At 37.7% G+C, this 72,089-nt stretch overlaps 1 protein-coding gene and 1 long non-coding RNA gene across 5 annotated transcripts; one reads left to right on the top strand and one right to left on the bottom strand.

Moving 5' to 3' along the window:
• The first annotated feature begins 12,193 nt into the window (after positions 1-12,193).
• Positions 12,194-69,478, top strand: FBXL4 (F-box and leucine rich repeat protein 4). 4 transcript variants are annotated; one of them, XM_068184123.1, is made up of 9 exons: positions 12,194-12,308; positions 18,219-18,390; positions 18,974-19,563; positions 28,499-28,844; positions 35,398-35,642; positions 43,805-44,018; positions 56,313-56,384; positions 57,090-57,402; positions 65,153-69,478. In XM_068184123.1, the coding sequence occupies exons 3-9, from the start codon at positions 19,055-19,057 to the stop codon at positions 65,314-65,316; spliced, it is 1,863 nt and encodes a 620-aa protein (XP_068040224.1). In that variant the 5' UTR covers positions 12,194-12,308; positions 18,219-18,390; positions 18,974-19,054; the 3' UTR covers positions 65,317-69,478. The 4 variants fall into 4 exon arrangements, with proteins under 4 accessions (XP_068040224.1, XP_068040227.1, XP_068040228.1 ...); XM_068184126.1 differs by lacking the exon at positions 12,194-12,308 and adding an exon at positions 12,661-12,890; XM_068184127.1 differs by lacking the exon at positions 12,194-12,308 and adding an exon at positions 17,778-17,876 and having other exon boundaries at positions 19,055-19,563.
• Positions 24,137-24,728, bottom strand: LOC137470590 (uncharacterized). Its single transcript, XR_010997150.1, has 2 exons — positions 24,438-24,728; positions 24,137-24,342 (listed from the first exon to the last, which is right to left on the bottom strand). It is a non-coding gene; the product is annotated as an uncharacterized lncRNA (long non-coding RNA).
• Positions 69,479-72,089: the final 2,611 nt, after the last annotated feature.

Genomic DNA, 72,089 nt, shown 5'->3' with positions numbered 1-72,089 from the left:
AAGTTTAAAGGTCTGCTGGAGGTAAAACAATGCCCACCCTTTTACAAGGGGATCCTTGTTGCTCAACAATAAAGCTCTCTGGCTTATTTGAATGTCAACAATTCAGAAAAGTTGATGTTTAGAGCCATCAAATAAAATGTTTTTGTGAAACAGTTTATTATTTCAGTGGTAATTATTTGAATCATTCATGGTAAAGGATGTTTGCTAATGAGAGCTTGGCTGCTGTAAATTCCAGGGAGACTGAATGCTCTTTGTGCTGACAAAAAGGCCCAAATCACTGGAGACCGACTGACTGGACAAATCATTCATCTATGCAAATGCCAGCTGAAATGGTCAGATGCATTTATTACCCTGCTCATTATAGTAAACAAGGCAGAAATCGTGACTGGCAGTTATCAACTTCCCCTGAAGTGTGATTTGTTCTCCTACCACTATTTAAATGAGAGGAAGAAAGGCATGCCACCAGGGATTTTGTCGGTTTATAAAAGAGTAAATGTCACACAGCCCAGCGCTTAAAGACTTTTGATTGACAAATGTTTTATTTGACATATCAAACAATAATGGTTTTCATATCAAATAGTCCATATTTGTTAGCAGAAATTTAACCCCTGGAAGAGTAAGAACTGATTTTTCAGAATGCTCTGAATCCATATGGAAAGTTAGATGTAAAAAGAAACTCTCTAACTGGGTGGACTGGAAAGAAAGTAGTGTGGAAAGATAATTTTAATGCCAGCTTCAAATGAACTGCTGTCTCAGTTGCTTCAAGAAATCATCTCACATTGGCAAGGCTAATAGCATGTAACAGAAGGAAATAAGAGTGATTTATTGGTTTTTTTCTTAAAGGAAATATAAGAATCATTCAAGAGTTCTGAACAGGACCTGCCTCATCCTTAAACTATGTTCCTAGAACACTTATGCTGGTAATAGGACAGGACATAGACTAATTTGTTTGATTAATGTATGAGTCTGACAACAATAAATTTTACTGGAAAAAATGAAAACAAAAAATAAGCAGAAGAACATAGATCAGAATTCTTATTTGTATCACAAGTGTGTAATTGCTGCTACCTTTTATTTTAACAAGCACAGGCTTACACAGGTGATCTGTTATTTTTGAATATGTACCAATTTTTATACAGGTGGTTCTAAGACCCTGTAAAAATATTTGCAAAATCCTAAGTCCTCTGGTATTAAATAACAAAGAAATGACATGATACTTCATATCATTTGCAGATGATGTCTTTCCAGGTTTGTTAGCTGGTGCAAGAACCAGATGGAAAAGCATGTATGCTCTATCCAGATGTGGACATACACTTTGAGAATGACCTCTTTCAGCTTTATAGAAGTGGGAGGAAAAATTCTGAGCCAGATCCTTTAAACACTTTCCATTCATAATAGTAAACTGGATCTCAATAATGAGATCCTGAAACTGAAGAAAAATCAGAGATCATTAGGTATTGTAAGAGGAGAATAAAGTCCTTTGCTTGGGACTCTTGGGGGAAGGGGGGAAGGGGACACACATGATCCTACCCACCTGGATTTTCTAACCAATGCATATTGTTGAACTGAAATTCTGTAACCCAGGTAGGCTGAAGGAGAAATGCTAGTGGAAAAGAAGCAAGAAAAAGGGTATCAGAAAGATGCTTTGGATTACCTGGGAAATAGAATGTGATTTTAATAATGGTAAAAATATAAAAATACTACCTATTACCCAGAATGATAGAGGGAGGAATTAAAAACAAAGTGTCCATATAATGCTTTACAGCTCTTGTGAATCAAACATTAAGTGGTTCATTCTCTCATTAGCTCTGTGAAGTAACATCATTAATCCTCCTTTGTGATGGGGGAGCATCTGTATACATAGGTAAGTGATAGATATTTAAGGTCACTCAGCTGGCTGCAGCTGACCTGGGTGTTATTACCAAGGGCATTTGATTTCCACATGTGTGCATAGCTATCGCTGTAAGCAGGAGTATGTACAGACACATTTCCTACGTGCTGAAAATTAACTTGCACTGCACACCTCTGCTATCAACATTTATATGTTCCTGCTTCTTAATGTCATAAAAAAAGCACTTGTCATTGTGGTTATCACTGCTGTCATTAGAAACACAGGATTTTTCATTCCAACCTGAAAGACTGATTCTTATTCCCAGTATCCCATGTGTATGGAGGTAGTCGGCCTGGTGCCTGAGACTAATACCCTTGGCTAGTCAGGCTGTGTTGCCTTGCTTATGGGAAGAAAAATCATCCATAGATATCCTGAAACCACAAGGACATCTGTTGAGATATACCTTGCTGATGGAGGACTACAAAAATTCTCACTCATCACAATCCAACAGTAGTATTTGATTTTGAGACATTGTGCAAGGATAACTGTCAGAAGATAATTATTGCAAATGCAGGGAAGAAAATGCTGCCTTTTTTTTCCTAGCATGGCTGCTATTATTAGGGCTAAGTGCCCTCTCTTATTCTGATTGTAATATATTCTGGATACACATATTAAAAAATTAAAATTAATTTGTTACCAGCATCTGCTTTGTAGGCATTTTGACATTACCCTCCTGTCTTGGGATACATCCAGCCCATATTCATGGGACTCCCTGCTCCTTCCCCCTCCTACACCTTCATGTTCCCCTTTGATCATTCTCATTCTCCTGATTTCTGACTCAGTCTCCCAGAAGCTGGTGTGTTTAAATGCTCCCACTGGTCCCCCATTCCAGCTGCCATCCATCTCCTTCAGACCTGCCATGACTTTCCAGAGTCGTTGCTTCTGCACATCTTGAGGGTGCTGTCACAAGGGGCTGATTTAACACAGTGGAAGAGGCAGACAAATGGTTAGCTGCAGACACAGAACAGGCCAAGGGAGCTTTGTAAAAGCTATAAATAGCCCTCTTGAGTTTGAGGATTTTGCAACTGAAGAAGGCAAGGTGCTAATGAGGCAGGGAGGAGCACCTGCTCTTCAATGACACTGCTGGCCTCCACCTTCTCCATTGGAGAAAAAGTTAAAGGAGTTGATTAATATAGTTCAGGAAGGTTTCAGGATTAATTTTCAGGAATGTGAAGTAATCAACATTTTCTCAAGCAGTTAGTAGGTTCAGTCAATAACAATGCCACCTTCAGAACTATGTGCCCAGAATAAGTGATCATCAAGAAGCCAGGGACAGGACAACACTCAGTCTAAAGGGTTATAATAATAGAATAGAGAAAAAAATTCATAAACAATGCTAAATATCTTTCATTAATGAGTACTGGAAGCTAACAGCCCGCAGCAAAAAAACTCAACCCTGTTTAATTTTGCTGGTTATTCCAAGTAACTTGGTGTCCCCTGTGTGGAGGTGAGTGGGCTGCTTGCACATAAGTAGTTTTCTGTGCATCCCAAACCCATGCAGGAACTGCAGATGTCATTGCAGCTTCACGCTTGGACTGGTGACCCCTACCTATGTCCTCCAAACAGTAAAGAAAGCTTTTGATGCAGGAACAGAAAAATCAACAGATTAAAAACCACCCCAAACCAACAGATTCAAAACAAACAGCACTCTTCTTGTGAAACTATTCTATATAAAAACGAAGAATAAAATCACTCTGCCCTGAAAAACATATTCCAGTGTTCTTAGCAACTGCACACTGTTACCTTGTTTTTGGATAAAGTAATTAATTGCATTACCGGTAACTCAGTGACAAATCTCATGATATGCTGGAGGAAAAACCTCCAGGAACAACTGACCTACCTAAGATCTTCCTTATGCTACTTTATAATGGGTTAATTCAGTCACTTCAAAGTGTAAAAAATCAGTACAGAAGAAGGCCAATTCTTTTATATATACTTGTAGTCAAAAACTATTGAATGGTCATAATTAGGGGAAGTCATTGGCACATGCACCTAATAGCCTGAAACTGAAAGGACAATGGAACAAATAAAACAAACTGTGAAGATATTTCTACATTTAAAAAAATTCTTCCTTACACAGTCTGAGCTGTGTCCAATACAAAGATATTATCAGCCTTTTCATTTTTCAGAATTCTTTCAACAATTGCATCCAAATTAACATAACCATTGATTTCCATGAGAGCACGAATTGATGCTAATTGTACATTAATTCCCAGGATGAATAATTGAGGTATCAGATGCAATAGTTCAAAAAATGAAATCTTGTTTAGTGCTTAAGTAACAAGCTGATCAAGAAAACTGTACCTAAGTCTTCATTAACACACCAGGAATCAAGCCAGAGCTGATAAAATCAGAGACCATGCAGGTTTAACAGTGTGTGACCCTGTTGTGTTTGACTCAGCCTGAACATACCTGTGGTCTTTAAATTTCTCAATGCTGGTAATTTTATAGCTGGAAAACATCACCTCCCATTATGCTATAAGACCTCTCCAAAGCAATCATGATGTGTGGATGTTGAAAAGGAATTATTTTAAAATGATGCCTAGTTCTTCTTGTTTGGGATCAGCTAGCATTTACTCCCACTTTCCTGTATTTCTTCCTGGCAGTCTTGAATGGAGAACCTACATGTAGGCATTCTGCCCATTATGATTCCTCTGTGTATTAATATGACTTCATATTGCTTGATATTGCCTCCCATTAACCCTCTATTTATAAATATTACCTAGATCATGAACCTATTTTATCAATTAGGGAAACCAGCCAAATTCTTGCAAGAAAATATGACAATTTCAAAAGTTAAAACATTGCAAAATAGGAGATATCTAAATAAACTGACACAATTTACTTGTTACTGACAGCTTGCTTGTTTCTAACCAGTTGTAAGATGGAAATAGAGCAACCAGCCTGCTAAGGTAGAAAATTCCAGTATAATTATTAGCCAAGAATGGAAAAACCCTAGACCCCAGAATATATGTCTTTTACATTCTTGTCATTTGAATGCCAACATAGTATCCATGCATACTTCAGAAGCAACTTAGTCCAGTTGTTCCTGTAGCAAGGTCATCACTAAGCAGAGAATGCTCGGGTAGGACATCTGGCTGTGCTATTTTGTATTTGTACCACATCCACACTTAAGGGACCTTCACAAATTAAGGAGATGAGAAGCATTTCCTGAGTGTGTCTACACATAGAGAATTTACCAGCACACATACACAGCATATGTTTTAGCTGTTGGTATAGCAGGGAAAAGAAAGTGGATAGAAGCTTCTAGTTAAAAGCTGAAGCTCATTAAGTCTTTCCTGAAAGTGGCTGCTAAAAGCTTATGTATTTAGGGAAGTGTCAGTTTCTTTACTTACACATTATCTGCTAGAGACAAAAAGGACAAAGATCAGAACTAGAGAGTTCTTGCCAGCTTTACACACCTGCCCTAGCAAGATGAGCCCTCTTTCTCAATCTATTCCCTAGTTTTTCTCTACAGTCTGGAAAAATGCTTGAATGACAAGCTCAGATGGACAACCGGAAACCATTTATCCTCAGCTCTGAGAGGAGGATAATTTCTGCTGGCAATTTGACCTTATCTCTTTGAGAAGATAGCTTCCTTTTTTGTGCCCTTGCTTGTTGAAGAGGACTCAGTAGGTTAACCAAGAGGTCATTAGGTCATTAACTGCCCAAGCTGTGGTAGATTTCCCATGACTTTTTAAAGCTTGCTTATGTTTAGACCTTCCAGACTTTCCTTCATTAAAATTCAGGAATAATTTTGTTTTAAAAGAAAGCAACAAAATAGGATGCTGAATTCTAATATATATTCTGAACTGTTCTATCACAACATAAACTTTTCAAAGTGCTTTGTATATTTCCTCATCTCTCTTTTTTAATAAAACGCAGCAAGCACTATAACCTTAACTTTTCTTATATTGTCTTTTGATCCATCAATTTTACTTTTCATACATGTGATATACCTAGCAATTGAGAAATATACTAAATAAGCATATGGTTTTACTGTTGACATATTCACATGGCAAAAGCAGCTTTTCTGCATCTGTACATGCACATGCTCTTTCTGAAAGGAAACTTCTGCCCATCTGATGTATCGTATCAGAAGCTTAAGACATCAGTTGAAAAGAACCACCTCCAGCTTCTGCACTCAGTGCTGCTGATAACAAGGCTAACATTGATCCAATTTGAACAGCAATAGGAACTTCACAGTACTTTTCAATGCTTTCCAGGTTTCTAAGCCCTCGGTGGAAAAGTCTTACTGTTTAGCATCTGTAACTCTTCAGCTCTGCTGAGTTCTGATTTGACTGATCATGCCACTGTGAAATGTGGCAGCAATGGATGAGCCACAGTCTGTTTTGCAGCCATGGAACACAGCTGACCTATAAATATATCTCTGGTCATATGAACATATTGCAGAGAGTTTAAAATAGTTATGTGATGCTTGATGAGAGGATGACAATGTCTTTTTGTGAGGCTAAATGACATATCTCTATTGAGATCAATATTATTCAGATGTGCAAACACTGAAGTACTGCACTGCAGCTGTATCTATTCCCCTGGTTTTTGTGCTGGAAAAAACAGTGTGGACATTATACACATCTATCTCAAAACTACCCATTCTCTGCTCCTTGCTGCCAGACAGTTAATACAGTCATTATACATTAAAATATTAAATCACTGATACATTTCTAAAGAAAAATTAATGGCATGATAAATGATACTTGAGCTAATTAACAATTACTACCAATCAATATCATAAGTCTGATAAAACACTTATTGTCCTTCTAATTGTTAGAACTTTCTTTTCATCCTGAAATTACAATGAAACATTGTTTAAATGTACCTTACTACTCTCTTGTTATAAGGAAGGAATCAATTGTGCCTGTTCCTTCAGTGTACCTGCCTGTGATACCTCGCTGCACTGCTAGCAGGCTGCAAGGAAAGCCTAGACTAGAAACAGCCAGCAGTGCACCAGGAGAACTTACTTTTAGAAATTTGACATTCAGAAGGTTAAAGCAGCAGGTCTGGTTTGAAGAAAGTAGGTGTTTTGCCAGAATTGCCTCTGGGAAAATTTTTTATGGCATAGACACCTAGAGCATTTACTTGTCTGCTGGAAGAGAAAAATGGTGGTAGCCCAAGGGCTAAGGGAATTTCCTACTTATTCTTTCAATTGTTATTCAGGTTTCAACGTTACTGTATATCTTCCTAAAATGTTGTATAGGTTTTACAGCCCTGCTCTTAAATTTCAATTGAATGCAGGAACAAGCTGTGCAGTGTCAACACAAAAGCTTAATAAGATTGTATCTATCTCTGTCTCTTTAGATCCCTATATGAAGTCTATTGCTTGTTAAAATTAGCATACTATCCTTACTGGATCCTATTGTTGCTGACAAAGGATTCTGGTCTAAAATTTGTCTGAAGATTCTTGCACAACCTCCTTGTATACAGTAGATTTTGCTATCTCAGATTCCCTAATCCTCATTAAAAATCTCATAAAGACTTCAGTCAGCACTTCCTTTCCAGGCTTTTGGATTACTGGGCATATTTCTGCAAAAAGACAAAAAGGAAAGGAGAAAGATGTTTAACCAGGATATGTCCAGGTAATACTGTATTTTGATAAATCAGGATTTTTTCACTCTTTATGCTTTTTTCTTAAAGCTTAATTATATATCATGTGGAGTATTTACACAGTAAGGGCAGTGCTTAGCATTCAAATGCTGAATCTGATACTGTCATATAATTTATAAATATATAAAAATATATTACTAGGGACTTTATGGGAGACAAAGCAAGACATCACCCTTGATCAATGAATCTATAGCCTAAATTCTATGTGATCAATCAAGGACTAGTAGCAAGCAGCAGAGACACAGACAAAACACAGCAGTTGTTTAACAGCATATAAAATTTAAGCACATACTTGCACTGTGGCACATTCTTCTCTTTTATCTTTTGATAAAATACAAGAAAATAAAGATAAAATGCAGTATATATAATCAACTACACAATACAGCATTTTCATAGACTATAGCTGAGAAAGAGAAAATGCTACACAAAATATTGTTACATGGGAAAAATCCCCACAGGGTATGAAAAATTTCCTTTTGAAAAAAGTGTTCCAGCTAACATAACAGCCAAAGAATTGTTAGGCCTGGCTCATGGGAACACCTACAAACTTACTCAATCTCATTGACTTAGTATACTTTCTCTTCCATTTCAAAGAATATATGTAATTTCACATATCAAAAAGCAGTAATGCTGATCCAAAAGGCAGTGAGATGCTTTCCATGCTGGGTTAATATCCTGGGATGCAGAGGAAGCCAGAAAGAACAATTCACACCAGTGGCAATGGTGTTATGCATACGCACTCAGTGCTGCTTTGCAGTTAGCAGTTGGCTAAGTTTGTTGTATTAAAAATAACTCACTGATTAAAATGATTTCATTATTTTTAGGGTTCAATTTAACACTTTAATATACAAAGCTTTGCAAAGTGATAACAAAATTCAGATCAGTTCCCTGCTGGGAGCAGGACCTGATGACTTAAAAGTCAGCTAATTACCTGCATGAATTGTTTACTTACAAAACGTTTTCTCAAATGATAGGTTAGAAATAACATCACAGGCCTCCCATGTTTGCAAACTTAACTAAAGTGTTACCTATTTCCAGTGGGAGCTGTCTTCTAAGTGTTTGCACAAGGCTCAGGTAAGCCCCACTGCTTCATCAGCAGATTCTTTGTTCTCACTATAAATCCCTCTGCTACGTATGCTTTTCCACCAACCACTGTGCCTGGAAAAGTGGATCTGGACTTCTTTTGTGAGTGCAGAATATAAATGAGCCTTTGACTTCTAACGACCAATAGCTGGTGTGTGGGATCTTTACCTCCTCCTGTGGAAAGTTTCCCTCTAAAAATTTTAATAGGTTATCACAATGGTGCTTTGGGATGAGTTGAAGTACCTGACTGTGGACTCAAGGCCTAGTCACTTGTCTTGGGAGCAAAAAGTAATCAAAATGTCACCAGCCATATCACTCCTTTATGTGCCTTTGGTATAGAAACAGACATAACTTTTTATCCATGCCACTTACATGGCCTTTCCATACTCTATGCCTCTTTTTGAAATAACCATATTCCTACTGACTTCAGTTAAGATTTCCCCTCATGAGCAATACATACCACTGCTTATAATAATGAGAAAAACTTGAAGGGGAAGCACTATGCTGTTAAGACATGAATTTGGTGATTACAAAGTTTGATTAGCACAGGGAAGCCAAGTCTCACTCTTATATTACAAACAGAAGGTTTCCTGTACTGCTCTACCAGTGTATTTCTTTTCAACACAGTGGACTATTTCTGGGACATATTCTATACCTAGTTTTACTGCTGATGTGGATATAGAAATATGTATAAAGTGTTCATGTGCCATAGCTCACTGGAAATTATCTGTCAGCTCCAGATGTGGATAACTGTTGAATAAAAACAGATCATCAATTGATTTTTGCAAAGGCTGTGGAATGACAATTTGACAGTAATTTGGAGCACATCTTGAATGCACATAGCATGACTACGAGACAGCAACCTAGACAAAAAGGACACTGTCACCCAATGTCCTCTATCTCCTTCAATAAATACTAGTCTTTCTGCAGTTTTAAAATGTTACATGCCATCGGGCAGCCTCTGTGAATAATGATAGAGTTGCTTTTGTAATTTCTCTAGCTTGTTAAGGATGTGTTCACACATAGCACATCCTATTTTCTTTCTGAAAGCTTGAGGATGGTCTATGCATAGTGAAGAGAGATGTACCTCCAAACAGTGACAACTTCCATGCCCCTTAGGCACCTATCATAGGAGAGAAGGGGATATGCTGGATCACCTGGAGGTATCCATGTCTCCCTGTGATTTATAGAATAAGCCCAGCAGACTAGACCAAATACAGAACTTTGACAATGCTAAATTTAAGAGCAATCTGTTCCAGGCTGTGTGAGCTGGCAGATGAGTGGACTGAGAGAAAATCTTTTCATATCCGTCTGCCTTTTGCACTGATACAGAATTCAACCTCCATACAGTATTAAAATAAACAAAGGATAGGAACGATTTGGCCAAACACAGACCTCTGTACAGACGTCTATTGCTTGCTTTCTCTCTATAGCCGATAATAGACAGAAATAGAAACTTTTGCATTCCTCTTCTTAGGTGATTGAATGCTAAGAGAAGAGGTTAGGTAATTTGTTAAATTAACCAATTAAATAGGTTAGATAAGTTGTGCCTTCCATGTGTTCCCTCTCTCTTCACTTAATTTGAAAAGGGAGGATAGCATGAGAGGTACAAAACCTAAAATGAAATCAATAACATAAACAAAATAAACGACAAAAATTCCTTTTCATGCCTAACCTATTTTCTGACTCATCAAACTTATTCATAGTCTTGTTTCCAATTTTATTTTGCATTAAAAATTCAAATTCTGAGTTGGACATTCCCTGGGAAGGTGGTTATTGAAAACACCTTTATAAGTACTCTTATAGCTTGCACAGGATTGAGGTGAGGAAAAGGCACCCTACATTGCTATCACTGAAACCTGAAGAGTCTAGCATCCTCTTCCATAGAAGCAGTGCCTTAAAATTTGGGGCTTAAATTGTTATTTTAAAACAGTACAGTGATGTCTGAGGCACATAAAACATGTGTGTATATATGTGCATTTCTGTATGTGTGCACACAGGTGCATGCAGGTGTATGAATCACCTATAAGCTGGTCATCCTGGCAACTCTCTTGTGGAAATCAGAGTTGTGTGGTGGCTTGTCTGCCACTGCAGTTACCAACTAAAATTTATTCTATACTAAACTTATAGATTTCTGTATTTGAAATTTATTATAAATGCATAGAATTTATATTAAAGCATTATACAAAAAGCACATTACATAGCAATCATTTGCACATTTTCTGGATTTTTAGAATTATATTTGACCACCTAGTACAAGTCAGCAATTTTATTTTCTACTGCAACTGAACAATCCCAGGTACCATCTAACATGGAGCCTTGCTGGAGACCTGAGGAGACCAGATGGAGTAACAGCAATTTTAGTGATTATGGCAGAAGCTCTGACTGGAAGGGGTGGTTGGGAGAGAAAGTACTCGTGCACCACATTAAATTATATGACAGTTCCTTTGCAATACACAGGTAGCAACCCAAGAGACACCACAGTGTGCTGGAGTAAGTACTTGTTAAGATCAATTAAAAACAGGTCTGCCCTTATGACATGCTAGGAACTCAAACATGACATTGAAAACATAACCCAGCTGGGCTGGGTCTAGGGCAAGACACATTGCCTGGTAAAAAGCTCTGTGAGAAACCAAGCTGGGGCACCCACCTCACCATGGCCCTCATGTCTGCAGAAGTAACAGGACACAAAGCAGAGTGGGCCTGAGTCACAAACCACAACACCGCAATAATTCAACACCTTGGAGGGAAGGGATGCCCTCCAGAGGGCCCCTGACACACTTGACAGGTGGGCTGGTGTGAACCGCATGAAGTTCAGCGAAGCAAAGTGCGAGGTCCTGCACCCAGATTGTGGCAATCCCGGGCACACCTACATGCTGGGCGGAGAAGTGACTGATGGCTGATGAAAAACTCAACATGAGCCAGCAGTGTGCACTCATAGTCCAGAAAATCAATGGAGTCCTGGGCTGCATCAAAAGCAGTGTGGCCAGCAGGGCTAGGGAGGTGATTTTCCCCCTATACTCTGCTCTGCTGAGATCCCACCTGCAGTACTGTGTACAGTTCTGGTGTGGCCAGCGTAAGGAGGACATGAAAGTTTTGAAGCAAGTCCAGACTAGAGCATCCCCCCTAACAATGCTGAGCAAGTTGGGGCTGTTCAGCCAGGAGAACGGATGGTTTCGTGGAGACCTCATGGCAACCTTCCAGCATCTGAAGGGGCCGACAGGGAAGCTGGAGTGACTCTGCATCTGTCCTTGTTGTGACATGACAAGGAGTAAAGGGTACAAACTGAAAGAGGCGAAATTTACGTTAGACATCAGGAAGAAATTCTTAATGGTGAGGACAGTGAGACACCGGAGCAGGTTGCCCGGAGAAGCTGTGGATGCCCCATCCCTGACATTGTTCAACGCCAGGTTGGATGGAGCTTTGGTCTACTGCTGGGGGTCCCTACCCATGGCAGTGCGGCTGGGGCTTGATGATCTTTAAGGGCCCTTCCAACCCCTGAATTCCAGGATTCTCCTACCCCGCTGCCCGCCGGGACCGCGCGGGCCCGCCCCACGCCGGGGCTCGGGCAGGCGCAGCCGGCGGCCCCGCCCCCGCCGCGCCGCTTCCCCCGGTTCCCGCCCCCGCCGCCCTCCGTGCGCGGTGCTTCCGGCGGCGCCCGGCGCGGCGGCGGCTCCGGCGGCCCGGGCAGCTCCGCCCTCAGGACGGGGTAGGGTGGCGGCGGCGGCGGCGCTGCCGGGCGGGCGCGGGGGGGCCGCAGCGCCGGGCCCTGCAGCAGCCCCGGCGCGGGGCCGGCCCTGCGCGGCGGGTGCGGGCGGCCGCGGGCGTGCGCTCCCCGTCCGACCACCCAGGGGACGCTGGCGGGGCCGGGCCTGGCCGGGCCGGTGCTGCTGTCGGGGAGGGGACGCGGAAGGCAGCGGCGGCACCGGACAGTCCCGCTCGCATCTGCCCGCCGCTGTCCCTAGGCCTCGGCGGGAGCTGCGTCCCGCGGAAGGGAACTGCCCCCCTGGGGAAGGGAGCTACCCCTGCCGGTAGAGAGCGCGGTCGCCCAAGGAGTGGGAAGGGGTAGGGATGGGATGGAGCCGGGAGGAGGGGAGGAACAGTGCTGGGACCAGACAAAGCGGGCAGGGCTGGGCACGGGTTGTGCTCCTCTCCCCTGCGGGTCCTCCGCCGCTGCTCGGTCCCTGCGGTGTTCCGCACTTACACGGCTTCACCCAGTTGCCCGATCACAGCACGACAGAAAGCCAGGATAGGGGCTGAACTAGCGATACTATTTCATTTTATTTTTTAGGTGTGTACTTTGGGGTGCTTCACTTCTTGTGGATTGTTATTTGCTGCTAGTGCAGGCTGACAAATGGACATCAACTGGATGTGAACGGACATGATTAGGACGAGAGAACACAGTCTTAAGCTGTGACAGGGGAGAATGAGGTTTGCCATGTGGAAGAATTTCTTCACAGAAGGGGTGACTAGACACTGGAATGGGCTGCTCAGGGAGGTGATGGAGTTACTGGCCTTGGAGATGTTTAAGTAAACATGGCACTTAGTGCCGTGGTCTAGGTGACATGGTGCTTTTAGGTCACAGGTCGAACTTGATGATCTCAGAGGCCTTTTCCAACCCAATTGATTCAGTAATTCTGTGACAGTGGGAGATACCAACTACATCCTTGCAGTGAGGAAGCAGCTGACCAGCAAGTAAATGCTATACTGAGTGTGCCTGCATGGAGAGGCAGTATGATATCTCAAGAGAAAAGTGAAAAGACAAATAAGACAAGGGCACACAAATTCCTTTTTAAAAGTACCGTGAGGAATTTAATTTTTTTTTATTATTACATTAAGGGAATGGTTTAACCACAGCTGGAAGGGTAGTTGGTCAGAATGAAGTGGTATAATGCTGGTAACTTTAGGCTGTCAATAGAAAGGGCTACCTGATGATTTACTCATGTTGAGAAACAGTTTCTGTTATCTGGGAAAGCCACCTCCATAAGACAGGGTGGCCACTTTGAATGTGGAATAGGTGCCAAAGAACTTTAGTCTCCATTGTACCTCAGTGCTAAACCACATGATGAGTCTGGTCCTAGCAGGAATGCAATCAGTGAAGTAATCTGAAATTCTTGGATTTTGCATGTTTTGGTACTCATGAAGGCAACATAAGATTTTAGATAAAATTGCCATATATTCCGATTTTTTTCAAATAGTAAAATTATTAGTTAGAAGTGTGTGTGAAATGGCTTGTTTTAGTGCCCGAATATATTATGGGAAGAAACACAGCAAATGGGGCCTGAGTTTAAAGTATCCTGTAATAGCTTATTAATTTTTAATTAATAATAGCTTCTAGTTTCAACAAGTTGAGTGTAGATGTTGGTACAATCTAGGTAATTAACAGCAAGAGATGCTAACCTGTGGTAAAAGTACTCTGTTTTAGACTGTAATGCAAGGATCCAGTATTCCCTCTGTGCATTAGTGTACAAAGATAATTAAGAGATTTCCCATTTACTGTCTTTTATCTAGGAGACACATATTAAATTGCATTAATCTATCTTCAGAGATCATACGAGCCCTTGTTTTTGTCATTTATACATTCTTTGTAATTTGTCAATGTTGCTGTTTCTTTTATAGTCAAATGTAGAAAAACTGCTCACTGCTCCCAAATGTGAGCTTAGCAAAGCTGGTGTAAACAGGAATTATTACTTCACTGGCTTTAAAAATCAAACCTCATGTATGCATGACTAGCATGTACAACATTTGCTTCTCTTGAAATAGTACAAACTCTTGCCTATCGTGCTTTTCCTGGGATGGCTGAGGGATGAAATGTGCCATTTTTTTTTCCTAAATCTAGTATCTGTTACTTGTTATGTTTTCACAGACATCCTTCATTTCACAGCCCTTTGAAATCTCAAGTATTTTTCTGTGTACTTCCCACCTTTTCTCAGCAGTCTGGTTGGTGAATAGCTCTGTCCTGTTTCTGCTTGTATGGGATAAAATTATGGGTATTGAGGAGTTACATTTGCCAAACTTAACCAAAATGAATAGGTAGAATCATAGAAGATCATTAGTTGGAAGGGACCCATCAGGATCATCGAGTCCAGTTTCTGGCCCTGCACAGGACACTCCAACTCCGTGTGCCTGAGAGCACTGTCCAAATGCTTCTTCAGCTTGGACAGGACTAGTGCTGTCACCACTTTACTGGAGAGCCTGCTCCAGTGCCCAGCCATCCACTGGATGAAAAACATTTTCCTCATACCCAGCCTAAACCTGCCCTGACTCAGCTTCATGCTGTTTTTTCAAGTACAGGAATCATTAATTGGATAGGTTGCTTCAAAGCTGGAAAATAGATTTGTATACAAAAACTCCCTGTAAAAAGAGGCAAAACAGATTGAAGAGATCTGGTGCTTTTGAATGCTTTAACTTAATTAATGCCTTTTCCCATAAAATCTGTACAGGAACTGTAAGGTGTTTTACTTGTCAAGGTTTTCTGTGCTTGGAAGAAGGAAAACAGTGAATTACAGTCTTAGAAATCTTTCTGTATGTATAACATGAAGAAAAGAAGGGTTAGAAAAAGTGAGTTTGCCCATAAAATTGAAATAGTTATAAATTAAATAATAGCCTGGGTAGGAGATATTGTAAATAATGTGATGGACTCTAATGTATTTTGAAAGAAAATATCTCTTTAAAAAGTTTTGTTCCAGGTCTAGTCCAAAGTGGTTTTTAGGAGTCCTGTCTGTCTTGTAAAAGTAGAGGTAACATTTTGGTAGCCCTTAGAGCTAGCCTGACTTGGGGCCTGTGCAGTCTTGCTCCTTCCTCAAGCCAGCACTCACACAAGATGATTTGGGGAGAAGAGCAGACTGAAAACTGGTTCTGGTATTTCATAGCAGTATTTCAGTCCATTTAATGGTATTGACAGGAAAAAAAATGATATAAAAGAAACAAAATATGTAGAAGGCTGCTGCTTGGGAGGAGGATAAAAAGACACGCTCATAGGAAACATTTATTTGGCTTTAGTTTAGCATAATTATGCCTGTACAAAAAAAGATTAATCATACACAACAGGCCAAAGACCCAGCCAGAGATTGGAAGGCATAGTTGCATGGGCCTAAGTGGATCTCTTTAAAATAATCAAGCAATTTGAGGGAAGGGGGAGATTTTGACATAAACTTTGCATGTACATGAGCTCCAGGGCTGTTTATCATTACTTTGCACAGACCCGAGTCTACATTTGTATCTTTTTTTGCAAAGTTAAATCCTATTAATTAGAAATCAGCTTGACTTCTGGTCATTCCTGTAAATAATCTCTTTGTATCGTCTGGCCCTACTGATCTGTATCTGTATCTGAGTGTAGTTCTTTCACTAGCTTATTATCCTGTAACCTCTGAAGTAATATTTCATTTTGTCTTTTTAGCTTCACACAATTCTTAATGCTTCTTTTAAAATGCCAGAGGAAGAATTCCTATTTGTATTGTAGTCCTAATGATTATTTAATCCTTCTTTTATAGTAGTTTTGTCTTACTTATTATAAGCTACTTTATCTGATATTGTTTTTAACTCTTTAAAACTAATTTGCCTTCATTTCTGTTGTTTAGACTAATAAGTATACATGAAAGCTTTCTGCTCCTATTACTTTTGACCCTGTTGACCAATGCCAGCCAAATTTGATAAAGTTGTGTCAGTGTTAAGGATTTCAAATTTTTACAGGTTTTACAAAATTAGCAAGTTGCTAGAAGGAGAATGACCCAAATTGACATTACTGCTAATGGAAAACCTGCAGCATGATTTCAGGTTATTTCCTTTCTTAGACCTGGCTTAAACTGGCCAGCTAGCTGACGTACAGCTTTGAGCTGTTGGATGGTTTTGTTGCTCTTGGACAAGTTTAGATTAGGAGCACAGCGGGGTTTTACAGCAACCCCACAAGAGCTGCTGGCTGTGGCCAGAGGAAACCTGGAATTTGCAGTGCAGATGTGAAGTTGTGTGGGTTGCATATGTGAGATAAGTGATTCCCACTGATCTTTGAGCACCACATCTGAATGATTCTTAAAATTGAGAGGTGTAAAGTCATATTTTCCGTGGAGCAGCCTTCAAATCATGTTAATCAATAAAATTTTGAGTTTGAAAGTGGTGTATATGCTGATTTAGCTATGATTCCAGGGCTTGATAGCAGAACGTTTCTTGACATTTAATGTCTGTTGGCATATTCTTTAAATAGGTCTTTCTTTTTAAGAGGGGAAAAATCCAGAAAGAGAATGTGTTTGTAATCTTTACTTACATCAAAACATCTCTGCTTTATAAAAATAACTATTTTCGGTTTGGAGTTAGTTGTTTGTTTTTTTTTTTTTTTTTTTCTTTTAAGGAGGAGAGGTTCAGGGTTGTGCTACTTTTTTTTTACCAGTGTCTTTTCTGAAAGGTGGCTCAGGTTGTTTGTGGGAAATGCGACATTATTGGTTCTTGGCATTCCAGGGGAGCTTGAAGTAAATTTGGCATATTGTTGTATGCACTCCCTTCTGCACTGACTATGAGGAGTATTTCAGCTACATCAACATGTGAAACTAAATAAAAAGCCAAGAATAGAAGAGGCAAGAAAGTGAGAATTGAGCACTTCATTAGTAAACTTTCTTTCTGTAGTGAGTAAAATGGGCAAATATTGCAGCCTGTCTTTATCTGTTACCGCAAGTGCCTTCTTGCTGGAAATATTCATGCAAAAGAGAGCTGTTTGTATATCTCAGTGTGTTTCTGAGTATGGGGACAAGCAACTAACCCAAAAAACCACACTGTGGATCTGTGAAGAGACTTTAAAAAGTTTCCATTTGTTTAATAATTTACCGTACTTTAAACTTATGCTTTCAAAAACGCTATAGTAAGGTCTCACTTGTACCCACTGCAAACATAAAATACGTGGTTTGTCTGCCTGGCAGTGTGAAGCATTGTGTTAGTTGTTACTTGAGGTGTCTTCTGCAATAGAAGGATCGCATCTCTTGGTTCAGAGATTACCACACTGTGTATCCTGTGGTAAACTAAGCGGTAACTCCAGCACAGGCTATTGAAGAAACATTTATTCTATTTTGAGACATGCTTAGTCATCCCTGTTTGGCCTCTAACAGGTTACAGGCATTACTCCTTATTCTCTCTTAGTAAAGCTGATGGACAAGTTAATGAGAAGGCCAGTTTGTAGTGCTGGGGGATGTGAATTCATATCCCAAGTGTGTTGTGTAGCACCAGTGGAAATCGAAGAATACACTGCACATTTTGTTGTGTGTTGGTAAAACTCAGAGTTTACATCACGCAGGTATGGAGCAGCTGCTCAGTATGGGACAAGCATATGTAAGAGGATCTTTATTAGTAGGGAATATGATATAGCCCTCCTCTGTCCTGTAGAGAACATTCAGCTATAAATGTTTCTTCACTGTTGTAAACAGAAAACTTTAGTAAAGTTACTTACCTTTCATTTAGCTTTTTCTAATTGTTAAACCTGCTTATTTGATTGTTTTGTGTTGGTGTAGGCTGTGTAAACCATATTGTTATCCTTAATTAAAAGTATATTTTTTGTTGGGTTTTTAAAGTATGCAGATCTAGTACATTTTGTGTTTAACTGAATTGTTACTTTAATGAAAATATTTTCTCTTGTCAGAATTAAAATGCTTTCTATGGGGACTTCTGCTTCTGATGCCAGGACTCTTTTGAAGACCTCGTTTGTTGCATGGTTTAAAGGAAGATGATGTTGTTAGTGAATTCTGAGCATCCTTCGGGAGGCTGATGATCCTTCTGTTGTTGGTGTATGCTGTCATGGACAAATTCAAAAGGTAAAAGCGGTATTTTTGTGACAATTAGCGCTCTGATAGAGGAAGCAGTGGGTTAAGTTTAGATTAACAGCTCAAAAGCTTGTTCTTTTTACTCTTAAAACCATTCACACTTTTATTAAAGAAAGTAAAACCATTCACAATGGTTTTAAGAAACTGTTTTTTCACAATGGGAAGGTATATCTTCAGGTATGCTTTCACAGTTGTTTACAGCATGGGCCAAATTTCATTTCATACTTGAATTCTTTTCCCTGAGTCACTGCAATTTTTTTTTCTTGTAATAAATTCCTAAAGCTAATGCTTATTTTGACCATTAGTTTTTATGTTGCTTGAGAGCTGGTTTTGTCTAAAGCTTCTTCATAGTCTTCTCTTTTTTTAAACAAAAAATAAATGTGAAGTAAGGTAAAATGTAAATGGGAACTCACACTTAGTAGCTTCCAATTAAACAATTGTCTTACAATAAAATACAATAATTTATTAATATTTTAGTAGCAGTACTTTGTTTAAGACGATATTCAAAACAGCACAATTTGCTTTCTAAGAATCCTGTATCTGCTCACTGTGTTTATTAATTCTCTTTTATCAGCTCTTTTTCAAAACACTACAGGCAATTAATGCAACTTATAAAGGACTCCTGATTTTTGGCATCTTCCTAAGTCCTATCTAGATGCCACCAGTGTTTCCCATGTTAACAGTTCTGAGCATGTTTTACTACATGTGCCTTCGGCGCCGAGCTAGGACAGCGACGAGAGGAGAAATGAACAGTCGGAGGGCTATTGAATCGAACACCCGAGCCTTACCTATCAACGTTGAAATAGTTCAGTATGCCAAAGAAGTGTTGGATTTCAGCTCTCACTATGGCAGTGAAAACAGCATGTCCTATACCATGTGGAATTTAGCAGGGATTCCCAATGTGTACCCTAGTTCTGGTGACTTTACCCAGACTGCTGTCTTTCGAACTTACGGGACCTGGTGGGATCGTTGCCCGAGCGCTCGGCTGCCTTTCAAGAGGACACCATCCACCTTCTGTAGCCAAGACTATGTGGAACTTGCTTTTGAAGAACCAGTTTATCCCACTGCAGTGCACATTCTGGAAACATATCATCCTGGAGCCGTAGTCAGGATTTTGGCATGCTCTGCAAATCCTTACTCGCAAAATCCACCAGCTGAAGTAAGGTAATTTTTTTCTTCTTTATGCTTTCCTGTAAGATGTTAAATGCTGCAAATAAGGCTGTTTAGTGACCTTTACTTCCTAATACTTATCAGTTTTGTATGTGACTGGCTACAATTTTCTTTATTTCCTTTTGTTTTTAAAACTGTGGTGACTTTTTTTGATAGCAACTTCAGAGATGTAGACTTTTTTTAGGAATTAATGCATCTCCTAATATCAACTTTAATTTGTGTAATGATAGTTTTGGTGTTGGAAATTTCATGGAAAATAATTATTATGTCTGTATAAAACACTACTTTTGAAATGGTCGGTCTGAGCTCTTCCTTCAGTAGGAAGAGAAAATTGTGTAGAAGAGGTTGAGGACTCATGGCTGCTGTATCATCCTGCTTCAAGTAGCCACGGACTCTTTCTTCTCTGCATGCTTTAGGTTGCATATATAGTACAATTAGGCACTGTAACTGTTCTTACGGAAATAAAGCTGAAACCAGAAGCACAGAACAGTCAGACAAAAGGTGATGCCATTTGTCTGATCTTTATTTTTGGTCTGGTCAAAGGGTGGTAAGCTGCACTTGTTTTTACACTCACTTCATCTAAAAGAAGCAGATGTGATCCTGTTGGTTTTCTTTATATTAGGAAGTCTTGATGAAATTCCAGTTGCAGGATGAGGAGTGTGGTAAGCTGGGGAATGGTGAGATAGTAAAGAAAAACGTTGTGTGTGAGGTGAGAAACTCTTAGTAAGGAAGTAGGAATGTAAGGAGGAAGTGAACAGGTCAAAGCACTTAGTGGAGAAAAACATTGGGAAAAGCCATCAGTATATGCAATTGAAGTATTCCATATCAAAAAGAGATTAAATGATGCCAAAGATATAAAGGAAGGGGGAGCTGATAGAATACTTAACAAAATGTGTCCTGTAAAAATTAGTATGCCAACAAATACTATATTGCTATGAAATACACACTTTGGTGGTATAAGCAGTGCTAGCATGGATGTTGGGTGATTTTTTTACTCTCTTACCTTTAACAGATGCCACTAAAAAGTATATTTTTAGGTCTTCTGTACTATCCCTTGCTTTCTAATACTGGGCCATTGATGTTCATTCAAAAACCCCTGGAAAATCAGGTGTCATGGTTTATATTCAAAATTCCCAGTTAATATATTTTGTATGCTTCTGTCATCTGCTGTGGTTAAGTGCAGTTGCTTGTTTTACAGATCTAACGAGATGTTGCATAGCTCTAAAGTAAACATCTGAATTCAAGGAACAGTGATAGGTCAAAGTAATAATAACAGGCCACCTAACTTTAGAAGTATGAGTGCTTTTGGCACTGTAATACAGAACTTATTTACAGAATGGTATGTGGTGAAGGCAGCTTTAAGACTTTCAAATTCAGAACCTAACGTGCAATGACTTCAGAGCAATTACTCTATGAGCTTCCATTTACTTTTTTACTTTGTGATGTAGATTTTATTTATTTATGGTGAAGCACAGATTGGAGGAAAGCTCAAAAATAGTTAACTGAAGGACTTGTTTAATTAGGTACACAAAAAAGAGAAATAGAAAATTGTACAGAGAGCTAAAGGGAGATGGAAGTGAAAACACTAATATAAAACTTGGGGGGTATGTGCTCTATGATTTCTCTTGAAATGTGGTCAGAGTGAGAGCTCAGATGCCCTTCTTCAGGTTAAAAGATGAAGTTTCTGTAGGATCTTGCTTTTTAATTTGTAGGCAAGAATGTCCCCTGTCCTGCCTGCATAAGTTAACATTTAGGATTGGAAAAAGGTTGTCTCAGGCATCCTTGGAAGGAGTGGTCTGTGGTGCCTCTTCAATACTTGTTAGTCTTGATGCTAGGGAAGTGTTATAGAGACCCTTTTTTTCTCTTTGCCACCTTTGCTCTGCAGGACTTTTGTGTTTGGAGCTGCACATTTGGTTTGTCTCTTTTCTTCTAAAGGAGGCAAATGTCTTATGTATGGTGTCTTGAAGGGAAGATAAAGGAACCCTTTCTCCACATGAGGGACACAGTATTTTTTCTCTGTTCATTTGCTCACCTTTATGAGAAGAATCTGAAGAGTTGCAAGAGCGCAGTCTCTTTACTGCTTCTGTTCTTAGTCTCTTGTTTTTACTTTCAAAAATTCTCTGAGATATCAGCTAAGAATTCTTTTTTTGAAGATGGAATGCTGCTGTAATCTCAAGTGATTCCTTGTTTAACTGATGTTTTAGTCTTGAAGCACTGTTTCTTCTGTTAAAAAAGGCCGTGACCTACTTACTCAAAAGGCACTTAGAACCTTGTTTTCCTCTTCTGAATATTTTGATACTTGGTTTATTACCAATGAAGCCTTTCAGTGCTGCGTTGTTTTATCAGCTGACGCTGTATGTGTTTCTTAACCCCAGTGTAGAAAGGGCAGGTCATTAGGAAAGTTCTTTTTCACCAGCTCCTACTTTTGATATACAGAGAAGGCCAAACTATAGGTGAAGTCAAAACTGCTGAGAGGAAAAAATCTGTTCAGACTTGCTTAAATGTTATGCTTAGTGGATTATACTACTCCAACTAGGTGTTTTTTTTTTTTTTTTGTTAGTATTTAAAACATCAGCTCATTCAAAACTTAGCTGTGTACAAAAACTTCTAGGCTACAAGTCTCTTTATGAAGAGCTAGTGTATCACAGTTCTTGCTCAAGGGAATTTTACATATTTTTGTTAAAAAATGGCTAGCACCCACATACTTGGTCAATATATTACTCAATTTATGCTTCAATTGCATGAAAGAACCGCTCATGCAGATGTTCAGAAAATGGTCTTTGGTCATGTTCCTTTGTTGCTGGTGCACTGAGAACCGCTATCGCAGCTTTGTGTGATGCTGTCTCAGGTGAGCTTTATTCAGTGTCTTTAGACGTCGGGTCAGATCTTCAAGGAATGGGAATAAGCATTTACCTCTCAGAGGGTTTGTAATTGTTTCTAAGTAATCCTCACGCTTAGAACCCAGCAGTTAGTTTGAAGTTTTTTTCATTATGGTTTAACCGGCATCCAGCAACTGGAGAATTCTCTGTCCTCTCGTATCTTTTCCTGCTTTCAACACAAAAGGCATTACATTACTTTTCTGTACGTGAAACAATTTTTTAAAATCATAAATGTCAGAGAAACTGCTGTTCTAACACATGGAAACCTTTCGTGCTTTTCATTTGTGCTTCTCATACCTTGACTGGTGAGATGTGTAGGTAATTCCTTAAACTATACTAACATTCCATGTGCAGATTTGTTACCTGAATTACCCAAGTGCAGAAAACCCAAGAAAAAATTAATAGCCTGAGATTAGGGAAATGTAACATAAAGTCTCAATTTTTATGTGGTGAAGAAATCAATCTCTCTTTTTGATTGTGTTGTGTTAGGATTATTTTACTAGTGTTGCCCTGGGACTTTGTACAGTAGTGCACATTCTGTGTTTGTAGGGTTTGGTGACAATGCTGAGTTGTCACCAAGCTTCGGCCAGTGGAAGAGGCAGAGCTCTACACACATGTGTGGGGACAAATGCAGCATGAGCTGAACCCAACCAAGAGAGTTTTCTTAGTTTTTCATAGTGTATTAGATTGATGGGTAAGTCATGGCTAGCCTCTGTGATGAGAAAAATGGGGGTTTTTTCCTGGTTTTTCTCTCCTTTTTTAGCCAGAAGGCTTACTCTTGATGATTCCCTAGGGACTTCTTCAGTGTTAGCCCTTTTGATACATTTTGTTTTTCTTAATAGTTTGTTGTTAGTCTTTGTTTAAATGGAAAAGTCAAAAATTTTTTCAGAACATTTTCAACTTTTTCCTTTTATAAAAATAACTTAGGCTTTAAAGTTTGTAATATAGAACACAAAAATGACCCCTATTCTCCTGTTGTGGTCTTTTAAAATTTGATTTGACTGTTGTTTCTATGCCATACATGTTATAGTGATACTGTATATTCATGTGCTTTTATAAATCTCAAAATTAGAGATTCCTAACAAGTCTAGAATCTGTGGCTGTACTTGGGGTGATATTTCATAGCATATGTCCTTCCTACTGTGCAGTGATTGCTTCTTCAACAATTAGAGTTTATCTTGTGATTAATTTTTTCCTGTTTGCTACAGATAAGGTGTGACACTTACTAGGTTTTTTTCTCACAGATGAGATACCATGATTGTTTGTCTGGGACCACTTCCGTTCTGTCTTGTGTGTTCCTGTGGTTTATTTCTATTTAATTTGTGTAATTTCATGTCGTTTAGAACTTTGCTAGAAAATTGAGCATGGCTCAGTATTTTCAAGTTTAACTGTGTTTGCTATATGCAGAGTTTCTTTCTGTTTTTGAAAGTCTTAAAGCCTGTAGAGACAGAAGCTGCTACAAACCAGAGGGGCAGGCTAATGAAGATAGACAAAATAAAAGGCTCCCTCTCCTTCCAATGGGAAATTTATTGTATTTAAGCAGCCTGGACAGGGATCAAAATGTTTTATGGAATCTCTCTCTCCCCCTGCTCCCCCTTCCCCTTAAAAAAAGGGAGTGCAACCAGAAAGGCAGTGTACTGAATGTAAAATATCATGAGTTCTTACTTGTAGAGAGTGGCATTCAGATGGTTCTTTCACTCTACCTTTTATTCCCTGAGAATCTCAGATGAAAACACCCAAAACACTGCTGATACCATCAACACATTTGAGTGTGATAAGGAACCTTCAGGCCTGTATCTCACCTATGTATAACACACAAGTTCTAGACATTTGCATCCTTACTTAAAACTTGTTTTGACATCTTCAGGCAAACAGCCTTTTCTTGTTTCGATGCCTGTCAAAGAAAAATTAATTCTGGGTTTGTGGAATACAGTCATTTTTGAGAAGCTCCTAAAAAGCTCATGTAGACAGAGCAGTTACTTGAAATACCTTTTGTTGTTTTAAATGTCCTGAGCGTTCTTGGAGTCCTGTCTGCTGTCTCTGGTATTCAGAATTGAACTTTTGGTAGAAATGAAAATTTGCTTCGTATTTTCTCGCAATGAGTAGACTGCTTTGAGCACTGCTTATCAGCTTAATCTGAATGATTCTTAAATTGTGCTCATGATCTTCCTAGTCTTCCCTACCTTTTGTGTTCATGAGCTCACAGCTGAGGTCAGGGGTACACTTTTCCAGGTTGGCTTGAACTAGTGTACTGAAGCATCCCTGGCATCTTTGCAGTCAGGAGATGTTTTCTCCTAGGTAATCTACAGATTTCTGCTGTGCAGTTAATCAGCTAAGAGCAGCATGTGATTATAATTGTTGCACAAGCTGCATTTTCATCAAAGGTGTGGTTATATTCTCTGAGATGCCTTATGTTCTCCTTGTTGGTCTCTCTGGAACTCTCACTTCTATTGGCTTTTAGCTCATCTATTATAAGTTTCTTGAGGCAAGGCATTTATTGGATTGCTTGTAGTGCTTTTTTTACTTTCTGCACCTATCTCGATTTGACAATACAAGAAACCTCAGCAATTGCAAGCAAAGTTTAATCTTGTATTGCTGGAGATAAATCTGATTACTTTTCCTAGAAGCTCCTTTTTCAGAGACTCTCTCTTATTAGATATATTTCTTCAGAAGTAACCAGATCTGCTCAGGCATCATCTTAACCATTAAAAACCTTTCCAACAACATTAGGTCAACAAAAAATTAGGCAAGCTTTAAATATGTGCTGTCATTTGACACAGACCATCCAAGTATGATTCTCAGCCTAGAAATCACCAGACTTTATTTTTCTTCATGGTAAAGGAAGAAGCATGGAATTTTTTATTTTTTATTTTTTACCACCTAGGTGTATAGAGTCTTTAGTATCAGAGAAAATTGAGTTCCTGTCTGTCTTCATGGGACAGAGAGAAATGTAATGGGAAAACTGAGTCTGTGACTGAATGGCTGAATTGAGAAACTCACTTAATGTCCTCCTTTTCTTCAATCACTAGAGAAAGTAATACAGATGTTGCTGACTTTTATTCAGGCTTTGCCTGGCACTCCTTGCTGGAAAGACTGAGGCTTTCTAGCACATTGCTGATGAAACCTTCTTATCAAAGCATTCTCAGTGTGACATCTTTGATCAGCTGTTACTATATATCTACAAGACTGGAGGACAAACAATGTACTACCTGAATTAATTTGATTCTACTTGATTTTTTGAGAGCTACTTAATTAACTTGGGGTGTGAGGCAGGCAGAAATCCTTTGACTTCTTTAAAGGTATTTATTGGGATTCAATTTCTCTTTGTTTTGAGTTAAATAGCTTATTGAACATTGTAAGCTTGACACAGATGCAGGCAGCCTTCTTAGGGAAACTGATTTTGATATATATCCTCAAACCAGGACTGACTGTAAAAATGCCTTTCTTATGAAAGATTTTTAGGTGGATTACCATAACAAAAGAATGTTCCAGAACAGAAGAATGAAATTCTTTCTGAAGCCTCTTGGAAATTTAGACTTTTTTGATCCCGATGTGAATTCTTCACTCCCGTTCCGATTACCTGCAGCCTCGTTAAGTGTCACAGTGGTGATCCTAGAGGAAGAGATCACTTCTACTTGTATTAATAGGTTAAGAGCACGGGAAGGATTTACCATGCCTACACATGGGAAGGATTTACCAGCAATTACTCAGAGCAATTGCTATTACCTGCTTGTTTGTGGTGCCACCAAGGCAGAGAATATCATCCAATCAACCTGATAGACTTGAGTTTTTCCAGATAAACCAAGAGCTAACTTCTTTGACATTAGATTGGTGGGCTGATGATGAAAAGTAAACAGTATGACAAGGACTGTGGAAAACTGTCACTGGTTTGGCTGTTCATCAGCATTTGGTATGCAATGTGGAGCTTCATAAGATTGTGAAATCATGCTACATGTCTTCCGTTTTCTCTAGTTTATTACAAAGATTGGAAATTGGCTACTGCCTGCTGGAGCTGGTTATTGCACTGCAATTTGATGAACCCAGATCTCCAGATACATTATTTTTTTTTTGAGAGCTCTGCTGCTGCTAGATAATCCTCTCCCCAGGGTCCAAAAGGAGAAGTCAATAACAGACACATTCTGCTAAAAGTTGATGGTCCAATGTGTGTTAGATGAGTGAAAAAATAGCCTTTGAGTTTCCCTAAGGGTACTTTGAGTGGGTACATGGAAGTGTCTAAGCAAAATGTCAGATGGTGATCTGGATGTGTTCAAGGAAGGTCATGTGCCTTGCCAGCATTAAGTATTTGCTTAGAGAATCGACCTATGTGAGAGGATGTGACAGTGGGATTACAGCTGTTACTTTGCCATGAGTTGACATTCATTTTGTAAATTAATGAAATCTTTTTCTTAATACTAAGTCTCTCTTATGAAAACTGTTAATTTTAGGGTAGAGCTGGCCACTCTGTTATGTTAGTACTCTGATGTGCCATATGCTCACTACTCTTGTATGTTTATTTTTAGTTCATGATATTTTTGGGGATTTTTTTCCCTTGGGACATAAGAGTTCTGCAAGTCTCCTATTCTACTATAAGGAATTTGGAGAGCAACATGATGTAGGATAGGAAAATTATCTGTGCATACCTGAAAATGTTCATTGTGAAATGGAAGTTATGGCCAATATTGATTAATTTTCTTGTTTTTCCTACTAGCAAATATCAAATTTCTAAACCTTACTTATGTTGTGTGCAGTGTTTTAATGAAAATCTCTACATTTCTTTTGCTTTCTGTTGTGATGGAAAAAGTTAAAGCATTTGTTTCTGTTGTAAGTTCAAAGTAGTGGTGTCTGGTAGGGAAGGCCAAGATGCTGAGGTGCTGGGGAGCAGATCGAGTGCTTCTGAAATTCATGTGGCAGGACAAAAGTCTGAGAGAAATCCTTGAAGCTGGGACTGGGCTGATTAGAAATAGATGGTGTACATGTGGAAGTGTCTGGGTTACCTCTGTATGGAGGTAAGCATGTTGTCAAAGGGAGTAGCAGTAGTAACTGCTTGAGGCTTTCTTCTTTAGGAATTAACTAGACTTGAGGGAGGAAAAGCATGGAAAAAAGCAGAAAAGTGGCTGAAGGATCTCCAGTCACTAAGTGAGTACCTATGCAGCTAATAAAAGAGTATGTTTCTGTTTTCAGGCCTTTAGGCAAGTTTGGGAGTGCTGAAGATCTAAGGAATGTAAGACTTGATTCCTCCAGATTACTCAGTTGGCAGCAGGTTTCCCTGCCACTTAGTGGAGGAGATCTGGGGTCTATGTGTGAAAGTAAGGAAGTATGTATGGTAGTTTTGTACATGCCTTGAACTTCTGTCTGTCACTGAACCAAAGAAAGGCTTTTCAGTTCAGCAGTTTGGAAATTCTGGCATCTTTTGCAAAGGACCCTTTCAAAAAATGACTTGATGTTTCTACTTTCTTTGCTAATTTGTCACTGAATTACTTGTAAAAGGAACATTTTGCTTGCCTAGGCAGATAAACAAAGTAAAATTTAATTTTTTAAAAATAATTTGTAATACTGTAATTTGGGCAGGCTTGATATTAAAGAGTCTGAGTGGTGGGGTTTTTTTTTTCTTTTGTTTTGTAGGAAATAAGAGGTCACTCTTTGGGTTACATGGCAAGACTGTTCCTTGTGTGCTTACACTAACATGCCATCATTGTGAAGACATCAGCAAGCTATTTGTTTCAATTACCTTATCTGTGAGACGTTAGAAAAACCTGGGCACAGATAACACTAACACAAGTGACTATGAGTCTACAGCTTGTTTTGTTATTCAGTGGAGAAAATATGCTAAGGTCATGAATTAGTGTGTCCTGTTAAATTCATCCATAGGATATTTATCAAATATAGGGAAAGCATTAGTATCATAAATCATCTTTTCAGCCTTTTTTATTACTTGTTAAATACTTCTGACAGATGATGTTGCCCTCTTACTGTGCTCAGGAATTGCTTTAGCAAATTTGTTTTTAATTCTTGTACAGTATGTATGTCTTTTTTATTTTTTTTCTCCACAGATGGGAAATACTTTGGTCTGAGGCACCTACGAAGGTGAATGGTCCTCAGGCTCGGCAGTTCACACCTTGTATCAAACAGATAAACTTTCCCACAAACTTAATCCGACTGGAAGTGAACAGCTCTCTTCTGGACTATTACACTGAATTGGATGCAGTGGTACTACATGGTGTGAAAGAGCGGCCTGTCCTTTCACTTAAGACTTCAATGATTGATATGAATGATATAGATGAAGATGAGGATGAAGAAAAATTTGCCTGTGGAATGGACACCCTTAATAAACAGTTCAGCATTGTTACCCTCAGGGAATGGCCAACTAATGGATATTTTGATAAACTGCCTTATGAGGTAAGAAAAGCACGTTTACACTCTATCATTGTCGTGATCATTAAGGGTGCAAAGGTGCTTTACAGAGTATTGGTCAGGATTGTTGTTTTTTCCCTGTTAGTTCTTGCATTCCTTGTGAATCTCCTGCATTTACTGTATAGGTATGCCTGAATTCTGTAAGTCTGTCTGCTTCCATGGGTGGATGTTAGGTATTTGCATAGTTATTACACTCTTTCTTCTCAAGAATCTGTGCATTCATACACAGTTTTTACACCAGTTATTCTAGCCTTGAATTTCCAGCTCTTGGACTTAGAGGCTTTTAGCAGTATTCTGGTAGGTTTTCAGTCCTCATGCTTGACAAAGAAAATATACAGAAGAGATATGAAAAGATTCAGTCAACATCTGGAAGTGGAAAGAGTTTGCAATAGGCTAAAAGTTTGTTTTCCTGTTTTCTCTCTTAGAAAACTTACAGAGCTTTGTTCTTGAAAGTGCCATAATATTTTTATATTATTAAATGAGCTTTTCCCATCCAGCTAAGTTTTGAATTGTGGTGTATGTAAAATATCTTATAGTTGGACTTCAGCACACTCTCTTCTTTTTTATGCTTGCTGCTTTTTATTCTGTCATTAGCACAGAAGACAGTTGTAACCTCCTTCCAGATCCCCTGGCAGCATGATGGTTGCAAGTGTGCTCAGAGTCCGTAGATGAGTATTTTCTTTCCTCTAATTTCCAGTATAATGAAATTGTGGAGTGTGATTGCTGAATACCATGTGCAGGTCAGGCAGTTCTCAGTGGGGTACAGCTGTTCATGAAGGCTGGTACCCTGATTGGAGTAAGAATTGAGAGATGAAACAGTTATCTTCACCTCTCCTAAGACAAACTGTTGGCACATCATAGAAAGGAGCCCTTACTTGCTGGTCAGACCTTTGGATTTGGGCAGTGACAAGATTATTCCTGCTCTTCAGTGTGCTGCAGTCTGGCAGATGCAGCAAGTGTTCGTTCAATGTGGTAACTCAGCTAATGCTCAGAGTGCTTTTGGCTTGCTCCAGACTTGCTTTTGAAAGGGAAGGTGAGGTGTGCTGCCATGGATTGGAGGGTGCTTGCAGAAATGCCTCATGTAATCAAATAGTATTTTGGTCTTACCACATCTTTTGACTCCCAGTTTGACACATGGAGCTGCGGTTGGGTGACCATGTGCCCTAGTAGCCTGCAGAAGTTTGCTTGTAAAGAGGAAAGAGAAAGTAAGCAAATGTAACAACTCTTGTGCTTATAAAGAGGAAAGAGAAGGGAAGAGAATGTAACAACTCTTCCTGTCTTCTCTTGAAACCAAACCTCTTGAGTTTGATTTGAGGTTCTTTTTGTTGTTGATGCAATTGAATAATAAATTAGGAAACTAACTTTATCATGAGTTAGTTTTAGTGGTGTTTGGTTGGTTTTTTCCCCAGAGTACACATAGTGTTCAATATATTTTACTGTTGATGGCAGTACTGAAGTAAAGAAAGTACTTCGCATAATTGTTTGAAAGTTTGAAAACATGTTGGTTTTAGTAATTCAAGGAAATTAATTGTAGATAAAGCTTCATTTAAATGTAGGAATTTTTCTTGTTTGAAAAGGCTGGATAAATTGATTGGTAATCTACTAGAATATCAGAGAGATTGATTAATCTCTTTTCTGTTCCATATGATCATAGAATCATGAAGGTTGCAAAAGACCTCCAAGATCATTGAATCAAACCATAAATGGTTGGTAACACATATTAAAATTTTAATTTAGGAAGTATTTGTGTAGTCTTGTTACTCCTATGAACTTCTGTCTCCATGTACTTTATTGTGTTTTTCTGCTCTCCTTTTTGTCTACCAGCTTTCTTTTTTATCCATTTTTTAACATGTTTGGTTTCATGAATAAATTTATATGGTCTGTCAATACCAAGAACATTTTTTTTTCTTCTGCTTTGGTTTAAAGAAACTGAAAATATGGGTGGAATATTCATCAGAAAACTATAAAAGACTATTTCTGTACTGGTTTTGTGATAGCAGAAATCTCAGTTTCCTACTTTCTAGTCCAGCTGGACGGGTTGGGCATCAGAACAACAAAAACGTTGTACTTGTGGTGTAACAGTTTTTTATCACATTGGATATGGAAGCAGTACTCTGCATGCTGTATTTAAGACTGAGAAATAACACCTTTTTAGGGGAAGTGTTCAAACTGTGGGCAAAGTAAGGCAATTGCTGACTCCTTCCGGTTTTGATTGATGCATTACGTGAAAAATTGTAGGTGTATATTGATTGTCAATGTGTAACTGTCCTAAGTTTTCATAAGCATGCCTGTTCCTTATTTGAGCTGTTTGAAGCTTTTTCGTACTATCCTCTGTAATTCACAAAATATACAAGCTGAGTGGGTTTTGCTAAGTAGGCAGCAGTTCCTCCAGCCTTTTTTTTTTTTTTTGCCTTTGTTGAATTTCTGAAACTTCCATAGACTATCCTTTCTTACGATATGTTCCTCAAAATGGCATTAGGAATGGTTTGCTGCATTGTGAACTCCAAAGACATTTTAGGATTGCTCTTGTCTAAAAAAGAGAAAAATGCTCAGCTTCCCAGGGCACAGTCTTCTGTAGAAGAAACTGTAGATTTTTGGATGATCTTAGTGAGAGGATTTTCCTTCCCTAATCTTGGATGGTGTTAGCCGTGAAGTACTTGTACTGTCTATGATCTCTCCTACAGAACTACCTTAAAATTGAGGAAGGCTTTTAGAGGAGAGACTTCATGTCCTTGTCTTCCTTCCCAGTTCATTGACCAGCTTGTGCTGCTTGTAAAGTGGAAGGAACTAAGGCCTTAGTTGGCTTTGCAGGAATACTTGAGGACTGAAGGCCTGACCAAATTCAAAGCTTTTGGGAAAGCTGAGGAATATCTGCCACAGCATCCATGTTGTGCAGTTTGAGACTCATCAAGATGTGCTGGCTACTAAAAACCCAGCTTATTTTTCTCCAGAGAGGAAAGTCAGAAGACTCTGCATGCTCCAGTCCAAAATAGGTTTTTTATAAAAATTTTGGTATAGAAAGATATAAATGACATCTTTGTCATTCCTTGAAGCTGATTTTTCCAAAAGCTGCTTACAAGCTTTATGAGCTGCTGGTGTTCGTGTGTACTATTAAATGTGTGTGCATTTGCTGGTGCAAGTCGTACTGTTGTAGAACCACGGATGTGTGTTTTCTTAAACTATACTGAGAAATGTCAAAAGCCCTAGAATACCATCTTCTTCTTGCCTTCTCTCTTTGCCTCTTTGTGCACATATCCTTTGTCCTTTACTTGAGCACGTTTTAGTATCAGTTCTAATTAAATAGATTCTAAGCTGTAGCAGCCCTAGCTGCAAGAATCAAAAAATTGCAGGTTGTTCATTTTTCTGTTTCTGAGTGAGTGGTTTGCATAGGCCCATGTATTTTTTATTGGAAAATCATTTCATCTTCATGTGGAAGAACTGAAAAAGGAAATTTGTAGAAAGTATGAGTATTGTAGGTTTGACCAGCATCCAGACATTCTTTTCTGACAAAACCAAGTTGTGTGTTACTGTGCTCTAGCCACAGACAGTATGTTATTAGTATAAATGGTTGTTGCTTGCTGTTTTTCAACATAAAAGCTTAAAAAGCCAGAGAAACTTCTGGTTCAGTAAGTATTATTAGAAACTACACCACTGGTAAAATTTTACCCCCTGTACTGAAGAGTGGAAATTCTGTCTGGGCTTATAGGCAAACTTTGTAGTGGGTGAAAAGCTTTTTTTTCTTTTTTTTTTTTTTTTTAAGATGTTATGTTTTTTATTTGGTAGTTCAAAAAGTATACCTAGTTCAAAGCTGGCATGTGCCATGTTTGACCTGGAAATGGGAGGGGAAGTACTCTTGTACCCTTAGTCCATCATGGCCTGAAAAGCAATCAGTGTTGTATAAATTATATTTTGTTTTCTTTCTATTTTTTTTTCCAATAAACTTTGGTTTTACTGATTGATTTATAAGAAAGTGTGAAAAAATAATGATTGTCATAATTTTTCATAAAATCACAGTAAAAACTGTTGTTTGTGAGAAACTACATTTTGAAATTAGCTTTCAAATTAGCTTTCTGTAGCATTCTTGGAATCACCACGAGCACAGTGTAGCACAGTACAGCACATCATGTCACATACTCATTATGATATCAAATTGTACTTTATGCTAGGGTACACAGACACAAAAAGCGTGTTCCTGACAGACACCAGACTGCAGGCTAATGGTGATTAATGGTTATTAGCCTGTACGTTTTGAACCTGTTATTTTTGTTTAATCAAAAGCCAGGAAAAAGCACTTTATGGCATAGGATTATATTATCATAGGAGTGACATTTCATTGTATGTTTTCATTCTATATATTATGAAGTAGCACAATTTCAGTAAAAAATAAAGACAATTTTTTTTGATTGAGACATGGGCAATTTCATCTCAGGTGTGGAAAGACATCCTGTGTATTACAAAATACTCATTGAAGTCATCAATTAGTGTAAATGGACATTGTTCAGTCATTTATAGTTTCATTCACCATTCTCTGTTGCTCAGAAGTTACAAAATAACTTTTTTCTCATTGAAAGATATTTGTATTACTTTGCTTTTATCAGACATTATGTCACATTAATTGTAGACATAAATTCTGCTAATTGTGCAGCCTCTGCTGAGCTTTCAGCTCTAAAAAACTTAGTAAGTAACCATGGGAGAAAAATCTGAGGGGAAAGGCATTAGTAAAATAGATATTTAGCTGACTTACATAGTGTGGATTAGCTGAAAGTTTGAAAAAACCAAGATATTAACTTGGGATTATGTCTTTGTTAGCTCCTAGTTATTTTGGATATTTTAGGTTTCAGGATGTCAACAGGTTCCTAAATGTCAGTTGGGCACAAACTTTGCTGATTATAATATAACTGCAGTTATTATATGTGCGCATATAGTTTTTATATATGCACATATATGTGTTTGTATACATATATATATATATATATATATATATATATATATATATATGTATATGCTGTTACATGCTGTTTTTAGGGGTAAGGACAAGCAAGGAGATGAGAAGATGAAGGGCTTGAAACCAAGTATGAAAGAAACTGGAGTATATCAAACACTGTATTTTTGCTTTGGAGTTAAACTAAAATGTTTTAAGATACGTAGATCTTGTTGGAAATTTAAATACTAAATCTGGAGCTGAGTAGGAAGTAACATTTTCCATTTTGCAGGAAGTTGAATTGTTTTGTTGTTCCAAAAATGAAGGGGGGAGGAGGGGAGGTGGAAAGTAGCTGCGTAATAAAGTGATGCATTGGAAGTACAATCTGTTTGGATCTCACAAAAAGCTCCAGTTTCATTTTACATTATGATTTTATTTTGATTTTTGGCGGATTTGTCTTATGAATCCTTCTAAGACATGAAAATGAAACGTTGGTATTTTGAAAGGACCACAGGATTCTCTTCTGTTAGAGCTGATTTGTGAGTTGTAGTTTTTTTAATTTACACTGATTCATTTCAGTGATTTACTGTTTCCCACTCTTCTTGAAAACAGTCAATTTAAGTCATATAACTTGAATGCAGTTACTTACATCTGCTAGAGACACCTCTGGTAAAGTAAACATTAATATTTAGATTTCATTTTCCAAGTGCATTTTTTCTCAGTTCCTAAGCTAAAAGACATTTCTTTATTTTGTTGGGTGTTTTTATTTCCTAAAGAGAGTATTTATGTCTGTGTGTGTGTTAATCATTCCCTGGAAGGGAAAACTTAGTGTGATAGGAGAGGAGGGATATTTCTTAGTTTCTGAGTGTGACATAAGTTATTATAAAAACTGTTACAGTGATTCTAGTCAGAAAGACTGGTGATTATTCTGAAGCTGAGATGATTCAACTGATACAGTTAAAAAGGGGTTTTGCCTTTCAGATTTGACTCTGGTGTAGAACAAAAATGCCCTCAAAGTATTACAGCAAGGAAGAGATGATAAAAGGAGATCTGATTACGTTGAATTTTTTACCCAGTTGCATAGTCCAGAGGAGAGGATATAAGATAGAAGACAAAACACTGATTTTTAAAGCAGGGAGAAGAGGAATAAATATGAAATTGATTTAGGGTGTGGGGAAACTAGGACATGGTATCGTTTTTCCATGTACTTTGCAAATATCTCCCATCTTAAAAACCAAATACAGAGAAGAAGGAGGATGCCAGTTCTGTGTTCTGTTCAATGAAAGAGCAGACTTAGTGAAAGGACATATATAAACATAGTGTTTACATATATATCACTGTTTAAATTAGCATGGGTAAAGAAACTTTTGATTTGAAAGCTTCCTGTCACTTTCATATGCTGATCTTCTTTTTCTTTTCTTGTTTAGCATGTTGTCAAACTGAGAAGGCAGCACAGTTCTATTTAATAGTTAATCAATTTATTTGAGAAGTTACTTTTAAGTAAAAGGTTTTACTTTTCTTGAAGTTAGAACGCATATTCTTATTCTTTTGCAGTTTTCCCTTAATGTTTTAAGTGCTATATGACCATCTGTGACTTTTTTCCTGTTTTTAATATAGCTCATCCAGTTGATTTTGAGTCACCTTACAGTACCAGACCTGTGTAGACTAGCACAAACTTGTAAGCTACTGTATCAACATTGCTGTGACCCTCTACAGTACATTCATCTCAGTTTACAACCTTACTGGGCAAGGATTAATGACACATCCCTGGAGTACCTACAGTCTCGCTGCACGCTCATCCAGTGGCTGAATTTATCTTGGACTGGAAACAGGGGAGCCATCTCTGTTTCTGGATTTAGCAGGTCAGTGTTAAATGTACAGAAGTGTTTTGACAAGCTGTTTGCAGAGCTGCTGCATGGTAGTTTCACTAGGTATTTGAAACTTTATTAAAAGGCAAAAAATATCTTGGATTTTTTTATAAAGGGTGTGATTGTTATGATGTAAAAAAAAGGAACAGCTAAAACAGTAGGAGTTACTAAATATAGCAGCAGAAGTCCATAGCAGTCTGTAGAGTCTGCATGTTCCAAGCTGCTCATGACTGAAAGGCTTCTTCCAGAGGGAGCAGTGTTTTGCTTTCTTCTGGGCTTCTAAAACACTCTGATAGAACTGAGCTATCAAAAATCCATCTCGCAAGGAAAATGTTTGTGGTTGTTCTTTGTACAGATGAGTCATCAGTAGGACTGTATTAGAATGGCTGCAGTAATAAACTGATTGCATGCTCACATGATATGAGCCAAGTAATCACTGGAGTCCAATGTAAATGCAAATATTTTCATAAAAATGATTTAAAACATTAGCCCTGTTGGAAAACAGGGGGGTTGCATGTGCGTATGCCAATGAGCTGAAAATATGACTGTGGTGTAGGTCATTAAAATAGCAAATTTGCAGGGATTCTTCTCTGTATAACAGCCATGTTCTCTGCTTTCTTAAGATATCATTTCTTGCTTCTTTGCTCATTTGCATTAGTTAAACAGCTTCTATCAATGCATTTCATTTTAGCAAAAGTTGTTGCTTCAACTAAGGGGTAATCAGCAATGGCAGTTGAAAGCAGAAATCGACTGATAAGAAACAGAAATGTTTAATATATCTGAAAAAGTTTTCTTAAGTCTCATTTATTTTCTGAATAAAAAGGTTTAACTCAAGTGTGCAGACATTTGCTTTCCTTTCATGCCTAAATTCCTTACCTGAGGAAGTAAAATATTTTGAAGAAATACTTTGTCAGGATGGGAACGTCTCTTCTGTTTTTCTAGACCCTCCAGTATAATGCAAGAATCCTATGCCTTTTTTGTGCTTATTGGTAGGGAAAAAAATAAGCATCGGCTAGTTGTTGAATTGGGTACGAAAATTTCTCCTAAATTTGGATTTCATGTTAGATACTTTATGCAGAGGATGAATATGCAAGCTTTAATTGAGAATTCAACTTCAAAATCATGAAGTGCCTGCTTTCTGATGCTTAGCTATTAAGTCTGTCTTTTGAAAACTTAACATATGTAAATCTTTTTGGCAACTTTTTTTCATTTCCATGATTTTTTTTTTTTTTTAGTATACAGTACTGAAAAAAATCTTTGTAGTCTTGGAAGAAATTATTGCCAGATTCAGAGACTTATAAACTTTACAGTTCTGGCATTTCTGACTTCCACTTAGTTGAAAATGGCTTTATTATTACTAATTTTTTTCTTCAGTGCTGAATTGCTAGTAACATGTAAGTGTATACAGTGTTTCTAAATAATAAATACTCATTATATGTCTATTAATAATCTGTGAGTGAACATTTTCCATTTCTGTTTCTTATAAGAGATCATTTGTAACAAATGGGAAAAAGAATTTTGACATTGTTGCAATTTTGAAATTATCTTAGTTGTAGGAAAAATGTTTCTTGGAAGAGATGGGTGCAGTCTGGGAATGGGAGATGCAATTCAATCGTAAATTTTAAAAGCAAAGTTATAAGCTAAATAATTTGCATTTCTAAACTGTGCTTATCATTTTCCCTTCTGAAACAAAAATTCTCCACTGTAATTAGGTCTGGTTTTAAACTTTCTGTTACAGAAATAATTTTGCAACCATTTCTTCTGTAAAAGTATTTTCTAGTAAAATCCCCAACACAAGTTTTTCTTTTGACAGTCTTCATCAGCATGTTTGTCAAATTTGCTGGCCTCCAGGAGAGGTAAATTTGCTTCTCATTTGCTGTGAAAGTATCTACTAATAGAGGAGACTCATTAGGACAAGACTTGCTTTTCACCATTTTTCCTTTTGTCCAAAACCAGGATGCATATTTTTGCACTTTTTTCAGCATTTGGAGTTACAGTTGGCAGTGTTGAATTCAAAACTGGTAGAGTTGGTTTAATTCTTACAGTTGTACAGTTTAAGTTTGGATTTCTACAAGTCAGAATATGTTTAAATGCTAGTCTTGCTTAAATCTTATTTTGGAAAATATCTTTCAAAAATGTTTTTATCTGTTGTTTCTTACTACAGTCTTAAAAGTAGTGGCTTGTATAAATTTGTCGTTTTAAAATGTTCATATATGCATGAAATGATTGAAAATACTAAGAAATGATTGGAAATACGTATTTTCTTCAAAAATGTATTAGAGTGAAAAGAAGTTAAAAGTAATTTTAGGAAATGTGACTGGAGCAAATACTGTATTGTCATGAGAAGACAGAATGCTTCAGGCATATGAACATCCTGAGGCAAAGCTGAAGGTATTTTAACTTATTGATAACATCTACTCCTTAGGGCTAAAAATTACTATCATAAATTTTTCATTTCAGCATATAATATAAATTAACTAAACTTTATATTAGATTGAACTTAAAGTGTACAAAAAAGTGAAAGGAGTATCTGAGCAGTCTCAGGAGTCTGAAATGCAAAATGACAGGGAATAAGCAAAGAATTCATGGCAAGCATTACATAAGCAGCTCTGCATTTCTCTTGGCTTTAGAGGCCTGGTGAATCTCTTCATGCCAGGGGGAAATATCAATATGGGTGGGTAGGACCTGTGTAGGAGTGGAGTGGAGTTGATTGGAGGAGTAGTAAATATTGAGATGCTGAATAAATGCTCTGAGGTATAAACAGCTCAGGGACAATGACAGTTTAAAAACTCTGCATGCAGATTTCCTTGGATCACTGATAACGTCATTTACTTGTTTAAACTCTGTCTTTAAATATCTGAGGAATTGGGATTTTAATTTACATCTGACATTTTACACTGTGAAAATTAATTAATAGTGTTTTATTTTAAGGTTAGTGATGCAGTATTTGCATAGCAAGCACGTCCTGGAATATTTCTTTAACAGTTTTGTTGTTGTTGACAATTGAAGGCTTTCATTGCCTTTAGTAGAAGCATGTTTTGACAATATTTAATTTGATGAGGCTTTGCTAGAAGTCAAACTAGCAGGAGAATCAGAGAAATTACTGAAATATACACCAAACAGTCATAAAAAATGAAGTCATGTGTGACTTTACAGGGTCTGTCTCTTGCTTTAATTTCCAGATGTTTTTAGTAAAACTAGGGTTGGCTGAGAGTAAGTTATAATGTTTGTTTTGCATGTTTTTCTTGATATAGTTTAATCTGTGTTGAGAAAAGCACAAGATCAGGTACTTGATATTACTTACATGCCATGTTTTAGGATTTACTTACCAGAAAGGAAGTGTAATACATGCTAGAGTAGAAAATAACATTTTACCAATTAGAATAGCTAGAGGAAGGGAAAGTGGCTTAATTTTAAAACCAAATTACCTTACAAAGTCTCACTCTTACGCATGAATTCTTGCATGCGCCAAGAGAACCAAGATGTGTGTCCAAATCAGTTTGTCTGGCATGCGGTCTCACCATCCTGTGCTGCTCATATCCTTCATCTCCTAATCTGTGTGCCCTGAGAAACTGCCTGCACAAGTATTCAAGGATGTCAGTGACCTGCTAGTCTGACTTCCACCAACACACACCTCTGTTCCAGCCCTTGTGATGCTATTTGTTCTTTTCTTTCTCCTACACCTCTGTGTACCCGGTTGTTCTCCACTCATACCAGCCTTACTTAACACTTCTGTTACAATTACCTGTGCTATATGCTGCTGCTGCTGTCGTGTAACATGGCAGTCTTGAAGGGAAAAGCATCACTGTGAATTTAAAAATATATGAATAGGTCTTTAAGAAGGATATAAAAATGCAATTCCACAAACCATTTTATTAAACGCAAGGCTGTAATTGTAAGGCGGAAAGTCCTCTGTGAGTTTGTGCAAGCAATCATATAGATAGAACTAAGTAAGAAAGAGGGGATCTCAAGATCTTGGAAGTGAAGTGAGGAAGAATAAAATCCAGGTGGGTTTTGACATTTTGCTTGTCTGGTGGCAGGCTCTGGAAACAGGAGACCTGAGTAGCTGGAGGGAGCATGAGTTGGCTTGAAGCAGGTTGTTTTTATGAAATAATGATTCTAGGAGGCTTATGGCAAAGAAGGCCTGGCAAATGGGGCAATATTGTATCTGTCAAGTAACAGAGGTAACATCCCTAACATGGATGCTAATGTAAGGTAACACAAAAAGGGAAAGTGCTAAACAAAAAAAATTCTGTCCAACCCCTGTTGTTCACAAATGGAAGTTGGTTCCCTTTTCCACCCTCTCTCTTGGATACCAAATTCAAATATATGTCAATGAGTATAAAATTAGTAGTGAAGATTTTAATTGAAAAAAGATTTGATAAAATCAGCATAATAGAAAACTGTTGTGTTAATTGCACTAAAGAAATATAAAATTATGTAGCTAATTGCATTTAGGGAGGATGAGTAGATGAAAGAGAGCATGACTATGATCCCTACTTCTTATAGAGTTTTCAGTAATTTTGAATGGGGAATATAGAGTAAGTGAGGATCATTAAGCTAAGAGTGAATTATAGGTTCTAGATCCACCAGAAACCATTGGAGGAAATGTGATGTTTAGTACCTGCATAAGCACATGTCTAAAGGTATTTTGAGAATTTCTTTTGGAGGTCTTACATTCTGACATGAAGAGTACTATCTATTGTACCTTGGATTTTAATTTTGGATTTTGGATATGCTTATGATGTACACATGAATTACAAGATTGGAATTGTAAGTGGGCTAAGTGATCCTGTGATGATGATGGGTTTAACCATGAGCAAATATCATCCTGCCTTCTAATAGATATATTTGTATTTCAGGTAAACTTCACTAGAACTTACTTCCCAAAAGCTGGAGGGGTTGAAAATAAGCAGCAGTTCTTGAGAGAAGGCAGAAGGTGATGAAAAGTGGGATTCCTTTTTTTATGAAAAACAACAGTCCCCTCCCCCTTGAGGAAAACAGAACCAAAAAAACCCAAAAACCAAATAACAAAACAGGGCCCACCTCCCCCCTCCAAAAACTAGAAAGAAACAAAAGTGAACAACTAAAAGGCCTGAAATACTGCTGTCTAGAGTGCGGATAAACTTCAAGGGAAAGGCCCAATGTACTGTCTAGTAAAAGAAATGTGCATGTTCGCATTATCCCAGGTTGTTCAGTCATACTTATAGCAAACATGAAGGGATGAAGAGAAATCACTTCAGAAATGGTGTGTATGAAATATTGATAATAAAAACAAAACTAAAGGGATGGATGACTGCAGAACAGAGGAGAGACTGAGAACAGGAACCAGTCAATCCTCAGTGATTAAAGGAGAAGTATGTGAAGAAATTTTGTTTTGGGTAGAAGGTGCTTTTTTGGGTGTTGTTTTTTCAGATTAGCTAAATCAAGCCAGTCACTCAGAGACTGTTAAGTCTCAGAAGTATGAAGACCATGCTACTTTTGTTTTGAAAGCATGAGAATTCATATTCTACCTTGCCATGTGGCTCTGCATGGAGATCCGTGTGGAAAGACAGCAGCAAAAACCTCTATCCTGAGCAGTCTGTTTAATTCAAACAAAGATCGAGGTGTCCCCATAGAACTGTGCACTTCTGCCCAGTGTTCTCTGCCCTGTGCTGGTTGTTGAGTTCCTCAGATTCCTCCTTCTGCTCCTGTTCCTCTCTTTCCTACTTGCATGTCCACTTATTCTTCTACCCGGCTGCTGCATGTACCTTATCCCCCTTTTGTTTCTGTTTCATGTCTCCTAAATAACCTTTTCCAACAAGGCAGCAAACCCATGAAGGGCAGTGCTTGTTGCTGTCTCTGTGTTTGGTCTCTGCCTGTGTGTTTCAAGTGTAATGAGTTTAAATAAAATGTTATGAGGATAATAACTCCTCCAGCTGGTGAGCCTGGAGTTCTTCTCCATGTCTGGGGGGTTAACTGAGTGTTTCCCTGACCTGGTAATGTTAACTTTTAATAGTCCTAGAAAGAGAAAGGCATTGATCTCTACTAACATTTATAACAGCCAAGCCCTGTTAAATTATATGGCAGTTAAACTAACATCCATTATTGTAATGGAGTAATTCATAAAATATTTATTTGTTAACAAATTAAAAGCTAGAGCTGTAATAAGTGGTGACTGACAAAGTTTTATGGAAAATACCATCATTCAAACAAACCTGATAATTTGTTGATGAAAGAAGCTCTGTGAATGTATTGTTAAAGCACTCATTAAATAGAGGAATTGGCTAATTGGTAATCAGCAATGTGTCCATATATCTCTGCTCTGATTTCCAGGGGATTTCCATCCTGCATTTCTCCATAATAGTGCTGAACTCTATTGCTAGTCTAAAATAGCACTTAAATGTTTAAATACCTGATGTTAATTGTTGTGAATTGTCGTGTCATTTCAGCTCTGACATTCCCAAAGGAAGGCTTACTAGTCTCTGTGAATTCACTGTATCCAGTATGGAAACTGCTTGGTGTTTTATTAAACTCTGACTTTAAAAGCTAAAATAGAGTCTAAATAGAGACTGCAGAGTTAGAAAAAAACAGTGGAGGAATAGACCATACATGGCAGAACTCCTATGGTTCTGGGGCTTATGTCTCCCCTTTCATGTCTCAGACCCTCTCTTTGTTTCTGTTTGCTTAGGCTCATAGAAATGTTGGATGTTAGGGACCTCTGAAGGTCGTCTACTCCAAGCTCCCACTTGAAGTGCCAGTGTCCCCAACGCTAGATCAGGTCAGTCAAGGTTTCAGGTGACTCTCGGAAACTTCCAGGGATGGAGATGCCACCCTGGAATCTCCTTTTCCCTCTGTATTATATAGGATCTACATGATCACACTAAGGCCATGTAATATGCAAGGTGAAAGGAATAAAGAAAGGTGATAATGAATGGCAAGTATGACTTGAGTAAGTAATGAAAAAATAAGGAAAGGAGGCAGCTTGAAACTTGGATCTTGAAAGATGGATTTCAAGTCTTGGGCTACTGTTGGCGTCTCCTCCTTGAATGTGTCTTCTTCCAAGACCAGCAGCAATTTCATACTAAGCTTCTGCTTCAGCATGAACAAATGCTTGGGAAGGCTACTAACTCTTTCCTTGTAGCAATTGGAGTTTTTGTGCAAGCAGGAGCTTTGTGTCTGTCTGGCATTTTTATTACATCAGTTAAACCCAAGAAGTAATACTGTCTTCATGGTGGAAGTGTCAGAACCTGAAGCTGCTTTGTCTGTGTGAATGTTTTTGTAGGATAGAACTGGTAAGAGAGCAGATCAGAATATTTATTGAGAGAAACTAATTCATGCTCGTTCACAAGTAGGTCCATTATTCTAGGAAATAACATGGGAAACTCATTACAACCTGTAGTTTAAGACACTAGTTTTTCTACTGGAGGAACTATCAAAATATAATCATGGCAATTGTGTGGGCATTTTTATCTTATTAAATATCAAGCTTACAAGCCTAGTGGTTAATTTATGGTTTGAAGGTTATCTTTGAAATGAAAAGGGACTAAGTTTATGTGGTTTTGGATAAAGCTCAGATTAGAGATAAAAGAGCTTGAGATTCTGACACGAGATCTCTGATAGGAAAGCAAAATATAGAGACCATCAGAGTTTCTACATTTTGGGTCTTTTTTCATATGATATATTAATTTTTTATAATTCCAATGAAAGTCAAGTATTCCTCAGGAATTTGTGTTCTAGAACAGATAGCAAGTGTTGATTCTAACTAGTTAATTAAAAGAATGAAATTTTTTTTTCCTGAAAGTCTTAAAATGATTCTGAATTGATCATCCATTCGAAATTATTTGTTTAACCTCATTTTTCTATTTGCAGATTTTTCTGAGATAAATACGAAATTATTGGTGTAAACTTACAGACCATTGTCAAAATTGGCTTTTGGCTGTTTTAAAACATTTCAAACATGATCAGTGTTTTACTTTGCTCCATTGTCTTAGAATTAATATTAATAATAAAGCATGTTTTAGCTTCATGAGCCAAGACAGAATTATCAAGACTATTGTCTTTTCTTTTTTGAAAGAAATTATCTCGTGGTTTACATGGTTAAGGTTTCGATGGTATTCAGACTTGCACCTGATAGTATGTTAAATTTTCACTTAATATGTGGGCTTCTTTTACAGGTTCCTGAAAGTCTGTGGCTCTGAACTAGTACGTCTTGAGTTGTCTTGTGGCCATTTCCTTAATGAAACTTGCTTGGAGGTCATCACTGAAATGTGTCCAAATCTTCAGGAATTAAATCTCTCATCATGTGATAAAATACCACCTCAGGCTTTCAACCACATAGCCAAAGTGGGCAGCCTAAAGCGTCTCATTCTCTACAGAACGAAGGTGGAGGTAGGAACAGCTATTTTCAACCTTTGCAATAAATATTTTCAATCCTGATAAAGTTGGTTTGGGGTTTAGTTTTTTTTCAATAATGAAGAAGTCAATTAGTATTTTGAGTGTCAATTCAGAGCTAAACTCGGAAAGTCCAAAGGTAGTTTCAAAAACCTTAGGATGTTTTTTTTATTTTCGAAATAGCTTTAGGCCTGCATGTTTTAACATTCATGGTAGGTTGGTGACTTTTCACCAGCTGTTTTAAGCAATGTGGTAAAATTACAGATTTAAAGCTTTTCTTGCATTCTGAAGTGTACTTTAGACAAACTGTATTGGCAGATATAATTACAAAATTATAATGTTTAATAACTTTCTTTAATTCTCAGCATTCTTTCCTTTCAAATGATTTGCTGATTTCTAGATTCCTACAGTCTTTGTATATTAGCATTACTTGAGACACAGAACACAAGTTTTTCATAAAACTTCTCATTTATAGTCTAAAAATTACCTCTTTATACAGTTACTTGACTGCCCATCAGAATTGTTACTACTTGCTGCAACACATTCCTTCTTTAAGATGGAATGGGTTTGTGTGCTACGGCTGAGAAGTCTGTTGTAAGTTTGCTACATTTTACAAATGGTATATCCTGATAAACTCAGCAGTTTGAATCAGAAGAATTCCATTCCCTCTCAGTAGCTACATTACTCATGTGTTACATCCTTGCTACCATGGTTTACCTGGAAGCTGTCCTACTTTTGTGTTGCAAAAGCTCTGCCAAAATGGGGGCAAACCCATGTCTCTGCAGGTTTTTTTCCTAGCTTCTTTTAAAAGGGTTTGGTTGTGTGTGTTACTTGTGTTTGAGCTTTTGGTGCACAGAAGTCAGGCTGTGACACTGGATTGTGTGAGGTGTTATTCTGTAGTGCCATGAAAGGAATGAAGCTGGAACAGTAGGTTCTGTCAACTAGATGTGCCAGTTAACATCTGAAGTTAAGACCACGATATTGCTTTCATAAGCAGTTCACACCTGACACATGTGTTAGAGTTAGTTGGGTCTTGTTGTCCTTTATTTGGTGAATCCTAACTTTGTTTGTGCCCAAGTTCCAGCTAGGTGTCTGTAATGGAGTGGGTAACACAAGGTTAGAGAGTGATCTACCTAGTGTGAGTGGTGCTTACTGTGGGATGTGCAGTCACCATGAAACCAGTGGCCCTCAGTAACTTGTTACTTTTTGGTAGCTGCTCTCTGTATTGAAGCAATTATTATTTTCTTCAAACCAAAAAGAAAATTGGTGAGCCCTGCATTTTTTGAATAGAGCTGTATTGGTGCCTTGGGTGTATCTGTTCTGTTTCTACAATACTAGTCTTTCTGTTAATCTTGGATAAATCTTTTTATTTAGTTTTGACTATTGGCTCTAATTCACAAATCTTTTTCAGATCCAGGAAAGATCATTGTATCAGAGGTAGTAATTGTATAATTTTATTATCTTTTTACTGTTGATTGATCAGAATATTCCTGATTCAGGTAACTTCTGAAGTTTGAGACTTCATGCTTGTAATAGTGCAGCAGATGAAATGTACTCTGAAGTGATTGGTAACTGTCACGCCTCTGCTATCGCTTTGCTGAGCAGAGCTTGAAATTAGATTGAATGTAGGTGGTAAATATTTCCTGACTTTGAAGTCCTTACATTGTGAAGATTCACTTCTCCCTTTCATGTATATGGACATGCCTCTGCTTGTAGCTGACAAGAACATTCATTCATAATCAAGTTTATTTAAGACTGTACTTCCATTTTATACGTATGTATGAACAAAAGGCACTGTTCCTAATAAACAGTGGAAGAGAAATTTCTGAAAATTTAAATAGGTACATTTGAGATGATGCTTGGGTGTTACTTGTTAATATGAAGCCACTTAAAAATATACATTGTGCATCACAGGTCAAAAAATAAAAGGGAAAGAATGAAGATATGGCATAGGATTTGAATTAGAGCATTAGAACTACAAAAGTCATGGATTTGTAGAAACTACATTATCTTACTCAACATGAGCTTCTCTTTGTGCAAATCTTTGGTTATCTGTACAAAATAGGCTGCCGTTCTTTCCGTACTTTTCAGCTGGTACAGAAATGCTTGTTAGTAAGTGGTGGCTATATGCAAAAAAGGATAGCTTGATCAAGCATGCTGTCAAGTGATTGAGACTTCTCTAAAACCTTTCAAAGAGCTGTTAGTATTCTTGATTTTTGTGAAATTTCTACTGCTATGTTCATTGTTGGAGCTTCTGAGGAGCAAACAGAGGAACAATGCTAATAATTAACCAAGAACTTGGCATTGTATTGTTGCCAACTGGATCTGCTCAGTGAAAAGATTCTGAGGCTGTGAATCCACTAAGAAAAAAATGCAAACTGATAACAAGTATATGTTTATTATGAGAAAATAAGAAGGTGAGAAGAGAGCTGATAAGGTGTTCTGTTAAAGTTCTGTATCAAAACCCAAGAAGAAGAAAGCAAAAGAAAAGTCTGTTCATTTCATTTAGGCTGTTTTCCTAAGTAATTCAGGGGCTTGCTTTTTTCCTAAACCAAGCAATGAGCAAAATAAACCACAAAATTTTTATTTGTTAGAGCACATCTGGATAAATAGTACAATTTTTTCTTTTGGATGTAGATTTGGGCATGTGATTAAATAACGTAGGGAGAGATGAAGATTCTCCATCCTCTTTGTTAGTATGTAATAATGCTGTTTCTGGTTTTGCATTATTATGCGTAATAAAAAATACAGAATTAACATTTTAATAAAAGAAATAAAAGAAATGGTATTTCTCCCATATACGTTCCCAAGTACCTGCCCAGATACAGGATTTTCTTGCAGTCTAAGACTTGCTGTAGCCTTTCCCTTTACTTTTTTGCCTTTTAATACTAAAAACGAGGAAAAAAGTTCTTTGAACATCTAAATTTAAAGTATTTGTTGTACTTTTTCCATGTATATGATTAGTGTGACACTAATAGGTAAATTCTAAGGAAACACTCTGCCAAAAAATTGACTACTATTAATGATTTTTTTAGGTGCATAGATTTTGAGGACAATAGAAATTTACTAAAATTAATAATGTTAAGTTGTCTGAGCACTTGTAATTACAGTTTCTTCTTACTTTAGCTATTTTCTTTGAATAGGTTTTGTATTTACTTTGTCTTTTGAAGTTAACATTGTTTCTGTTATCAAAGCTGCAGTTTTTAAGTGTATGTTTTTAGCGAACTAGGTAAGGCTGGTGTTTTGCTGCTTGGTGCACTGCTACTTTGAAAGATTTCTGTACCATCTGGAGAATGTTGTAGTCTTTGGTCTTAACCCTGGTGATTCTTAAGGCCATGTGTAATGTTACTTCATTGACATATTGAGTGAGGTTGTGTGTATAGTGTTGTTTTCTAATGTCTGAATTGAAGCTTCCAATGCCTTTGGATGATTCCAACCTTTCTGTTAGAAGGAAGGTCCAGTGACTTTCAGTAACTTTTCAGTTACTAAAAAAAAATGTCCTGTATGGCTATCCTCCTCCCCACCAAATGTGGCTCATTTTTCCAGTGCTATAAGTTCAATAATAAGGGTTCTTAAAGGTTGTTTGATTATGTATATGCTTGAATAATTTGTATCTTGCTTTGAGAAACTGATCTCAATCTTTCATAAATGTAATTTCTTTGTGCTCAATACCACAGTTATACTTGTGGGATTTTTGTGCTGGTTGTTTTGATATTTACTGATACATAACTCCTTAATGTTTATTAGTTGAGAGTGTATTCACAGCATAACTTAAGCACTTGTTGGCCTTGATACATTTGAAGAGTACAATGAACAGTGGAAGTATTACTGTATACAGCAATGCACATCTTTATCTTTGAGCATGACTACTACCTTAATTTAATGCTTACTGTGAAGTATTTAGTCCATATAAATAATGCAGCCAAAAATGTATTTTAAAGAAACCAAAGCCACAATTGCAGTAGGAGAACTTGTCAGTCTTCTTACTGATGGGTGTACATTTTAATGTAAGATTATATATTTCATATTGCATGAAATTCTGAAATCTTTCTAATGTGTAAAGAAGAAAAAATTATAAGTTTGTATTGCAGTTATATTTGAGTTATAAAATGAACTAAATTAAAATCTAATTACAATGGACAAAGGACTTTGTTTTTCACACATTTTAAAGCAAGTGTTGTATTTATAGATTTTATCTCTGATAATTTTGACCAAAAGCAAATTCAGAACTTGGGCTGCTGCAAGAGAGGACACTGGAAATCTTGGATACCACAAAGAAGCAGAAGAATCATAGTAGTAAATGTAATAACTCTTATTTTCTTATACCATGAGCAATCTAACAGTTAATGCTGCCATAAAAATGTTCTACAGTGTTTTCAGAAATAACCTATTATATTTCACATCATACTTTTGAGAGCTATTGTTTAAAGAGTTTTCAGTTTGGGCAAAGTTCCATTGTCTTGGGTATGAATCTTTAGGATGAAGAGTTGCAAGCAAATAGTGAAAAAAAAAAAGATGAAAGGCTAGAGCTGGAATGTGGATTTTTGGAATCAAGTTGAGTCAGTGACAATGATACAGGGCCTTGATGGTGCTTTTTGATTTCATGTCAGGCTCACAGCATGGAATTTGGTTATTTGAGCCTGTAATGTGAAGTGAGGGGGAAGAATGAAGGTGTAAAACAGATTTGCAGACATAAGGGAGGACATAATTTGACCAAATAAAGAAAAATCAAAATACAGTAATTTAATTAACTGCAGAGACTATTACTTTCATTGAATTAATTCAGTAATTGCTGTGTTGCCGTGTCTTAGTCCCTGCTGTGCCCCTGGCACTGCCAAATAGCTGTAGAGAACAAAAAGGTGCCCCTGTATATTCTGAATCCCAGCTTGCAAATTATACTGGATCTGTTTCTGAAGAGCCAAGTTGTTCTGACTTTTGAAAGTCTGCACCTGCACTCGTTAATAAGGCTCATTCCACCTCCTTCTTCTCTTACCTCACACTACGAGTGTTCATATTGCATCAGTGTTTTAGAATTTGTCATAAAGTTTTGAAGACAGAAGTTTTATCACTGTCTCAAAAATGGTATCTCAGAAATGGTCCTATAAACCATGTGCATTAGGGGGCAATGGACAGCAAATTTTTAATGAATGCATTTCACTTGTCTCCCTTTTCATCATGTTTCTTTCCATGTTGTATCTTCCAAGGTGATAGCTGATGCATACTTGGGGGAGAATTCCTATTCTAATGCCAGCTTCTAGTGTGGAGGAAAATTATTTGCTGCCATGTTTTTGAATCTATAAAAGAAAATTGACTGCAATAATGTCAGAGGGCATTACTCATTACCCTTGTGATTGTGGTATTTAAGGACAGGGTGGGGGCCTCATCCTGGAAACCGACTGGGTCCTACATCTCTTGTGAGCATTTCTCAGTCAGTTTGGAGATGCCAGCTGAGCTGGAACCAGGTGGTCTGAGCTAAATAGTTTCCAGAAGTTCCTTCCCACGCTTAGCTCATCTCTGATTCTCTTACTGCTGATGATGCTAATTGGGAACTTAACCTGGGAGCTTTGTGTTCCTGATCTCTCACTGTGGCCAGTTGCGAGGTGCATGGCTTCTGTATGCCTCACGATAAAATTTGTGTAGTAGCAACATACTCATTTTGTAGCTGTGGTATGAGGATAGATACAAAGAAGACTGAGGTTCTCTGACGTGTGATACTATATAGAATACTCCACATAGTGCGTAAGGACTTGAAATACTGTACATAATATAACACAACATGCTATTCTAAGTTGCAAGAAGTTCAGTTTGTTACAAAGCTTAACCTTTTCTCATCTGGAAAATTTGAGGAAAGGATTGTGTAAGGTTGTTTAAAAGGTATAATAATTTCTGGGCACAAAGGGATTGGATACTTGCAGGGGATATGTGTCTCTCTCTCTGGGACTACATGGGCATCTTGTTTTTCCAAAAGGCTACAAAAACTACATTGTAAAGGGTGAGGTGACCTCTTCTATTTGTTTCCTCATGAAATAGCTTGGAGAATTGAAGAACTTAAGCATTAAACAAATTTGGCCACCATTTAGTTCTGATTTAACATATGATTCCCTGACATTTTTTGTAACATTTTATTTAGCTGAAAATTAACAAATAGTGAAAAATAGACCAATAGAAGGTGAACAACTTGAATATCTCTGTAGACCTCTAAGTCCAAGTAGAGTTTCAAGAAATAGTGTATTATGTATTCTGTGTGTTATTGAATGTTTGTGTACTATCCCCAGATGTGGGTTTTTTGGGGTAAAAAATAAGATACTGAGAATAGGTATGTGTCCTCAGAACTCAAAATCTTAGAATCAGTCTGAAAATGAGTGCTTTCTGGGCAACCAACAGGTATGAAAACTTTTTCTGAAAACGAAATCTAGTACTTTGTAAGTATCTAAAATTAATTTGTGGGTTTTTAATCTGGTTAAACCACTGACTCTTATGTGTTTATTAGCATGCATCTCATCTCTATAAACCTCTCACAGTACCTCATATCTTTAACATAATTTTTTGAAGTATCATAGACCAAGAAGTCCAGAACTGAAATTATCTTGATGCCTTGAAATACTGTGTGTGTTGTGGGGAATGGGAGGGAAAATCCCCCTGGAATCATATGGTACAATTTCTTTGTTGCAGCAGATTTAGATGAAAATTGTATTTCACCATTACCCTACATTTGGTTTTCTGCATTATTAACATAGTACATTCTCTCTCTGTAAAAAAAAAAATGCTTTTGGAAACCACTGCAGCATGATTGTAGGTTTTTAGATGCAGAGGTATGATACCTTGAAATTTATTAACTAGACCTTTTTTTTTTAACTTCTGGTCAATATTGGTTTGCCCTGTTGTACCTTCCAAAAGGCATGGTTCAATAGAAGTTTAGAGAATTCTGCCTTTGCATCCAATGTAGTTTTTAATTGTTGTGGTAGAATAGCAGATGCCGAGTAATTTCTGACTTAGTTCTTTCACAGACTGTGCCAAGAAAATCCCCTCACCCAAACAGTTGATTTTTGGCTTTCTTTTAGTGCTGTATAATGCCATAGGGAGGAAAAAATAAGTATTGTGAATTTTTGTAGATTTTTAATTACTTTTGATAGTCTTAACAAGTTTGTATTTTACATTTGTATGGGGCTTAAGGTAGACTGATACATCAACTATTTGAAAATGCATTTTAATTTAACAACAATAAGTAGCACTCATGGTGTGCATGCTGAAGTTAGAGATGTTTTGGGCTAATCTGTTCCCACAGTTGTGTGTTTCTCTGGGTGAATCAAGCGGTTCTGACATCCCTTGCTGTAAATTTAAACCTTTTGGGAACAAAAGGGAAGCTTCTGCCCAGATCATGAACAGAGGAACCTTTCTGTGCAGTTCTAAGAATATTATGACTTTTCTGCTAAAGAATCAGCTTCTGAGAATTATGGATGTGATTGGTGCACTTGAGAGAGACATAGATTTCATTGGGTTGGCCTTTGTCTGCAGTTCTCCAGTTCTTCTTTCTTTCAGTATCTCATATTCCAAGAATCTTAAGGAATTCATACAAAAGTTATTGACTTTGATAGGTTTTAGGAAGAGAGAGTACTCAGACCACCCTACAAAGTTACCTCCTCTTTACCACATTTACCCCTCCTCACTGAGGCAGGGTTGTGGGGATGGCTATTGAAGGAAATAGTTTCTACTAGTAACTCAGATTTTTAATGTTAAAAATACAAAATTAAATCCTACATAATTCATTTTTTTCTTCAACAAAAAGGTTAACTGGAGAATTAGTAGCTCTGATTAAAAACATAGTGAGCAAGAGAAGGGAAGAAGCAGTCTTTAATTATCTTAAGATAATTTTTAGATTCCTTTGTCTTAGCATTAACTTCACTGAAAAATGTGAAGAAACAATTGCAGAAGAATAAAAGTATTTTACAGGACTTAGGCTCTTGTTTTATTGAGGAACTGGAAGAATTCCCAATTTATGTCAGCCACAATTCTTCTGAGAAGGGGAAAAAAACAACCTGTTGTTTGTCTCCAGTAAAACAGTTAAAAATTTAAAAGTATCTTACAAAATTTATCTATAGAAAGTTAATTAAAAACTGCAGACTCTTTCTTCCCTAATCCAAACCCAAATCAAAACTTTGTTGTTTTTCTTAAGCGCTTCCTTTAATCTGCCAGAGTCACACTGTGGTGCACTTATTTTCATGCCTTGTATGGTAGTGCAATTGTTATGTGATAGCCATATTATAGTGCATAACTTGTATTTTTTTAAGCCTTTTAGTATTTTTAAAATCTCAGGCTACTTGACAATGAAACTGCAATGCGTAAATAGTTAAATGTTCTAAGTGCATTTTTCACAGGTGAGTCACTTCTGCCACAGACAGAAGGCTTTTCTGTTAGAACAGACATTGATGAGCTCAGGCTATCTGTTGGATGCTTTCTTTATCATACTAACATCAGAAATGATTTGTGCTTTCTGCTGGATCACGAATGTAAAACAATCCTGGAAAAAGCCAAGCAAGATTCAGTCTTGCCAAGTGTATTGCTCTGGCACCAGTGTTTGGTTTTTCTGCTGGTGGGTTGTCTGTTCAAACCAGCAGTACTTTGACAACACGGAAGTCAAAACTTGTGTGATGGCCAAGGCCTTTACAAAGACAGGTAGGATACAATTTAGTCCAATACCACCTGCTTATTTGAAGTAGACACAGCACATAATTGTCTTCCAGTAAGTATTATTGTTTGCATCTGGGTATGTATTACAGAGTGGAGGACTTTGATGTTTGGACAGACCTGTCCCCTGTCTTGTGTGGACTAAAGCAGGATTTCAAGTGGTAATCTCATCTCTTGTTCAAGCCAGGATCAGCTCTGTTGAAGTCCTTTCTGACAGACATTTGTTGTACCCATATATAAAGATTTCAGAGAATCTTCAGGCCATCTTCCCTTTTTCTGAGGTTTATGACTAACTACTATGTCTTAAAATATTTCTGAAATCTGCTCTGTCAGGTTGTGTTTAGCAGCACTGTCATATCCTTCCGATCAGTTTGATGTCACAGTCGTCCCTCTGAAAACAACTTCTTCACTCTGTTTTCCTCATCTAAAAACCTCTTTCCTGGGATTGGAGGATAGGGTAGACCATTTTATTCTCCCACTTTGAGCTTTTCCTTTTGTCTCTGGTATCTTATAAAAATAGATTATTTTGGTAGGTTTTGTTTTGCTTGGAAGGCAAAAAAAATTTAGACCACTGCAGCCATGATTCTGCTAAACAAAAGTAAATGTTACCTAAAGTTTGTTTCCAGAGCGTTTTCTTGTGAGTTTTTATATAATCATCCACTCTTCTCTCAGTCCCTTTAAAAGGGAGCAAGTACGAAGCTAAGCTTTGCCTCTGGTTCAGGGGAAACTCAAAAAATCTCCAAACTATACATGTCTTGGCTGCTAGGCTGAAGAATGTTGTTAGATGGATAGTCTTTGATTTGAATGTCTCTGCTTGGCCAAGAAAGTGAAGTTAGGCTCCAGGTTAAAGCTCCTCTTGCAAAGCACTCTAACATTGGAAAGTTGGCCGGTTACAGCTCCAGGATCGGGTGATTGCCTCGCTGTTCTCCTTCACTGAAGTAGGAGTGTTGTCACTCATGTTGTACTGACAGATGGCTTGACACAGACAGGTTATTACAATGATTGTCCTCCTATATGTAGTGCATATGGATTCTGTGAGCTGCCATTCTCTCCTGCTATTTTCATGTCTTTTGCCACCTGGATTCTCAACTGACTGAGACACAGCTAGGCATGCACAAAGGGTTTTTTCTTCTTACATGACATATGCAAAGCCCACCTCAGTTACAGAAGAACAGACACTGCGTCTGAAGGAAATCTGGTTTGCTGTGTGTGGGCATGTGTGCGCCCCAGAAGAGGAATTAATATAGCCAGCGAAATGAATGTTAAGTATGTGGTTGTTTACTCTTGGGCTTGACTTGGCATGATTTGTGATGGTATGACATGGTGTTCTACCAAGCTCCCTTCTATTACTCAGGTTTCTAGTCCTTTATTTTTAAGTTGTTTTTGTTTTTTTAAATAATGGTCTAAAGTAATAGATTGTGAAAAGACCTTTGAAAATGTAGACTCAGTGCATGGCAGTACAGGAAGGACTGTCTTAAAAAAGACAGGGACTGAAAAGGTACTCTGAGAGTTCTATGACATTCCTGTTGAAGTTAACACATGGAGCTCAGTTATCTATCAAAATAGCTATGAATGCTAGTCTTCCTCTCTATTTCACCCCACTCAGAAGAGGCATGGAATTGATCTCACATCCTACAAGCTGTTCAGAGTGACTGTTCACTTTTGTACTGTTTGTGTCAATTAAGGAAAGAGATTGCTGTTTCCCATCCTTTCAGGCCAGTGTTTAAATTCCAATCTGGAAACCATTACTGAAAGACTTGGTGGAATGCAGCAATATATTCAGCTTTCCTGTGGAGACATCTGAATACCTGCAGAAACCTTGTTTGGAGCTCTGTGTGCTGTCAGAGACTGATTTGTTTAGCTCCAATATTTAAGGTTTGCAACCAGGGGTTTGGGGATTTTGCTTTTAATTTGTGCATCTGGGTAGGTTCTGAAGCTCATAGCTTTCTCTGAGTTGAATAGGAATGACTGTGTCTCATTCTCTTTGAGTTATTCCTCTTTCATGATCCAAATGAACCATTTGCTTATTAAGCACTCAATTGAAGATGAATTGGATATTTACACATTTACCAACCTTAAAATATTCTTAATAACCTCTTGGATAATGACTTTTTAATGCTTGCGTTTCGTTCCCTAGCTACCTTTTCCTTTTTAAAAGTGAATGAAAGTCAAGCAAGGAAGGGACAGTGACTTTGTAGGGAGGGGAGGCTTGCTCTTAGCATCTACTTTTAGGCTGCCTTTGGGAAATCAAATTTTAGAAGGCCAAGCTGAATCAAGATTCAGCATGTCAAGTGTTGGGTATTTATAACTGCTCCTTGGAGACACTTAAATTAAATGTCTGAAATGGTCTCTGTGAATACCCCATGCTATGTCCCTGGTTCTGTGTCTACCAGTCTTTCCAGGAATCAGGTGTTTCTTCTTGGTGATATGGCAAAGGATCATATTTCTGCCAAGTTCCATTGGAATGTAACAGAGGAAACTAAGTAAAGCATTTAACGATAAACTTTCTGAAAACTGGAAAATTTATATTTAAAGAAACTATAAATTATACTACTCCTGCATACAAACATTGTTGACTAGTGTTCTTGTTGTAATTACACTTAATAGCAGTAGATTACTTTGTCACTTGTATATTTCTTGGGTTTTTTTTCTATTAGAAACTGTTGTATATCCTGTAGAAATGCACATATTTTTGTTGTTAACATGTTGTGAAGCCTAGTCCTGTTTTAAAGGTCATATAGATCACAAAGTCTTAATGAAGTGATGTTTTAAGTATGATGCACAGGTATTTGTGATGTGAATCCCAGATTATATTCTTTTTTTCACACTGTGAGTGTTTTCAAATGCAAAACAAAGTATGTCTACAGACAGTGCAGAAGGATCTTTTCTGTATCTTAGAAACACAGGTAAAAATCTGTAAAGTTTCCTTTGTTGTGGAACAGACCAGCTGTGCACTTTTGTAAGGTGCATCTGACATAGCAGTCAGTTTTCGGCTGAGCAATGTGCAGTACTTTCTGCAAAGAATGGCAACTCTAAATGGCAGGAACAGGAGTGTAAAATACCCATTATATCTGTTTCAGTCTGTGTGATAGTAGTGACAAGTGCTCAGCGGCTGTCAGCATCCTTGTCAGCGCGAAGCCGCCTTTGACATTAAAGTCCCCAACCCAGGCCTGATGCTGTGCAGCTCTATTGGCAGTTCCATCAGGCTGCAGCTGATCAGCGAATGTCAGAGCCTGCCCTCTTCTCCTGGTGTGTGGCCAGCCCTCTGTTTTTGAGGCTGGCCTTGCTTGTTATTTGATCTTGCTGCACTTCTTCACCAGCTCTCCTATGGGAAATGAGCGGATAGGTCAGTGGTGTGTGGGTATCTTCAGGGCAGCACACAACCCCAACCAAAGTGACTTGCATAAAGGTTTGTAACGATTACCATTTCTTTAAGCCAATCAATGGGTAAAGTACCCAGAGACTCATTAAGTGGCATTTGAGGCACCTGTAAAAGAATTTTGAGCTGTATTTCAGGAAATGTGGTGACAGCCTTTAATGTCTAATTGACCTCTTCTCTTTGTTTCTCTTTCCATATTTCCTTCTGATAACGTTCCCCCGTGGCAGCAAACAGCCCTGCTCAGTATTTTGAACTTCTGCTCGGAGCTGCAGCACCTCAGCCTGGGCAGCTGTGTCATGGTGAGTGCTTGGACCATTCAGGTTGTGTGGGGGGATTGTGTGTGTGTGTGCACTTGCTTTGGAACCAGTCTGGGTTTGTTTCACAAAGGTGTGTTAAATGTGAGGTTGATACAAGACTCTAATCTTTTAAAAGGTCCAAGATGAATGCAGGTCATATATTCAAGGGTTATGTAATAGTTTAGGAGGCCTGAAATGGCTTGTAAGCTTTCTCAGAGTTCTTCAGTCTTTTTCTAAGTTTTTGGGCATTCTCTATATGCGTAATCACTTAATAAGTAATTAGTAAGACTTTCATAGGGAGATGCAGCAACTGGTGGACTTAAAATGGAAATAAATACAGTCTTCAATCATTCTTCAGTAGCTGCACTTCCTGTGGTCATAAAAGCTGTTGTAATCATCTTTTAAGGGGGAAAACAACTGTGCAAAAAAAAAAAGTTTCTTCAAAGGAACAACTTTTGCTGCAGTTTGATCCTCAGTATTAAGTGAATTTAAAAACAGCTGAGTCTGGTGTTTATAGGAAATTTATTTTATTTTTGTCTTTTATAAAAGTAGGTTTCACTGTACCATGCAATGAACAATTTTTGTAGCTCTTCAGAAGTTACAAATGCTTGGGAGAGATGTGTTATGTGTGTTAGGAAGCAAACCTTGAAACACCTCTGTATGTCTGAAACAATGCTGCACATGACGGAGTGTCTGCATTCCTTGCAGATTGAAGACTATGACCTCATAGCAAGCATGATGGGAGCAAAATGCAAAAAGCTTCGCAGTCTGGATTTGTGGAGATGCAAAAACATAACTGAAAGCGGGATTGCGGAATTGGCTTCAGGCTGCCGGCTTTTGGAAGAACTTGATCTTGGTTGGTGTCCTACGCTCCAGAGCAGTACAGGCTGCTTCACAAACCTTGCGCGCAAACTCCCGAATTTGCAGAAGCTCTTTCTAACGGCCAACAGGTCCGTGTGTGACACGGACATCGAGGAGCTCGCTGCCAACTGCTCGCACTTACGGCAGCTGGATATATTGGGTAAGAGAATGGGGGAATACTGGTGTTTGTTTTATGGTGTCTCAAAAGCCTTTCAGTTAAAAAGGAGTCCTTAAGACAAAATTGTCTTCTAGACATATTTGTTAAATAATTATTTCTTAAAATGATGGTTTAGCACATAAAAAAAAGAGGGATGTTTTACTCACTGCATGATTTCTGTCTCAGAAGCCCATGGATTTATACCAGCTGTGTAATTTGACTGCTGAGTGTGAATTGCTTAAACTGGAATTTAAGTGCAAGATGTTTTCCACCAACTTTTATTTTCATGACCATCGGCTTTTTTAACGAAACCTTTCTCTTCTGATTATCAGAAGATCCCATTTTTCTCTGTTTTCTCTGCTTTTGTTTGTGTTTTCATCTCTATGAAGTGTGACAAAGTAGATTTATAGCATGAGTCTGTGATCAATAAACAGATTTTGCTTTTGTGCAATAAATATTTTATATATAATATATATTATGTACTATGCAATACTGAATTTCTTCATCACTTTTATTGGTAAGTGAATTTGAGTTACTAAAGATGAAAGGGTAATTAACAGCAGAACCTAAATAGACTTTCTAGTAAGGTGGGAAGGAAGTGATGAGGGTCAAAAAGCATAGCAAATCTGAAATTTCTAATCCTCTGCAGTTTCCATAGTTGAAAATATTTTTAGAGATCTAAAGTAAATATACTTTGAACTCTTGAGTAAGGACTTTGAGAAGTGTAGTTTTGTGTGATGCTGAATTTATTCTTTTATGGTGTCATATGAGGTTTTCTTTTTATAATAATGTAGGACAGCAGGGCTGTTTGTGACATCAGTGTGGGAGAAAATTCTTCATGGTTTTACCAACTTAGTTTCACAGGATAGCTGAAAAAGGAAGATTTAAATGAAAGGCAATAGAGTAGTTGCACTGTGTACTTCTAATGTTTAATAATTGTAATTAAAATACTACATTTAGGTTGAGAGGGATACTGCAAAGAACTGAGAGCCATCAAGGTGAATAATTTTCCAAGCAAGTTTAAGGATTTATTCTTATCAGCATTTATAATTTCAAAGTATTTACCATATGGCTTCAGATCGGCATTCCAGCACACTCTTCTATAATGGTGAAGAGTTTTACTTGCTTCTGACTGAGACAGCTGCCTTCTGACCAACATGGGAAAGACATATGAACTAAAAAAACTTAACTCCACCTAGTTCAAGTTGTAGATACGTTATGCTTATGCCCCCCAGGGGTACTGTGTTTTGTGTATCTTTAAGAGAATCTGCTCTGCAGCTAAATTACCAGGGGCACGCTGCCCTGTTCAGACATTAAAAGTTTCCAAATGGTGTAGGGAATTAAGTCTCTAAGAAACACTTGTGCCCCTGACCACCCACTTCATGTGTTTCTGTTACAATGGCCTTGTGTCTGCCCACAAAGTGGTCAGACGTGGTTACGGCACCAGGGGCTTCCCAAAGAATAGTTTGGCTGTGTTAAACTTATGGATAGTCTGTTACTTCTGTTGCCTTTCTGACAGCAGTGAAGGCTTGCTGCTACATTTCTTTAGTGTTTGAATTCAGATTTTAATTCAATTGGACATCCTAATGATTTTTTTTTAAATAACGTGAAAGTGGAAAAAGAGTTTGTTCTGTTTCCTGGGTGCTTACTAATATTCATGAGTCAGAAGGATTTTTAGTCAAACTTTTGCTATGAGATTGCATGTTGTATTCAGATAAATCCCCTCTAGGGGATATCCAGTTGAAAAATCTGAAAAAAAATGGACTTACCATGCTTTTTTTGGCAACAGTGAGGAAACTGTGTTAATTTTTTTGTCTGAAGGTAGTAACCACTATAGTCTGTGGTTACAAAAAAGAGCTGTCAAGTAGAACCACATCATGTCATCTGCAGGTAGAGTTGCTAGGTGTTCCCATGTAAGTGCAGAAGTCTCTGTTGTTGGGACTAAAGAGTGGGTCTCTCACTGTGCAGGAGTACCATGGAAGTCATCAATCTCTGAATGTGCTCTTTCTTTGGGCATGTGATACAGGGCCATCCTGTTACTTTAAGCTGCATGAATGTGTAGTATGTTTTTGTCCTTCAGTAGAAGTGTGACAACAGGTCTGAAGCTGTAAGAGGTCAGAGCTCAGCTTTGCAAGAGTAACCTTGAACAGTGGGTCTTCTCTGTGATGTGAATGAATGAGAGGTGCTCTCATTATATCCTTTGTCATCTCCCAAGTTAAGAAATGTCTGGCTTGCATGTGCATTGTGAAGGGTGTCGAGGTATTGCTGCTAGGTTAGCACTGAGTGCTCTAAGGGACTTCTTTTGCTTCAACAAAGCTGTGTAAAAGTGAGTTCTTTTCCTGCATACAAGCACTTATCCAAGTAAGGGTCAGAATGTCTTTCCTTCACTGTAGTCACCAGCGTTGAAGATACTATACTGGTGTCTCTCTGCAGTTGTTAGAACTTATAAACTTGTCAGAGAAAACTTCTTGTTTCAGCTATAGGTTATTTATCGTCACAATAGCTTCAGGGGTGGAGGAGTCTAAGCCTCTGAAAGAAATCTTGTTGAACTATAAGGGATGAAAAATGCACATTATATATAGCCTGGATGTTATTTGAAGGTGATAGGTCCTGAGGCTTGCTACCCATCTGTCCTTTACCATTTGGCAATTTCCTTGTTACAGAGTCAGAGGACTCTGTGGAAGATGAAAATTGCTGGTTTCCAAGGACTCTGTATACTTACTGGCCCATGTAAAGCATTGTTGGATGTCAGGCTGTGTTTGTGCTGTGTAAAACATACAGAGTAAATTTCTGTTAAAAAAAATCATGGGCTGGTCCATATCTGCTGTATCATAAGTTTGGAGGAGGAAGCATAGTGTGTATCACTGAATGCATGAGGATGTGCTTCTCCTGAACTTTTAGTTCTGAGCTTTCTTTTACCCACTACATCCTGAACTGCTTGCTTACAAGTATCACTTCCTTCCCAGCCCACATCTTTTCCGCTGACATGGCATGTTTCCACCCTCTGTCAGAACGATCCAGCTATGATCATCTGACAGTTCTGTAGTGACGCAGTACATCAGCCAGTGCTATCAAAAGTTAAGTGGACACCTCTAGACCAGTAGTTAAAAAACTAGTCTTCAAACTGTGATCAGCATTGAGCAATGTGACAAGTCAGATGGCAACCTGAATTGACAGTGTCAAAAGCTTTTCTTGCACATCACATCAGCTGCTTAGTTCTCTTCCTGTGGGGTTCTCAGCTGCTGCCACGGGGGAAGAGTAAATCGAATTAACCTAGCTCCACAAAAGTTCCAACTGCTCTGTCCTGCACAAAAAGAGTAATGAAAAGTAGACACCCTCGTTACCACAAAATTCATGTATTCCTATCTACATTCCAACACCTCCCACACCTTCCTGAGCAACAGAAAACCCAACTGCCCCCTTGCCAGCTGTCAAAATTTTCAGCTTTATCTTGAGAACATCAACACGTAGTTAGTCAATTCAAACATGAAAATGTGTATTGTAGCACATTAAAATTTTGAATTTGAGTTCTGTGCAATAGATTGAATAATATGTAATGAATAAAAGGCTAGTTTGGCTAGTCTAGGGAAAGAAAGGAAAGAAAAGTAAGAATATTTGAGGGAAGAGTGCTAGTTATTTTCAAGAGTTGGTACTCCGAAATATTATTTAGTGTGTAGTAGTGTCTCTTGCCCTAGAAATTTGGGTTCTGCAGTTTTTATAGCTGTCCTGCACAGGTCTCCTAAACAGCTATAGAATTTGAAGACTTGGATATATGATGAATATCAATTAAATTATTTACGGCTAATAAGCATAATTGTTTGAGCAAAGACATCATTACTCAGAGGTGCCTTTTACAAAGGTGATACCAGAGAACAACAAAATTAAATATCAGATTTTAATGTTTTGGTTATGTATGTATGCTGAAAAATGGCTGATTAGTCTATGGAGGAGAAGTTGTAGTAAATAATAAAGATCCAAAAGCCTCCAGACTCTAGATGAAAAATGCTCCATATAAGTAATTAACTATCAGGCTACATTGTCAGTCTTTCAAAAGCAAAGGAAAATGTGGTGTATTAAAATTCTGAAATGCTTTTGAATGGGCTTTTAGGATACATACATAACTAACTGCACAAAAGTAAGACTACAGATGATGTGCATTTATCCTGTGGTGTGAATAACCAAACCCCAACTGGATTGCTGTTAGAAAAAGGTATTTTCTAACATAAAATTTTAAGTCTGAGGAGGGAAAAAACCCAGGTGCAATAAAACATGCAATGTAGGATGACCTACTTAGTTGCAAATCTATTAAAAGTCTTGGATGAAATGATAGGAGAACTATCAAAGTTCAGGTAGGAAGGAATGAAGTACATCCTACACAAAAAATCTGTGGCTAGGCATCTAAATCTAGAATTTTTGTAGAAACACACGTTTGGATCTTGAAGCATAAAAGCTGTGATGCATAAATGAGGCTGGGTTTAGATGAAGGTGCTGATGTAGTAGCAATTTTAAGTCTTGGTGGAAAAAAAGAAAAGTAGCATAATGTGTTGTTCCTAGAGTTGTTGTATTTGGAATGGTAGCAGGTCCTTATGGTAGAACAGTGATACTGTGGTAAAGTGTGTGGTCAAATGAAGTGAAAAAATAAAGCTTGTTACAGAATTTCTGTGTAAAGCTTTAGGGACTGTTGCATGAACCACCAGACAGTTCTGATGATGGTGATTATATAATGGTAAAGGAGTTTAAAAATCACAGTGATAATGACAAGCTTAGTCTCTGTAGAGGAGATAAAATTTTGGGGCATGATAGCAAAGACTCTTCTTGGGTGATGTTCAGTAATGTCTCAAAGCAACTAATCTGAGAGCCTGACATAGGATAATTGGAGACCACATTCAGATACCTCCTTGCTTATGCAGAAGTGTACTGGACACTAATAAATCCATTTGGTGTCTTTCTGAAATTGAATCCCATTGAGAGAATGAAAATAGGAAGATGAACTCTAGAAAGTGAAACAAAATCACAGTAAGGCAGTATGAGGTATCAAGGAAGCACTGGCTAGAGGTGAATGATACTGTGTTTCAGCTGTGTTACAAGTTTACAGGAGTGCCTGAGCTTGTAGATGGTCAGGTTTGAAGGCTCATCCCAATACAAGGCTATTGCAGGAGAACTGTTGTGTGTCCATTTGTGTTAGTGGTGGAGGGGATCAAGCAGGCTGCTACATCAGAGCCCTGCTTTCCAGGAGATTAGCCTGGAAAGCTGCTTTAAATTGGAATGCCAATACAGAAAGCTTTTGAACAAATCAATACATTGAACAATAATAAATTGTTAGGACTAAATGGTATTTATGCAGTGATTCTAAATGAGCTCAAATACACGGCTCTGGAAATCTTATTTCTGGTATGTGATGTGTCTCTTAAATCAGCTTCAGTGCTAGAGTAATGCAGGGTTACAAATATGGCATAGCCTTCTGTAAAGGGCTGGGGTTAGGAACTACAAAACAGTAAGATCATCTTTTGCTCTGTGTAGACCAGTGGCAACCATGAGAAAGTCAGTCAGTGGACATACAGAGGACATTTCTGTATTTTGAAGAAGAGCTGCATCCCAGCAAAGGTAGTGTTAGCTTTGTCTCTCCGGTCCTTTAGAATTCCTTGAAGTTCTTGGTGAATGTGAGCACTACTGCAGTCCATAGAAGACTGGATTTTCAAAAGCTTTAGTTGTGCTGCTTTTGTAATTTAACTGTCTTTTCCTGGATTATGAGTGTTTCAGGGACAACAGAGGACAAGAATGTATCATCTCTTTTCACAGTGATGTCACTACCAAGGGTAGTGGTGGTTACCAAGGGTCTGTTCTGATCTGCTTATAAGTAGTCCAGGCAGAGGGGTAAATAATGCCAGCGGGTAACACAAAGGTATTCAGGGTAGAAAAATCTTATACTGAAGAACTTAACACTGAAAAATGGCAGAATGATCTTGTGATACTTATTAGACAGGTGATAAAGCAGGAGGAAAACATTGAATCAAGTGCAAAGTAGTCACATGAGGCAAAATAACATCAACTAAATATATAGGGGACTGGATTTATATTAGCTTCTGTTTTGTAGGAAAGAGATCCTGTGGACAATTTTTGGAAAACATGAGCTCATTGTCCAGCATCGTTCTAATGGGGATAGAGAAGATTAGGGTTACTTAGACAGGAAAAACTCCTTAGGACTTGCTATAAAATTACTGACTGTGTGCTCAGTGCACTGTATTGTTCTGGTCATCCCATTTCAAAAGTACTAAATTAGTGCAGAAACAACACAACAGGGATCATTTTGAGATGCAAGGGAGTCTGGAAAACAGATGGCCTTGAGGGAACAGTAGAGATGTGCATGGGAGTACGAATGATTTAGAAATAGTGAATTGGGAATGATCTCACTGCTTCTTTCATTGCACCTTAATTATTGCAACTAATAGGCTGGAGTTTTTTGTTTGTTTTTTTCTCTTTTTTTTTTTTTTGACATAATGTAGTTAAACTGTGAAACTTGTGAAGGGGCTGTAAGTATGAAGAAATTCAGAAAAGTAGTAGAATTCATGAAAGATAGCTTTAGAAAACCTAAAATTAAAATTTTTGGCAATTGAGAAGATTCACCAGTGAAAAGCCACTTTAAAAAATCTGCTTCTTTTTTTTGCAGGGGAGGTAAGGAGTGTAGGGAGCATAATTGGCCCTGGCCCTAGACAGGATCCTGAACTAGATGGATTTTTGGGGTGCTAGTTAGCTGAAGATGGAGCTGTGTGAGTTGAAGTGTCTGCCGGCAGTTTTCTGCAGTAGTTTGGATATATAAACTCTCTAGAGGGAAAGCTTGATGAGCAGTTTAGCCCGCTCTAAACACCCAGGCTCAGTTCGCTTGCCTAGAGTAACCTGCCAGGCTTGCAGCCTTTCCTGTAAGGCATGAATCTCCTCCTCTGGGTCCAGTGTCCTATCTGCCAGCTGTGTGTGGATGTCCTGCATGGTGTAAGGTCCCCAAGGGGCACTGAGTACTTCAGACAGCTGACTCACACCTCAGTGCCCAGTCAGATGAACCAGGTGCTAAGCACCATGGACTGGACTGTCTGGATGTCCATCAGCTCTAATGGATGTGTGGATTTGTGCTTATGAACATTGATTTATTTGGTTTCTGACTGAATCCTATGCTTGCTCTGACCCTTTGTGACACTTGGGAGTTCAGTCACTGTGGTCTTGTTTTTAGCAGGGTTTAACTAGTGTTTTGTACATACACTGATATATGATCAGCAGTCTCTGGAATAACTGCCCCTGCATATGTTTAATACCCACACTTGCTCTGGAGCCCTGGGAGCCTTGCTGATGCCTTTGGAATTGGAGTAGCCCCGATCATTTGTCTGCTGTGCTGATGGTCTGTGTGCTCAACAGGAGAGCATGACTCTAGCATTCCATGCTGCTGCCTAAGCCCAGTGTCTGGTCCCTGGGAGGGCTTGTGGCTATGAGTACCTGGCTTCTGTAGTAAGAGATTCCCCTTGAAGTTATAAAGTTGCCCTCCAATAGGAAATGACAGTGACTTAAGTAGTTAAGAAAATACACTAGGCTTTCTAAAGGTAAAAATTCTATGTGCTCTCTGAGAAGCTTTTAATTTGAAAACTCATTTAAATAATCTACATAAAAGTTGTGTTGTAGTAGCATTTTTTGACACAGTATTAACAGCTTAAAACCCTGCATTATTTTTGGTAACTTTACAATTCTGTTTTGTTTTGTTTTTGAACAGGAACGAGGATGGTGAGCCCTACATCTTTAAGAAAATTGCTGGAGTCTTGTAAAGATCTTTCTTTACTCGATGTGTCCTTCTGTTCACAGATCGATAATAGAGTTGTGCTAGAACTGAATGCCAGCTTTCCTAATGTGTTCATAAAAAAGAGTTTCACCCAGTGACTCCCTACATATGCTGCTGTGGAACTTGTTTGACAGAGTTGTTTTCCTGTAAATTTGTGCTGATTTTTTTTTTAAGGAGAATATAAATCTGCTGTAAAATAGTAGAAACTATTAATTATCTACACAAATGGGTAAAATATATTTAAATGTATTATGTTTCTTAAAGTTGATATTGTAGCTAAGTATTATTTTACTCTGTTAATTGGTGGCACTGCATGTTTTTAAATACTTGCCATATGTCTGGCTTTAATGAGAAGCAAATGAATGTCTTCTTAAATGTCCCTTCATGGGGTATTATACACAATACACTATGTTAATATCCAGGTGAAAGCAGAAGTTCAATATTTATCAGTAAAGAAAATATGGGTGCTTCCTTTTCATGTGTTTGTGTGTGTATATATAAATGTATACCTATGTATTTGTATATACATACACAGATATTGTAGCATTCTAGTTTGGCCTGCAGCATAAGGTTTTATCATCTGGCCTATTATTAGCTATTTGAAAACCAGTTTAAGTGTGTATAAGAACAGATAGAAAAGGCACTTTGTCTTCTTGAGTTTTGGCAATGAATTGTATCTGATACAGGTTTCTCACTTCCTTCACCTGAAATAGATGTAGTGATGTTTTACGGTCCAGCCTAAGCAACACCACAGATAAATGCAAGAACCTGGACCACCTGAACTTAGAGCAGGAATGAAAGATAAAATTGACAGCTGTTTCTTGCTATTGAGACACAAAGTTTAAGCCAGGTACTTAATGTCATAACTGGTAATGTGTAGAAAACTCCAGGGTAGTTTTCTTTTTCAAATTTCTGTCATGGTCGAGACTTGATTTGTGAAACGTCTGGTTATTGTGCAGAATACCATGAAAAGTAGAACTTAGGATGATGTGTTAGCAACTGTCCTTTCACTGGCATCAAATCTACTGTCAGGTGTAAAAACAAGCATCTTTGTTCAGTAAAACAGGAATGAAAATATAATGGGTTTGAAACAAGGGCAATATGATTTGATGATTTTATGATCACCAGACCTTAGTACTGGATTTGTTTTGTTTGGGTTTTTGTTTTTTTTTTGTTTTTCCAAGAGGAGAGTAGCTCAAAGTACTATTGCGCTCTCTCTTTAAGACTGCTTAACCTCTGGAGAAGGAAAACTGTGTTGATGGACAATTTCTGGAAGTTTCTTCCTTTTGCACTTTCTTGGATGAAGCTTTTAGCTTTTTTTTCCCTTGAATACCACTGCTAGAGTATGTTGCTCTGTACAGCTTTGGTTTAGAATTTTACCTTTTTAGCCATTGTTGATGCATATGGACCATAAAATATAGGCTGTCTTTTGATACTGATTCTGTTAATTCTTGTATTGATGGCACTTATTACAATAAGAAGAAAAATACTTTGTCTGAGAGAAGTACAGTATTGTACTGAAGATCAGTGACAAAGAACACTTCAGTTCATGCAGTAAATAACCAACTGCTACTAGAGGACTGCTGCAAATCGTTAAAAATCTGACAATCTCTGTGACTCCTGAATGACTGCTTTGAACTCTTTGTGCTGGTGCCAATACTTTATAAACCATGTCATGAAACAGCTACAGAACATTTATCTGATTTTATTGAAAGACCTAGTTCTTCAGATTTTTAAATTTTGCTGAATCTCTCGGGAATTCCAGATCCAAAGAAGGGCAAGCACAGTTGGCTTTTTTTATTTTTTTTTCCCTCCACACAGATGGCACTATGGGATTTCCAAATAGTTTATGCCATTCCATTTTTTTTTCTTCTTTAGAAATCCGGGCATTGTCAGAGAACTTTAAATTGATTTACTTTTTTTTCCATATTGAAAGATGTCATCTTTGGTATGATGCTCTGTGAGACCTCATTTCTCTCAATCATGTTTGGATTCATTTGTTTTTCTGTGAACTTTTAACTTTTTTTAGTCTATATTTTTCATTGTAATTATTAAATATTATTCTAGTTACATGAGAACACAGGTACAGATAATGGGAGTTTACAAAGAACAGAGTTCAAAACAAATGTATTTGTTGTAAAATTTCACTTCTCAGGGGTTGTCCTGTGTTTATCTCCTTTTTTTCTATAGAGATCCATTTCGTTTGTTTTTCACTGTAAATAGAATGGGATGTGGATGAAGTGATAGCCATTGTGCCTTCAAACTGGTAAACTTGGTAGATAATAGAGTTTTTCTCATCAATGAATCAAATAAGTGTTTTTGTAATCATGTACATGTAAAGAGTTTCATATTTGAAATATTGGTTGCTTTTTAGGTAGCATAATGGAGGTTTAAATTGAAATTGTGTTCATACTGGAGAATCTTTTCTTTCTTATGTTGCATCTTCTGTTTGAAAATGTTTTTTCCTGGGATTCTCAATTGTCACTTGGAAGATAAATTGAAGTTGACTTTTTATTTGGATTGTTTAAAACTTGGCTATTACCAACATATAATGAATTCAAAGAGCAAAGAAGCGATTTGGAATGACTTCCATCTATAGTTGTAGACTTCAACCTTCAGTCAGAGAGTAAGAAGCTCTTTTAGCTATAGCCTTATAAGTCCAAGAAGTCTTCCAGCAAAACAAAGTTAGACTAGACTTGACATTTGTAATACTTGTAGGATAAAGAAAACAAACTGCTTTTAGACCTTCCTCATACGTCACAGAGAAGCAAGAATAGGTCGCTGTCTCTTTAGTTCTGCTATCTTATACTTGTGTCTATTTATTTATTTATATATATATATGCATAAAGTATATATACACACGCATACTTTCATGTGTCTATATGAATTCTTTGGATGTGTGTACATACGTAAACATGTATGTATAAATCTCAAAGTTTTTTCCTACTTTTCAAAGTAGGAATTACTTTTGTAAAGTGAGTGTAATAGCAAAAGGTGTTTCATAGCAGTTCTGCTTTCAACTATTGCTTTACTCTACCTGGAAACTGAGTTCATCTCCACCCATGCAGCAGGAAAAGCCTGGACAGATGTGCTGAATTTCCAGTGTTGCATTGCCAAAGTGCCTTTTGGTTTGTGTGCTCGTGAAAGGTGTTACAGGGTATCAAGAGTGAATGCAAAGTCCGATAACTACTGTGGACTGTCTCCTTGCAAAGCAGTCATATAGAGGGAAACTTATATTCTAGTTTCATTTAATCCAAAATTAATGATGTCAATTCCTTCACTGGAGGAATTTAATTACTCTTGAATTGGGTCTCATCTCCATCACTAGGCTGTCCCTCAGTCATGTTATTTAAATTCTGCTGTTAAGGAATATTCCTTTTTTTTAGTTCTGTTGTTTGATTATCTGTCTTTCTGAAGCTTTGTAGAAGATGTACTTTGGCACCAAATATTAAAAAAAAACCAAACCATGGCTATCATGTCCAAAAAAGGGGTTTACTCTGAACTGCTCCTGTTTTTAAACTAAAGGGGGTCTTCCATACCCTCTGTGTGAAATTGATGTGGGATGGCCTGTAGGTAAAGATTTAATTTCTTGGGTAATTTTAAAAACTAGTATAACTTTATCATTTAAAGCATCTTCTTAACTCTTCAAGGCTTTAATTCAGTAGTGTACTTACTTGTATTCATAATTTTGAGCTGTCTGGCTACATAGCTCTATAAAATGGATGGGGTTTCTGTTCATTAAATTATATACCTGATTAAGTCATGCTCCATTAGTGAGCATGACTTATATAGAACAGTTTTGCATGGGAGCTTATAATCCTCCATGTACTTGGAGGTCCAAGTTTCAGACAAAAAACACAAACAAAACATACCAAAACCTTTGTATTTCCTTAGAGCTCTTTCACTAAGTTTTCCAGATACAAGATGTCCAGTAATCATGGTACACAGTGAGTAGAATTAATCTCACTGAATGTTAGTTCTCTGAAAGTTAGACATCTACTTCAAGGGAGGAATCTGGGCACCTCTGGAGAGTTATTAATCTCCTAAGGCAGACATTTCAGGAAAGTAGAATGAATCATGTTCTAGAGAGCCTCTCTGGAGACTGTGGAAGCTGTGATTTAGCTCAGGTTAGATACTAAACTGAGATTGATTCCATCCAGTGCTGTACTACCTGTCTTGAAAAACAAGCCTGAAACAACATCCATCCTTAAACCTTCAAATCCTCCAAATTCCATCCAGAGAGAAGCAAAAAAAAAGAAATTCTGAGGAGGAAACCTTGAGGAATTTTCTTAATGCCAGGATCTGCTTTTGCTCCTTGCTAATACCTGTGGTATATAATTTATTTTGTTAGTTTGGCTTTTGGGTTTGTTTTTTTTTGGAAATGCATCCTCTTTCCCTGTTCCAGAATCTCATGTACCTAACTGGCTGTATGTATAATTCTGTAAATGCGTGAAGTGAGCAGACAAACATAATTAATTTATTGCCACTATTTTGATAATATTTCATATTGCTATAATTAAGACTGAGTAGTTTAACTGCTCTGCTGTCATCAGAAATGTCACCCACTGTGCATTTGCAAAAATTGTGTGCCGAGTCCTGGTTCTTACTGTGTATACTTACTGCATCTTATGGGGTATATTTCCCATGTCACATCAGCAGGACTGCTAAATTTACAAAAACTAACTAAAATGTAGCATTTTATTACGAGGACTATGGGAGTGACTTTATATATATGATTTACGTGTTCATTATTGCTCTTTAACAGTGATTCTGTAAGTTGTAGCTTTTGAAATTACCAGACTAGAAATCCCTAGTTTAATGTATCTGCACGTGCTGTGTCAGATGCAGTCAGTGTTTTTTCCCAAATGAAGGCATTAGTCCTTCACTGAGATTATGATTTCTGTGAATTTTAGGTATCTGACTTGATGATGAAATGCAAGAAGGTGCTCTTCAATAAATTTTACCAGCACAGTACAAGTTGTGGTAACTGACATTTGGAAGGGCTGAGAAGTGAGTGTTGTATGTTACAGATCCTCATGAGCTTCAAAGAAGGGCATCGGCAGGAAGAGTCTCATTAAGAAGACTCAGCCTCTGAGTAGGAGGCAGTGGTGAGATTTTCCTTTTCAGCTAATGGACTAAATACTTTTGTTTGAGTTACATAGCTCTGGTTTCTCCTCGTCTTGTTTTCATTTAAGGATGGTAAATGGTGCAGTTAGGACAGACGTCCTAAGCTGAAGGGCATCTATTGTGAGGAATTAAGTTTTTCTGTTGCATGTTTTGTTCAACTTTTCTAAAAATAAAAGAATAAAAATACCCTCAACTATTTGAGTAATCTGTTCCTTAAATTCTGAAGAAAATGCAAATGTCAAGAAGATTGAGAAAAGAAAAAAAGGGTACTTATCCAGATTTATCTGGAAACTCATGGAAGGGTAGCCAGAGCTATTTATAGATGTGAGGAAAGTAAGTGCCTTGCTCTAGATAAGCTGTTACCTTTCCCAGAAACATAGCTTTCCACATAGAATCACATGCTCATACTTCTAAATCAAGATTTACCATTTAGATACTCTTAATATTGACCTTTCATGTACATGTTTGTGCAGTAAGTCAGAATGTCTCTTTGTTTCATTTTTATCAAGTACATAAAATTTTTTTTCCTTTGCCTACCACTGTGAAATCATGTTTTTTGTTACTTAATGAAACTGTTTCATGCATGTACACACAGGTGCATGTAAAACTTAATTGCTCCAGTTTTTTGCAACTGGTCCTATTTCTGAGGACAGACTGCAGTTTGGGGGGTAAAAATGGTAAAGTCTCTAGGGAAGGTTCAAGGGAAGTCTGATCAATGTATCAGAATACCTGATGGAGGGAGAGAATGAAGAAGAGGGAGCCAGATTCTTCTCAGTGATGCCCATGAACAGAAGGCAATGTGTACAAACTGAAACACACAAGATGACACATTTTATGGCACAGGTTGCTAGAGAGCTTGTGGAGTCTCCATCCTTGGAGATACTCATCGTCCTGGGCACTGACTGGCTGGCCCTACTTGAGCTGGTGGAGGCTGGACTAGATGACCTCCAGAGGTCCCTTTCCAGCCTCATCTGTTCTTTGTTCTATGATCTGAGATACACCTGTGGTTGGTTTCTTTGCTTCATTGTACTGATTGCTGAAGAAGGTAGGGAGAGGGGAAAAGAAAGAATACTTGTTATAAGGAACTTGCCATGTTGAGAACAGACACAAGAACCTTGTACATTTCCTTTTTTAGTTATTTTAGGAGAAATAACATATCTCTCCATTTAAGTTAGCAGGAAAATCTAGATGCAACTTAACTGGAATAAAATTTTGGTAACATTTTCAACATGCAGATCTGTAACGTACGAAATATACAATTGTTTTATGGGAGTGTGATTGTCACTCCAAAGCCTGAAAGTTACACCAAGGACTAAGAAAAATAGCCCCGTTCTTGGGCACTGGCAATAGTTTCTGGGTAGAGACTGAGTTGTCTATAATACACTAGGAATGGTTTAGTTTGTATATCTTTAGTATTTATGTAGACCTTACACTGAATTGGGATTGCCATGGTTTAGGTGACAGTTACTCCTGCTTACTCTGTTGGAAACGGAGTACAGCAGTTACCTGTGCATAGTGTCAAACACAAATGTTCAAATTCAGGTGAGAAAGAGGACCGAGTTTACGAAACAGTGAAATGTCCGAGTGTTTTAGGGAGGTACTATGTATAATTGTGGTGAGTTCCCCATCTTTTGTATATTTACTATTTTACCATTGTCAGGAGTTGTTGTCTCTGCTCACCATCAGAGATGGGTTCCCTTTTATCAGACCTTGGTCTCTAGATTTTTCTTTAGGGCAGTGCCAC

Source organism: Anomalospiza imberbis, chromosome 3, assembly GCF_031753505.1.
Source record: "Anomalospiza imberbis isolate Cuckoo-Finch-1a 21T00152 chromosome 3, ASM3175350v1, whole genome shotgun sequence".
Lineage (NCBI taxonomy): Eukaryota > Metazoa > Chordata > Aves > Passeriformes > Viduidae > Anomalospiza > Anomalospiza imberbis.
Note: the sequence above shows the minus strand (reverse complement) of the source record. Positions and strands in the feature narration are given on the sequence as shown.

Coding starts and splice junctions, on each gene's coding strand:
- FBXL4 (XM_068184123.1), top strand. CDS start 19,055: ATGCCACCAGTGTTTCCCATGTTAACAGTTCTGAGCATGTTTTACTAC. Junction 44,019..56,312: donor TCTACAGAACGAAGGTGGAG/GTAGGAACAGCT, acceptor CCCCCGTGGCAG/CAAACAGCCCTGCTCAGTAT. Junction 56,385..57,089: donor GCCTGGGCAGCTGTGTCATG/GTGAGTGCTTGG, acceptor CATTCCTTGCAG/ATTGAAGACTATGACCTCAT.